The sequence below is a fragment of the Geotrypetes seraphini genome, chromosome 12 (genome assembly GCF_902459505.1).
Source record: "Geotrypetes seraphini chromosome 12, aGeoSer1.1, whole genome shotgun sequence".
In the NCBI taxonomy this organism is placed as follows: Eukaryota; Metazoa; Chordata; class Amphibia; order Gymnophiona; family Dermophiidae; genus Geotrypetes; species Geotrypetes seraphini.
The window spans coordinates 99,067,337-99,139,425 of record NC_047095.1 but is presented as its reverse complement, the minus strand read 5'-3'; the positions used below and the strand labels follow the sequence as shown (position 1 = coordinate 99,139,425).

General features: G+C 42.3%; 1 protein-coding gene across 1 annotated transcript; it reads left to right on the top strand.

Annotated features, from left to right (window-relative positions):
- The first annotated feature begins 29,773 nt into the window (after nucleotides 1-29,773).
- On the top strand, nucleotides 29,774-58,433 carry LOC117346161 (vomeronasal type-2 receptor 26-like). Its single transcript, XM_033915565.1, has 3 exons — nucleotides 29,774-29,833; nucleotides 33,422-33,548; nucleotides 57,538-58,433. The coding sequence occupies exons 1-3, from the start codon at nucleotides 29,774-29,776 to the stop codon at nucleotides 58,431-58,433; spliced, it is 1,083 nt and encodes a 360-aa protein (XP_033771456.1).
- Nucleotides 58,434-72,089: the final 13,656 nt, after the last annotated feature.

The window sequence follows — 72,089 nt, the reverse complement described above, 5'->3', positions numbered from 1 at the left end:
ACAAAATAGAGCAAGAAACATCGTTATTCACATTGTCAAATGTGACTCGGACAAGAGGTCATGGACTGAAACTGAGGGGCACCAGGCCCAGGACAAATATTAGGAAGTTCTGTTTCGCACAACGAGTGGTGGACGCTTGGAACGCTCTCCCTGAGGAGGTCGTGATGGAGACCAGCATTCTGGGATTCAAGAGCAAGTTGGATGCACACCTTCTTGCAAATCACATTGGGGGATACGAGTAAACAAGGTTTCCCAGCAAGGAACACCTGGCTTGGCCTCCGCGGGTGTATGTCGCCGGACTGGATGGACCTAGAGTCTGATCCGGCGAAGCCATTTCTTAAGTTCTTACATAACTCCCTACTACCAAAAACTCCACTGGCTGCCCCTGGAGGCAAGAGTGCTGTTCAAGTGTGCCTGCCTCTGTTATAAATCCATCCATGGTTCGGCCCCCTTATACATGGTCCTCCATTTTACCTTAGATTGTCCATCTAAACCCACTCGCAGAGCTCATCTCTTCAGCCATCCAACTCTAAAGGCCTGCCGTTACAAAGAACAGAACTCTAGCCTTCCAAGCAGGTCATCTAAATGATTGGCTGAGCAATATTTTCTCGCGCTCCTCATCCTATCTAAACTGCAGAAAATTATTAAAAACTAATCTATTTAACCGATTTGTAGCCTAAGACACCTTACCCTACCCTTGCTCCCCAAGACCTCCCTTGATACCTTCCTTCCCTATCTCCTTACTTTTGATCCTTATTGTGCCAGTTCCTTGCTTACATATATTAATTGTATCTGTATCTGCTGATTGTACCCATTCGCTGACTGTATCTGCTGATTGTACCCTTTTGCTGATTGTACCCATTCGCTGATTGTCCAGCCCTTCTTTATTGTAAACTGCCTAGAACTATTACGGCTTTGGCGGTATATAAGAAATAAATTATTATTATTATTAGTAGTAGTAGTAGTAAGCATCGGGCATTGTGGTATTTAAATCCACAAAGAGATAGCCATACGGCTTTCTGGTGGCATCCTCGAAGGCCTCTAAAAAGAATTGTGATTTTCCAGGGTACATCTATCTGTAACTTATCTCTAGGATTCTTTTTTTATTATTTCGATTTTTATTGAGTTTTGAACAGAGTTAACAGTAGAGCTATCACCTTTAGTGCAACATTCAAACCATTACATTAACTCACATTTGTTTAATTCTGTGTTGTCCTCCTCCCTGTCTCTTCGTTTCCCCCATTTTAGTCCCCCCTCTCCCTCCCCCCCGCATCTGAGAGTACATGTCAGGATTATATAGTCTACAGGAAGTTACATAAGCAGTTTTTGAGTGATAACAGTCCAGGTGTGTTGGGATGACACATAATAGCCCCTCCGATTGGCCACATATATTTCCATTTTACTCATCAAACCCATTTTTGCTCACCATTCTCTCAGTGGGGGAGTGAGAGGCTGTTTCCAGTAAGCCGCTATAAGGCTTTTAATCGCCACGAGACCCATCCACACTAGTCTAGTTTGCCAGGTTGTCTCTTGAGTGTTTGATATCCCCAGTAGGCATGTTTGGGGAGTAGAGGGGATTGTAGTCCCCAGCATAGCTGACAGAGACTCCAGCACATCTCTCCAACAAGGGGTTAACACTGGGCAGTCCCACCAGATGTGAAGAAAGATGCCCTCTGCTGCTTGACATCGCCAACATGAGGCCGATGCGTGTGGATACATCTTGTGGAGTCTCTCTGGAGTGTAATACCACCTACTTAGTACCTTGTACGCATTTTCCTGTACAAGGGCACAAGTAGATGCTTTTACCCACCTCCCCACATATGTGTTCCCACTTCTTAGCTGTAAATGTACATTGTAAATCTCTCTCCCACTGGGCTCTAAAGTTTAGTTTGGGAGTCACTCTACCTTTTAGATATCGGTATATTATGGATATGGGTCTGGGCACTCTCTGTAGGGTCCCCCAAAGTTGTTCTAGTTGTTCAACCTCATCTAGGGGTATCCTGTCCCATCCATTTGCTATTATGTAATGTTTTACCTGCATATAGGCCAAGTAGTCCCCAGCTCTCACCCCTGGGTATTTTTGAAATGCCTCAAAGGTGATCAGGGTCCCTAATTTCAGGAGATCCCAGAAGTGTTGCAGCCCTATCTGTTCCCACCTCTCGAAAACTGGATTGGTTTTACCTGCCTCGAATTTGGGTTCCTGTCTAAAGCATGCCAATGTGGAGGTCACCTTTCCTTGGTTACATTCATGCTTGATGTTGCCCCATAATTTAATTAGGTGTAGGATATAGGGGTTAGTAGTCTCTAGTTCCCATTGTCGGGTCATCTGTGAGGACCAGAGCTTAGCAGCAAGGCTTCCCTGAGATAGAAAGCTTTGCTCCAACTGTATTCCCCATTTGTATTCCCCATTTGCCAGTCCACTAGCATGCACAGCTGAGCCGCCTGATAGTACCACTGTAGGTTTGAAACCCTTCTACCTCCCTGCGCTTTATCTACCCACATCACCCGCTGCGAGAGCTGGGGCGCTTTGTTCTGCCATATAAATTTCTGAAATTCTGCCTGTAGCAGTTTGAACATCCGGGGTGGTATGGGGATAGGTAGGGTCTGGAACAGAAATAGCAGCCTTGGTAGTATATTCATCTGTATGACAGCAATCCGTCCCTCCCAAGAGAGCCATAGGCCCTGCCATCTCTGGAGGTCCAGTCTTATCTGCTGAATTATCGGGCCGTAATTAACCTCGTAGAGACGATATGAATCTCTGGGCAGATATATCCCTAGGTATTTAAGGCTCTTTGTTATCCATTTAAGTGGGAACTGGCTTTGAAGTGCTTGACTCCTGTCTTCCCCTATAGTTAGATCCATTAGCTCTGTTTTGTCTAGGTTGATCTGGAAGCCTGACGCTAGCCCATATTCTTCAAAAATACCTAGTATTAAAGGTATTGTGCATTTTGGGTCTTGCAGTTACAGGAGAACATCATCAGCAAATAAAGCGATACGGTGTTCCGTGCCCCACACCCTAATCCTCTTAGCAGGGGATGGTTCCGAATTAGGATCGCTAGGGGTTCTATAGAGAGAGCAAATAGCAATGGTGACAACGGGCATCCCTGTCTGGTCCCCCGCGCAATGGAGAAGAATTCTGTGTATGATTGGTTGATTCATAGGCAAGCCTTAGGGGCATTGTATAGGGCTCTGACCCATCCTAGGAGCATCCCTCCCATGCCCATTCTTCTCTTCACCGCCCAGAGAAAGTCCCAGGATACTCTGTCAAAGGCCTTCTTTGCGTCTACTGCCATTATTGCAGCTGGGTCTCTACTCTGTTGCATCCTCCACATCAGATGTAAAGTACGTCTGATGTTGTCTCCTACCTGTCTGTTTTGAATAAACCCGGACTGATCTATATGTATGACTTTGGGAAGTAGCCTACCTAGCCGCAGAGCCAAGATCTTTGCCACTATTTTTACGTCCATATTCAACAGGGAAATAGGTCTATATGACCCGCAAAGAGTTGGGTCTCTCCCTGGTTTCAATATAATCGTCACCCCTGCCTCTCCCATTGTCCTGGATAGAGTGCCTCCCTGTCGAACCCCGTTTATTAAGCGCACTAGTAGTGGGCTTACTTGGTCCCTAAATGTTTTATAGAAGCGGCTCGTGTATCCATCTAGTCCTGGTGATTTGCCTGGTTTGGATCCCTGAATGACCTCCAGCACCTCCCTCAACGTCACCGGTTCATCGAGCCGTGCTTGGTCTTCCAGTGGGAGGACCGGTAGTTCGACCTTATCTAGGAAGCTCTCCACCGCCCCCTCGTCTCCCTCTCCTTCTAGGCTGTATAAGCGTCGATAAAAGTCTAAAAAGGTGTTTCCAATTTCCTTATCGGTGACTTGGATATTCCCACTTTGGTCTCTGATATGGGCTATAGATGCTCGAGTTTGTTTTGCTTTGATGTATCTAGCTAGTTAGGCGCTGCATTTGTTGCTGTGCTCATAGAGAGTTGACTGGTAGCGCTTTCGGATATGGTTATAGTCTTCCATCTGGATCTGGGTCAGTTCCCCGCGAGCTTGGCACAGTTGTGCCAAGGTCTGGGGCTCAGGATTAGTTTTATGGGCCAGTTCTAGGGATATCAGTCTTTTGCGTAGTTCTAATTGCACTCGTGCTCTTTGTTTTTTGAATCTGGCTCTCCACTTTATGAATATACCCCTCACCATTGCTTTAAGAGCGTCCCATAGGACTCCGTCAGAAACCTCTCCCATGTCATTATGGTCTAAGTAAGTCTGTATAGTTTGGAGAACTTCCGTTACTACCTCTTTCGCTTGAAGCAAGGACTCATTGAGTCTCCAGTATCTTCTTCCCCCCTCGGCCACTAGTCCTATGCAGTCCACCGAGACAGGTGCATGGTCTGAGACTTGTATCCCTCTGATCTCGGCCTCCTTCATATTGCTCCATTGATTCCAAGAGACCCATATCCCATCTATTCGAGTATAAGTGTTTTTGGCAGGGGAATAATGGGTGTAGTTGCGTTGAGTTCCATGTAGGAGTCGCCACCTATTCACCATCCCCAGGGTATGCATGAAGTCCCGGAACGCCTTTGATGACCCCCCCCCCGGGCGCCTCTACCTCCCTTGGAGTAGTCTACCCTCCCATCCGGGTATACGTTAAAATCTCTCCCAATGATTACCACTCCCTGGATGAACAACTGTAGTTCTTCTTTTAGATCTCTATAAAAGCCTGCCTGGTCTTTATTGGGGCTGTATATATTTATAATAGTTACTCATTTAACTTGTAGGGAGCCCTTCAAGGCTAAGCATCTCCCCGATATATCTTTATATTCCTGTTCCAGAACCAAACCCAACCCCTTTCTTGCCAATATTGCAATCCCACCTTTTTTTCTGTGGACATGTGGCCCTTGATGTGTCCAAGTCTGCTCATAGTGTGGGCTGTGCAGAAGCACTGTGTCCCTTGGTCTCAGATGTGTTTTTTGTAACATACAAATATCCCAACCCATCCTCTTCACTTCCCTGTAGATAATGCTCCTCTTTCCTGGATTGTTTAGCCCGTTAACGTTCCAAGACCCAATCCTGAGTAGTTTCCCCTCTTTTTTCATCCTCTTGCTCATTCCCTGTATCCCTGCTTTTTTCCCCAACTTCCCCCCTCCCTCCCTCCCCCCAACATTTGCAGATCTAGTATTTGCTAGATCAGCCATTGAGAAAAGATGAGGTCTCCCCCAAAAGACAACTGGACCCCTTACCTTCCCAATCAAACTCAAAACATCATAACAGAATGATAACCCCCATTCCCAAGTGTCCACTTTTTATGCATGCATTTCTTCTATTAATAACCAGTCTCTTCCCTTTACACATGGTATTCCATCCCTTCACCAATCCCTTAGCTATAGCTTCTATTCTTACATGTGTATAGTTTCCCTTTGCCCAACCCGGGTAGTAATTACAATCATCTATTTCTCCTTACTTCCCGGTATCAAGGAGAACCCCCCCAGGTCACCAAGTGTTCCCTCGTGCCAGTCTACCCTCAATTCAGTGTCTATATAGTTCTCACCGCTGTCCGTATGAGAAGACTGGAGACTCTCGTCAGGTTCCGTCCTCACTTAGGTTTCCCTCTGAGGCATCTCCAGGTGGCCCGGGTGACTATGCGCCAAGGTTCCTCTGGCCTGTCTTGTTTCGCTGGTGATTCCGTCGCCGGGACCTTGGGTAGGTTGTTACATCCAAGGTCTTTCAGGGTCACCGAGGCGTCTCCCACGGTGTCGGCTCTTCTTGATTTCCCATTTACAGTCATCCATATACCAAAGGGGAAGAGCCACCTATATCTGTGGCCATCCGCTCTCAAAATCTGGGTCACTTCCATGAAGCTCCGCCGTTTTTGCAGGGTGGTGAGTGCCAGGTCTTTAAAGACTCCGACCGTTGTACCATGCCATTGCATTTGTGGTTTCTTCCTGACAGCCTGCAGTATTTTTTCTTTAACCAAATAGTCCCCGAAACAGGCAATAATGTCTTTCGGCGCCCCTGGCCAGCCAGCTCCAAGCCCACGGTGCACTCATAGTAATGCAATTGTTCCGGGCTCTATTTGCTCCTCTGGGCCCAGTAGGTAGCTGCAGTACTCTTGGACTACTTGCTTGCAGTCCTTGTATCGCTCGTTCTCCGGTATGCCTTTAAATCTTAGGTTACTTCTTCAGGACCTGTTCTCCAGGTCCTCGACCTGTGCTTGCAGGTCGGCCAGGTCTTTCGCTTGTTGAGTTAGTGCTGTTTTCGCGTCTCCCACCGCTCCTTCCAAGTGGGACACGTGCTGTTCCGTAACTTCTACTCGGCTCCCTAAGTCTCCCACCTCGGCCCGGAGTTCTGCCATGGCGGATTTCATGTCTTCACGGACCCCTTGCATTTCCGATTTGAGGTCTGGAACCAGGTCTCTAATTTATGCTATAGCGCGTTGGAGTTCTCTGTAGCTGGGCCCGAGGTCAGGGATTGCTGGGTCAAGCTCGGGGACTGCGCCATCTTGGTTTTCTCGCTCGGTGATGTTGGCACTTGCACGGTGTGTTTGCTACTCACCGATTCGGTATAGCGATATTTTTCCAGCCGCCGTCAACTCGCCATACACTTCCCCAACCAGTTCTTCATTTTTCAGGGGTTAAATCGCTCTCAGGAAGCAGTTTAGTATCCTTGAGTTATAAGCCCCGTCGGAGCTCAAAGTTTAGCCTACACATCCGGTAGAGTGACGTCACTTCCTCCTTATCTCTAGGATTCTTATTTGGTATTTAAAGTTATATTTGGTATTTAAAGTTATAATCCGTTTTGTTTTACCCTGGCAGAAAACATTCTGAATTATATATATATGATGCTTAGGTTTCTGTGATTCACATACTTAGTAAAGACATTCTCTATTTCGCCACTTTTACAGGCAGAATCAATTAGATCATCTACAATAGCCAAGTTTACTTTATTGGTAGGAAACATTTGGTCATCATTGAAAGTATCAGGAAAATTGTCCGTAAAAGTAATAAAATTATATTTATTTAACATTTCTTTACACAAAAGTTGCCAACAACTATAACACCAAACAATATTGTTAGATATGACAGACAATACATGGCCAGCGTGTTCTAACAACTTTTTAACAAAGAAGCTCTTGCCGAAATTGGATGGTCCTGCTAATATACAAGAGAAAGGGTGTGACCATTGGGCATCCACTGTGCTAGTATCTGTAAGGTAGTGTGCTGAACCCATCCTCCTCCTTCACTCTTTTGTCATACACAACTTGCTGTGTCTTTTTAATCACACCGGTCTCTATTGTCTACCTCTATTGTCTACCTCGTTTTGTTTATTATAATACTGATTTGTTGCACTCCTATCTTTTTCTGGGGTAAACCCTCTGCCCTCGGTTTGTAGTCAAAAACTAGATCTTTTAAACTAGTAAAATTGATTTTCTGGCTGTTTTCATTCAGGTTTTTCCACATGACAGTTTGTAACTGTGTATTTTAGGGCCCGCTGATATATGTTCATCTACAGGTATCTACGGGTGAGCTCCCCTAAATAATCACCCAGAGGGGGTTCCAGTCACCCTCGCGGCTCACAAATATCACAGAATCTGTATCGTGGTACAGACAATGATCTTGTAGACTGTCTAGAAGTTTGTACAACTCTAAACGCACATAGGCAGTTATAAAACAGCCTATGAAAACATTTGTGCTACGGGCAAAGTAGTGCGGTCTTTTGAATGCTTCCAAGACATGCGAGTCATTTCATCATCGATAAAGTTACATGATGAAACCTCAAATTCGGGAGAAAACATGTATTTAGGTTCAAATAATTTTTATTGATGCAAACAACATCAAATACAACATAAGGGCACCTCAAGGTGCATAATACAACAATGCATCAAATAAAATAAAAATAAGAAGCATATATACCCCTCACCTCCCACCCCTAGCCCCCCTCCCAATAGTACTCTTTATTTCACCTCACTATGACACATCAATACAATTTAGGACACCCATCTTAAGACAGCACTACGGCCCTTAGGATGCAAGGATTGTAAGTAAGGATCCCATATATGCATAAACAACATCTTTCGTTTCTTAGGCCTTCCAGCATCTCTCGCCTCCCAGATGGCCAATTGATGTAACTGGTTTCACCAATGCCAAAACTTCAGGGTGCCAGGGACCATCTAATATTGAAAAATACATTTCTTGGCCAATAAACTCTTCTTCCTACACAACACCCGATGACCCCTAGGCAAATGACTGAAAGCCTCTGGCAAATCCAAAACAAAATGGATCAGAAAACTACATAAAGATTTCCCAATTATTTTTGACATATAAGATATTATTCTTTTCTAAAAGTTTTGAATAATGGGACAAGACCAAAATGCATGTCCCAAAGTATGACCCCCTATTCCACATTTATGACATAATGGTGTAGGGAGACCTCCACTATAAAATAACTGTGTATGAGTGTAATAAGCACGTAATGTCACCCTATAATATGTTTCTCTTAACCATGTACATGGGGTCACCCCAGGTGTCACCCTCAGATTTTGAGCTATATCCCAATGTCCCAAATTAAGCTCCTTATGAGTGGCTTAAGGTGACATAGGTAAGGGTAAGCTAGATGCACATCTCTTATGAGAAGCTTAGAGTGATATGGGGACTAATACTATGCCAGGGTACACCTGACGAGGCCTCCGCGTGTGCTGATCGCCGGACTTGATGGATCTAGGGTCTGTTTCGGAGATGGCACTTCTTATGTTCTTATGTTCTTTCCCATTTACCCCTAATGTTCCTGTAGTCCTTTGCAGATTGTATCTTTTGCAATCTAGCATGTATACAAGACACCGAAAGAGACACCCCCTCCTCCCGATTAAACAACTCTCGTAATTTATCCCCCAAATGCAAGCGCAATTGCGCTCTGTCAAGGGATCTCACATAGTGCTCCACTTGAAAACACGCAAATTGTGCACCCCAGGTCTCCCCACCTTAGCTAACAATTCTGGACGGGTCAACAACTCCCCTTCATCTCTCAATATATGTTCTAAACTTAAAATTCTTCTTGCTCCCCATAATCGGTACTCTCTAGAGTTCCTTCCTGGAGGAAAGGCTGGATTACCTTGCAAAGGCAAAAGATCAGTGATCAACGGATCACCTCCCAAGGCATGCACAAGCCAACGCCATGCTGCTTGTAATGTATTAAATAATAAACTTGAACAAAAAGAAGAGGGCAATGCCTTTCGGGAACTATGAAATAATGCAAATACATTGAAAGGAGCAAAAAGCTCCTGTTCCATATGAAGAGGGGTGTAAGTGTTGGTCATATTTACCCAATCTCCCAAATGGCGAAGCAGACATGCATAATTATAGATTCACAAATCCGGTAAGCCCATCCCCCCCTATTCCAATTCCCCAATAATTGTGTCAACTGTAATTTAGGTTTTTTGGCCATCCAACAGAAATGAGAAACTTTTTTTTTTTTTAATGTGTAAATCCTTCTTTAGCAAGCAAAATGGCAAAGTCTGCAACATATACAACCATTTGGGAAAGATAAACAGCTTAACCAAGCAGATGCATCCCATCAAGGAAAGGGGTAAAGACCTCCAGGTATCCAACAAAAGTTCCATCTTTTGTTGAAGTTTATCTACATTAAGGCGATATAATTGAGAAGTCAACATAGTCATCACAGTCCCCAAATTCACAAACTGCCCTTGCGCTCAAGTCAAAGGAAACTCCATCCCCCATAAAGCCTGAACTTCCACAGAGGATGCCAATGCCTCCGATTTATCTAAATTTAATTGGAAACCAGAATAATCACCATATTCTTTAATCAATTCTAATAAAGCCTTTAAGGAAGGCAAAGGATCCATAAGGTGTACTAAAATATCATCTGCAAAGGCCGATAACTTAAAAGTAGTATTTCCAATGTCAATCCCTCATATAGATGGCATTGCATATATGTCCCTAATAAGCACAAATAATAATGGCGATAAAGGACATCCCTGTCTCATCCCCCTATAAATCAGGAACTTTTCAGTTTCAAAATCCTTCAACACTAATTTTGCTTGTGGAAAAGAGTATAAATCTCACACCCCAGATACAAAAAAACCATTAAAACCATATGCTGTTAAGATATCATAAAGAAAGTCCCACCTTACTTTGTCAAATGCCTTTTCAGCATCAAAGCTAACCAGCACAGAAGGAAAATTGTGCATCATTTGCTGCTCCAAAGACAGCAACAATTTTCTAACATTTTTAGCAATTGTATGTCCCTTCACAAATCCCACCTGAGCATCATGTATAAGGGAGGGTAGCACAGTGGCCATCCTATTTGCCATAATCTTTGCTAACATTTTAACCTCTGTATTTAATAAAGAAATGGGACGATATGAACCCGCCTTTTCTGGATCTTTATTTGGCTTATGCAATACTAGAATTCGAGCCATGTTCATACCTTCCGATAAAGCCTCCTCACCAACCATAATATTAAACATCCTAGCGAGCGGTTGGATAATCTCTTCACTTAAAAGTTTATAAAATTCAATGCGCATGTCATCGTCACCCGGCGCCTTCAGTAAAAGACTATTTCCAATTGCCCAATACACTTCCTCTGGTATTATAGGCACATTAAAATGCTCTCTATCTCTCTCAGAGATTCGAGGTAACATCATCCCATCCAAATAGGAACCTGTCATCACTCGCCTCTCTAACGGGGGAGCATAAAGAGTCTTAAAATAGTGAAAAAAAATCTCCAATCTCCGAATCTGATATCACCCATTTCCCTTGCTCATTTATCAGGGCCTGAACTCTACGGGGACCTGTTCTAGATGAAACCAATCTTGCCAAAAGTTTCCCCCCTTATTTCCATATCTATAAAGCTGATACTTATAATAAGCAAGGGATTTACGTGCCCGTTGATGTAGGAGAGAATTGAGAATTACTTGAAATTCCATCAGCTCCTGTCTATGCATAGAATCTCCAGATTGACCAAATTTCTTTCTGGCCCTTACAATATCTTTCTCTAAACACAGTATTTCTCTATCCCTTACTTTTTTAACATGACTACTATAACTTAGAGTATCCCCCTCAATACTGCCTTTGCCGCTTCCCAAAATAAAATAGGATCCCCTTCTGCATGAGCATTATGTCGCTTATAATCATTCCACGTACCCAATAACCGTTCCCTATTGTTCCGATCCCTGTACAAAGCTAGCGGAAACACCCATCGCCAATTTCCTGGAGACCCCCTCCCCTCCTGCCACATCACTTGTACCCAGGCATGATCAGAAATTGTATAGGGACCTATATCCACTTGCACCAACTTCCAAAACACCAATTCTGTAATCCAAATCTAGTCTATGCGGGATTGCATACCATGTGCTCGGGACATATGGGTATAATCCCTCTCAGAACCATGTAATACTCTCCATGAGTCTATTAAATCCAGATTATCACTAAATTTTTGGAGCTCCCTCTCCCCTATCCGACGCATAGCACTCCCAGACCCCGTATAATCCAAACTAGAATCTCTAAGCATTAAAATCTCCCCCAACAATCAGGGAGGCTTGAGCATAAGGTAACAACAAGCGAGTCAATTTAGCATAAAATGCCAGGTCATTTTCATTAGGAGCATACACACAACAAAATACAAAGTCCCGTCGAGCTATCACCCCTCGACAGAGCACAAATCTTCCCTCCCCATCCTTAGTCAAAACTTGTAAATTATCCAGAAGACCTTTGCGAAATAGAATCGCTACTCCCCTATGTTTTCCTTGTGCGGAAGCAGCTACACACTCCCCCATCCACCACTGTTTTAATTTTGTATGTTCAAGATCAGTCAAATGTGCTTCTTGAAGGAAGGTCACATCCACCTTATGACGTTGTAAATGTTGTAAAATTTTGGAACGCTTAATAGGTGAATTGATCCCCCCCACATTCCAAGTTACAAAATTAACCAGGATCCAATTCCATTAACCATTCTACATTCTTCACCATGAAAACCCGTGTAACCTGGCCACCCCAGCCCCTGACCAGGCTCCACTAAAACCTCAGCTGACCATCCATTATCAAAGCTAAATAGAGATTACCATTTCCCCTCCTCCACTCTCCTAATCCCAACCCTTTCCCCAACCCTTCCTCCAATAACATAGTAACATAGTTCTTCTCCCCCTACCCTCCCATCCAGTATCTCCCTTCCACCTAATCCCAACCCAAAATTGAATCTCAAGATCTTCCATACAGATCTCAAGAACTCCAAGGAAGAATAACTCCATTACCCCAGCCCCCAGCACATTTTTCAACATCCTAAGATACAGTGGTACCTTGGATTATGAGCATAATCCATTCCAGGAGCATGCTTGTAATCCAAAATGCTCGTATATCAAAGCAAGTTTCCCCATAGGAAGTAAGGGAAACTTGCTTTGATATGTTCCCCCCCCCCCCGAGGCCAGCAGCGCTGCTCCCCCCCACAAGAACCGGCATTGCTCCCCCTGAAGGCCCCCCCGCGAACCGGCACCCTCCCCCCCATGATCCGGCACCCCCCTGCCACTATCGGGCCCCCCCGCCACGACCTGAGGTCCCCCCAACCCACCCCAACCCTCTTCTTACTTTTCTGTAGCCTCCGCAGCGGTACTGGCACCAGCATGCCCTGTGCGTGGTGCCGGTGCCTGAAGATCTGCTTCCTGTGCTGGGCCTGAGAGTTCACGTTCGACATGAACTCTCAGGCCCAGCACAGGAAGCATATCTTCAGGCACCGGCCCCCCGCACAGGGCATGCTGGTGCCAGTGCCGCTGCAGAGGCTACAGAAAAGTAAGAAGAGGGTTCGGGTGGGTTGGGGGGACCTCAGGTCATGGAGGGGGGGTGCTCGATGGCGGCGGGGGGGGGTGACGGATCACGAGGGAGAGGGTGCTGGTTCGCAGGGGGGGGCGCTCGCAAATCGAAGCGCGCTCGGTTTCTGAGGCGCCGATTTTGCGAATGTTTTGCTCGTCTTGCAAAACACTCGCAAACCGGTGCACTCGTAAACCGAGGTACCACTGTATATCTATATAATAAAACCGTAGGCGGCGCATGCGCACTCTAATCCGCGTGCTTCCGTGATCCGTATGTCCGTGGCCGGCAAGAGTGCACATGCAAACTTACAACAGCTCGCACTCACGGTCTGGCTGGCTCTTTAAAGTTTTTTTCGGTGCCGGCTCACCTGCTCCGCCTTCCTCTTCCTGCCAGTCTCAGCCGGACTCACTCCTCCCCCCCTGGCAGCCCTGAACCTGTTCCTCCGTTCCCCGCCCGACGGGCCGGTGAGTGCTGCGCCAGGGGCAATGCAGGTGGAGACTATCGGCGGTGGAGCCGGAGGGAAGGGGGGTGGGAGGCACGCGAAGCTGCAAGTCGCCGACTCCACCCCCCCCCTCTCTCGAACCGCACAAGGACTGCCGTTGACGAAATTTGCCCCACCGTTCCTTCCCTTCCTCCATCAGGTACAGTTCAGCTACGCCTATGTTAAAAGCAGCTGCTTTGAAATTGGAGTCCTGCCGCCACCGTAACACGTTCCCTCTGCCGCGGTCCCATATGTCAGAGAAGGGGCGGGACCAAGGCAGAGGGGAACGTGCTACGGCAGTGGCAGGCCTCTGATTTCGATGCGGCTGCTTTTAACATTGGTGGAGCTGCACTGCACCTGATGGAGGGAGGGAAGGAAAGGTGGTTGTGCGCTGTTGAGCCCCTCTGCACGCGCCCAAACCAAAAAAGGAGCCAGGACTCTTCCCAACCCGGCGCCGGCAGACCCGAAAAAACGGCCATACCGAACAGACCCGCGAGCAGGGTTGCCATGGAAACCTAACCGGAATTACATGCAGTCGGCAAGGGTCAGTGAGAGGGGATCAGGAGCTAAAGAGAGATTGAAAAAAACAAACAAACAGTGCACAAGTAGAGAGAGACACACAGACAGTCACAGAAGGACAGGGGGCTAGAGCAGAGATGCTTGCAGGGAGAAAAAGCTAAGCAGTAATGTTACAGTTTGAGAGTGCAGACTGAGGAAGAAAGCAGAGACAGCGCTACACAGGGAAATGGAGGGAGGAAAGAGACAGAAAGAAAAATACAGACAGACATAAATTCTAGCACCCGTTAATGTAACGGGCTTAACGACTAGTATTTAATATAATACTATAAGCTTCACACAATACCCTATAATCTTGACATTCCTTTCAACACACACATTCTTCAATTCCTCTACAATTCTATCACACACCTGACCTCCCTCTCAAATCCCCACCATTTATTAATTTTCAGATAAATTTCAGGAAAACTGAAAATCTATATGTTACCTGCACATATATTAGTGTAATGTATGTAATACCTACTGTTTGTTCATTTGTATGACACTGTTTTAGATTAAAAATCAATAAAGATTTATAAAAAATCCCCACCATTTATTAATTTTCTAATAAATTTCTAATCCACTCTAGAAAACATTCACATTCAACACCCCCCACCCACATCCCACTCATTCTTCAGTTCCTCTACAACTCAATCACACACCTAATCCGCCTCTCAAATCCCCATCATTTATTACTTTTCAGATAAATTTCTAATCCACTCAAGAAAACATTCACACTCAACATCCACCCGCCCACACCCCATTTTCTTCAAGAAGCAGAAGTCCATATAAATGTCTGTTGATGCCAACAACTTTCTCACTCTGTTCGACCCGCTGGCTCATTACTTCCAACATTTCTCAACATAGCTCCTCTTGTCTGACACTGCCATCCAGAAGGACCAGCCATCTCTTTTCCTCTTCCTTTTCCTCTTTTCCTCATCCATTTCCTTTTCCATGTCCTCTCTCCGGAAGATTTGGGACACCTAATGCACGTAACTCTGACCAGGCCTCCGCTACTGTTCTAACCCATCTAGTCGTGCTCCCCACAGTCACTGCCAAGGCATATGGAAAAAGCCATCTATATTTGAGAGCCTCTTTGCGAAGATATATGGTCACCTCTTGCATATCCTTCCTTTTTCGCAAAGTTGCAGCTGCTACATCTTGATAAATGTCTACCCGTAAATTATTTCATTTGTAATCCCTTTGCCTCCGCGTTGCATGGAATATTTCCTCCTTCACCCAAAAGCTGCCCAAATACAGAATAATGTCACGGGACAATTTGGATTTAGGGTGCCCCAGAGCCCGATGCATTTGTTCAATTTCAATCTCCGGTATCTGCCCCTCACCTGCCCTAGCCATAGTAAGTATGTCTGTAAAGATGTCTAAGGCCGTTTGGTGGACATCCAAATAGGTAGGTTCTTATGGAATTCCTCGAATCCTTAGATTACACCTCCAGGATCTGATCTCCAGATCTTCCAACTTATCCCACACTGCCGACTCCTCCACATGAACTTTTACTACATCCTGCTGAATAGCAATAATGTCCTCAGTCATTGTATTAATATGTGCTTCCACCGCATCTTGCCGCTTCACCAACTCCCCCAAGTCTTGCTTTAAGTCTGTTACAGATTTTGTGACATCATGACGTACAGTTTGCATTTCTTTACGAATGTCTAATAGTAGATCTCTCAAAGAATCCAATATTTCCTGGGTGCACCTCAACTCACCTCCTCCCTCCACAGCTTCCAATTCTACCATATTAGTTTCCTGTGACGGGTTAACTTCTGTCGTCTTCTGGGCTTCTAGTTTCTTTCCCACAAAACCATAACTGTTCAACTTTCTTCGTGTAGATATCTTATTCCTCTGTCACTAATCAAGCGTAGAATGATGAAATGCAGTGTCTGAAACAGTAAACCTCTGGAAAAATTGTAAAAGTGCATCCACTAGTGGAGAGACTAAAATGCCCTCACCATTCAGGAAATGGATTGAAGGACCAAACCTCACAAGGCAGCCAAAAAGTCTCCAGCACGCTCCCCTTCAAGTTGCACTCGCACCCTTCAAGTTGCACTCATATCACTCATGGAGCAGGTCAAAGATCCTTCTCCTGTAAGGCAGCCAAAAGAGTTCCTGGCACACTCCCCTACACAAGAAAAGCACAATTCTGGCTGCACGAATGATAAAGACTTTTTCCTGCTCTGTCGGCAGTCAAAGAATTGGCAATTTCATCTACTGCTGTGAGACCCACCGGTGCATTATGAACAGAGCAGCCATCACGGAAACAAGCTACCTGGAGCGGTCAAAAGATTTCCTTGCACACTTCCTTTTATCCCAATTTTTTGGGGTAGCCACAGAGCAGGGAAGCTCCACTTCTCCGCACAGCCGCTGACAGCAGAGCAGACAGTCAATAGCTGTCTCTTTAAATTTCAGCAGGGAAACGCCACTTCTCCACACAGGCGCTGACAGCCTATTCAAAGTGCAGCAACAGCTAAAACCGCAGCACAACTTACCAGTGCCAGCTCATCTAAATCGCTACTGGTCGCATTCCTGAAAAAGTGACACCATGTGAGGGAAGCATTGTCTCCCTGATTTCAACCAAAGAAGACATCCCCACAGCTGACAGAATACTCCAATTTAAATTTTTGAGGTGGCTGAAGACAGAGCCTTCACTCTAGGCTACCATCTTCATTGGTGATGTCACTCCTTACAGGTATTTAAAGAGATCATCGGGCTCTCTGAGAATGCTAACTGTAGGCAGGTTTGTCCTTTGACCAAATTTCCCCCACAGAGAATTTAAGAAAAGTTTTGCTATTTGGCATTTAGTGGGATTTAGCTGGATCTGGTCTGCATGCAAAAGTAGACCTTCTTTTCTATAGAAATCAGATATGTACAAGTTTTGTTTTTCTGTATCATTGCACCACCGGGGTAGTTTAAAGCCTCATGCTTTTGATAGAGGTGTATTTTGATGTATTCAGAAAAGAGACTATCAGATTTTTGCTTGAAATATCAGATTTCATAGATTTCAACAACCACATACCCTTTTGCAATGGCGGCATCCATCTCCACCATACACCAAGTCCCCACAAAAGTTCTCTCCTCATCCGTGTGGGCACACATTTCCTGTTGCCATATATTGGCACACGTACGACACAAAGGAAACATAAGCCCACCCTGATGGGTAACACTGGGCAAAAGAGCTTTCTCGGAGGGTATACATTTGCTTTTATAAAGCCAAAGTAACTTATGGGAGGACTAAATTTGTCATAAATGATTTGCAGATGGCCTGTTGGATATTCCTTTGTTTTATTGACAAAAGGGTATAAACTGGTAAAATCGTAGTAGTTTATTTTTTCCCCAGGTTTTGCTTTGTAGTATAGAGAAACAGCATTTGTTCTACCTCCAAAAAGAACATCTTGTGGGACCAAGGGCTGTGGTAATGCAGCACTAGCTAGGAAGGCTGCACAGCCTTTATCATTTTCTTTTACCATTTTCTTCCACTCATGCTCCCACAGACTTACAACCTTGAAGCCCAGGCTTTCCAGGTATGCTGTCTTTAGCTGCTTTTTGTAATAAAGAAAGCAATAGGTCATGGCTGCTACAGGGTTCTGGTCTTTTTATCATTATAACAGATTGGACAGCCGTGATAAAAACAACTATTAAATTCAAAAGCTGTTTCTACCTCAACAATAACAGCATAACCATCAAGAAAATAAGGCCCCACCTTTCTTTTACCCCATTCAGAGCATGTATATTTTGTACAGCCAGTGGCGTACTAAGGGGGGGGCGGGAGGGGTGGTCCGTCCCGGGTGCCAGCCATAAGGGGGTGTTCCCGGCCTTGCCGTTCATTCTCCCCCCCACCCTCGAAGGACCGCTCGCCCCACTGACCTTCCTGCACCACCTGTGAAGCAGCCCGCAGCAGGATCGCGACTTCAGCGATACCTGAGCTGCTTGGGCGCTGCTTCCTGCGCCGCGGTCCCGCCCCTCCTCTGACGTCAGAGGAGGGGTGGGAATGCGGCGCAGGAAGCAGCGCCTAAGCAGCGCAGAGATCGCTGACGTCGGGATCCTGCTGCGGCTGCTTCATAGGTGGTGCAGGAAGGTCAGTGGGGCGAGCGGTCCTTCGGGGGTGGTGGGGAGGGGACTGAACGGCAAGGCCGGGAGCATAGGTAGTGCTGCTTCATAGTGGTACGGGGAGGCCAGGGGCGAGGGGTCCTTCGGGGTGGGGCGGGCGGGCAGGAAGGCAGGCTTTAAAGGAGGAGGGGGGTGACAGACAGGCAGGAAGGCCTTCAAGGGGGGACAGGCCTTCAATGGGGGGGGCAGGCAGGCCTTCAAGGGGGGGACAGGTCTACAAGGGGGTGAGACAAGCCTACAAGGGGGTGGGACAGGCCTTCAAGGGGGGAACAGGCCTTGGGGGGGGGCAGGCCTTCGGGGGGGTGCAGGCCTTCAAGGGGGGGACAGGCCTACAAGGGGGGGACAGGCCTACAAGGGGGTGGGACAGGCCTTCAAGGGGGGTGCAGGCCTTTGGGGGGGTTCAGGCCTTCAGGGGGGGTGCAGACCTTCAAGGGGGTGCAGGCCTTCAAGGGGGGACAGGCTTTCAGGGGGATGCAGGCCTTCGGGGGGGTGCAGACCTTCAAGGGGGGGGACAGGCCTTCAAGGGGGGGACAGGAAGGCAGGCCTACAAGGGGGGGACAGGCCTACAAGGGGGGAGGACAGGCCTTCGGGGGGATGCAGGCCTTCGGGGGGGTGCAGACCTTCAAGGGGGGGACAGGCCTTCAAGGGGGGAACAGGCAGGCAGGCCTTCAAGGGGGGACAGGCCTACAAAGGGGGGGACAGGCCTTCAAGGAGGTGGGACAGGCCTTCAAGGGGGGTGCAGGCCTTCAAGGGGGGACAGGCAGACCTTTAAGGGGGGACAGGCCTTTGGGGGGAAGTACACGGAGGGAAGGGGGTACACAGAGTAGAAGTACACGGAGGGAAGGGGGTGTTCAAAGAGACGTGCATATGCCAAACTTTGGGGGGGAGGAAGAAATAATGGGTCTGAAAATAGAGGAGAGGGAGAGAGATGATGGACCATGGGATTTAGGGAGGGAAGGAACAGAAAGGGAGAGAAATTGGACACAAGGGATGGTGTGGAGGAGGGATAGAGATACTGGATAGGAGGGTAATTGGGAAAAGAAAGGGAGAGATGGTGGACTCGGGTGGTGGGGAAGGAAGGAGAGATGCCGGATGAAAGGGTAGTTAAGAAAAGGTGGATCTGTGGAGGGAGATGAAAAAAAGGAAACATACCAGACTTCCTGGGGAGGGAAGGGAAATGGAAAGGGAGGACAGAGTTGGCAGATGGATGGTTAGCATGCAGAAAGAAGAAAGAAAGAGACCCCAAGTTATCAGAAGAAAACCAGAGCCTTGGACCAACAAGATTTGAAATATAACCAGACAACAAAAGGTAGAAAAATTAATTTTATTTTCTGTTTTGTGATTATAATATGTCAGATTTGAAATGTGTATCCTGACAGAGCTGGTGTTGGACTGCAAACGTGAGCTAGGATTTAACAGAGAGAGGAAAAGTCCTTTTTGTTTCTTTATTTTATTTACACCACAGTGCCAGTGTGATTAGGAGAAGCCAAAGGGGGTGAAAAAGCTATAAAACCCACCAGGAGTTTTGAAAAAAATCACCCAACTGGGCAGGAAAATCGAATTGAAAAACCAATTCAATAGGCTGAATCGAATCAAAATTTTTTTTCCTGAATCTGGCAGCATTAGTTTGCGCTACTGTCTTAGACTTTAGGACCTGGGATTGGAGAGAGATGGCATCCTCAGTACTTTATAATGCAAGTGAAACGAGGATTTGGTCAGACTTTTGAAGGGTCTGCAGAAAAAAAATATTGTATAGGCCGGGGACATGAGACAGCAGGAAATGGGAACTTTTCTTCCTTCTATTTTTGTGAATGGAAAGGCTGAGGATGTCAGAGAGTTTAGTTAAAATATGTGCTTTATAAGAAAATATAATAATGTGTTTTATAAAGTTTATAGCATAGCTGGCCTACCCAGTGAGGTGTTCCTAGTGGTGGTGGTGGCAGCGTGTCAATGTGTTGAGAGGAAGAGGTGGTCTGGGAAATTCTGCTGTGCAAACTCCGGGCCCATTTCCACCCCCCAGTTAGTCCACTCCACTCAACTGGTTCACACACTGAGTGGGTCTTTGGGTGTTGTTTTGAGATCTCTTCCAGTGGTTTATCAGTATCTCCTGGTCCAAGGAAGGAAACTTTGTTATCCTTAGCATTGACCTACAGAATATGTTTGTAACAGCGCTGCTTGTGTGGCATTAGGCTATGTAGTGATCGAAAGAAAAAAACAGACCTTTGCACATTTTTGCACTATATGGTGGGTGTATGAGGAGATTCACATTTCCTGCACAGCTAAGTCCATGTGAAGTTACCTTGTGCTGTATTTGACATCTAGCAAGGTCTCTGTTTGAAAGGAAAGATCTAAACTTAAAAATGAAGTGGCCAGAAGTTATGGTAAAAGCAGATAGTGTAGCTGGTTTTAAGAAAGATATGGACAAATTCCTGGAGGAAAAGTCCATAATCTGTTATTAAGACATGGGGGAAGTGTCTGCTTGCCCTGGATCGGTAGCATGGAATGTTGCTACTCTTTGGGTTTTGACCAGGTATTAGTGTCCTGGATTGGCTACCATGAGAATGGGCTACTGGGCATGATGGACCATTGGTCTGACCCAGTTAGGCTATTCTTATGTTATGTTCTCATCTGTAGGGGCCTTTGTTTTCACTTCTTATTTTAATGTATTTTTTTCCTGGGAACTTATCAGTGTTTTTTTATAATGGGAACAAAAATGGAAGAGAATTAATGTGTGTGGAATGGGGGGGTAACTAATTTCTTCAGCTAAATAATTCAATCCACCTCAACCAGACATAGGAGAACTCACGCACCATTCACACACCCTCCAACCAAAAACGTCAAAAGAAAAAAACTGTTCGACAACCTCCTAGCCAATCGAGCTGCAACACTCGACCCCCAACTCTACAACCTATTGACCTCGACCACAGACTACAAAACCATCAAAAAAGAAATAAAAACCCTTCTATTCAAAAAACACATAAAACCGAACTAACACAATCAGAACTGTCCCAAGCATCACCTGCAACTACTCCGTATGTTCTTCTGATGTCATGACAATTCAGACATAATTTATGTTATGTTATGTTTGGAATATAAGAAAATTTTCACTGCCTGTTTCTATTCTGACCATTTATTCCGTTTCATGGTCATTACAAAAAAATATTTTTTTACATGGGGGGGGTGTCAAAAAATGATGGGCCCCGGGTGCCACATACCCTAGGTACGCCACTGTGTACAGCCTCTTGATACAGCAACCACTGAATAGAAGCTGATGAATATATCTTTTTCTGTCTGTGATAGTTATTCGGGAGATGAGTGCCACTGTCTCGGGTTCTAGAAACATAAATCTGAACATGGTCATATATACAGAGGCTAGGGTTATATATTGGAAAGGATCTAAACAATTTGTTAGAATTTCTGAGTACCCTCTCGCTCTACAAGCACATCTTTCTCTGTCATTTTCATGATTTCAGCTCAGTAGAGAACACATGCCGGTCACAAAATAGACACATCCTTTTGACAGTAATAAGCCAGCTCTTTTTGCAAATCAAATGTATTATGCTGGTTAGTCTTGTACCATTTTAAAAATTCTTCTTTTTCTTCAGGTATCATGTTTCCTATGTCATAATGTTCCATATCTGGCATACGCCCCACATAGTCTTGATTTTCCTGAGTATTAAAAAAAATGTAGGAAATAACTCTTACAGCCTGGAAACCCTAAGGCCTTTGGAAGTATGCTAAGTTTCATAGGTAGGAAATTTAGTCTATGAAACAAATAGCTAAAGGTTCAACTGTGATTTGCAAAAGCTTGCCACCTTGAACCAACAGGCCTGTGTCTATCTTTTCCTTTAACAGCTGGCTATGAACAAAATACCCATCATAGCCTTTGGCATTATGTGCTATGAAGGTATAGTCTTTAAATTTTTTTGTCACAAAAAAATCTGTATAAAGGCGGAAATACACTCAAGATCCTTGAATTCCCATTTTCTTGTTTTGTACAAGTCCTCCGCATATATATAATTAGGAACATGCCACCCCAATTCCTGCATACATTCACAATCATAAAAAATATACTTTTCAGATGTTTCAAGTTTACTGATAGGGGTCATAAAGCATAAGTGTTTGTCATCAATGCTTAGGGGTTCATGGCATAGTTTACACATCCTGCCCTTACATTTATAAGAACATAAGAATTGCCACTGCTGAGTCAGACCAGTGGTCCATCATGCCCAGCAGTCCGCTCACGCGGCAGCCCTCTGGTCTAAGACTAGCACCCTAACTGAGACTAGCCCTACCAGCGCATGTTCTTGTTCAACAGAAACTTGTCTAACTTTGTCTTGAATCCTTGGAGGGTGTTTTCCCCTATAACAGCCTCTGGAAGGGCATTCCAGCTTTCTACCACTCTCTGGATGAAGAAGAACTTCCTTACGTTTGTACGGAATCTATCTCCTTTCAACTTTAGAGAGTGCCCTCTTGTTCTCCCTACCTTGGAGAGGGTGAACAACCTGTCCTTATCTACTAAGTCTATCCCCTTCAGTACCTTGAAAGTTTCGATCATATCCCCTCTCAATCTCCTCTGTTCGAGAGAGAAGAGGCCCAGTTTCTCTAATCTTTCGCTGTACGGTAGCTCCTCCAGCCCCTTAACCATCTTAGTCGCTCTTCTCTGGACCCTTTTGAGTAGTACCGTGTCCTTCTTCAGGTACGGCAACAATTGCTGGATGCAGTACTCCAGGTGAGGGCGTACCATGGACCGGTACAACGGCATGATAACCTTCTCTGATCTGTTCATGATCCCCTTCTTTATCATTTCTAGCATTCTGTTTGCCCTTAGATAAACACTCCAATTCTTTTTTCTGTGCCAGCTGCATATGTCTATCTAAACAGTCCTAAACAGTCTTTAGAGCGACAACACATCTTGCATGTAGGACATTTCTGCTGTACACCGACATTGTTTAAACACATCTGTGTCAATCAAAGATGATATCATAATGTACAGGAGTGGTCTTGACTCTAAGGCTTATGGCAAAAAGTACAAAAGTTACATTCCCCATAGAATTTTTTGACATCAATTATGCTGTACAAATGGTCATCAAGTAGCAACAAGAAAAGAGTTTTAGAATACATGGGTTGATCTGATGTTTTAAAACAACACTATGAGTTTGTATAAAACACAACTCATATTTATCTTTAAATGTTGTTTAATTGTTGCTACATCATCAAGCATGACTTTTTTTATGCACCGACCACCACCAATCATTATGTAGCTTTTCAGCACCTGTTAACAGCTTAGCATCTGTGTGTTTTACCAGAGACATAAGTGCTGTAAGACTACTGGCAAAACACAGGTTATTGCCTGTGTTATTCAAATCTATTAAATACATCCTTTTTCTGCAAAATCTGGCTAAACAGATTTTAATACCCTACGGGCCCCACCACTCTTGTTTCTTATTATAAGTACAACATGGAATAAATCACAGACCTGTATTTCTCTGTGACTTTGAAGGAGTTTAGCAATCTGGTCTAAGAAATCAGCATTTAGAGATTTGGGATTTAATTTACCAGACAACAAGGAGTTGTGAAAAAGGGATGAATGTAGATGCACCTGCACATAGTCATTGGGTAAAACTCTGTTGCTAAGATCATCCAGGATATGTTTAATGCCTTGTATGGCATTTTGAGCCCTGCATAAAGAAGTCTTCCCATCTAAATTAATGAAATGAAATTCTTCAGAATAAAGTACACCATGAAACTTGTCCAGTTTTCAGTCCCATCTTTTCACAAACTGGACATAGCTAATTGTTTCTGAATCTTCAGAAGGGCCTAATGTACCATTATTTGACCCATCCTCTGACACATTGTTGCTATCAGAATAATTATCAACTTCATAACTCTCTCCATCTTCTGTGCAGGTAGGCTCTGAGCCACTTTCGCTGTGTGCCTTCTCCCTGTTAGACTTTTCTGTCAGTTTTACGGTCTCTGCTTGCAATTTTCTTACATTTTCTTGACCTACAATTTACAAAACAGCATCACCATTAATACAATTTTTTTCCTTTAGGAATCTGACTGCCTAACATTTTCTTGATCAACAATTCTAAAAGTAATAACATTTTCTTTTTATGCTAGTCTCCTTACAAAACCAGAATACTTACTATTTTGTTTATCTTTCAGTTTCCGGTAAGTTCCTTTGGACTCTGGTCTGCCATCTAAGAATCTTTCACTATGTGACCTTTTCCTGTTAGACTTTTCTGTCAGGTTCACGGTATCTGCTTGTGACTTTCTAACATTTTACCGATCTACAATCTATAACATAGCATAACCATTAATACACATTTACTTTGGGTTTCTGATTGTGCTTAACATTTTCTTGATCAACAATTATAAAAGTATAGAAATTTTTCTTTTAACACTAGGCACCTTACCAAACCAGGATACCTACTATTTCATTTATCTTTTGGCTTCGGTAAGGAACTGGTTGTTGGTTCCTGGGGATTGGAGGAGAGCGGATGTGGTCCCTATTCATAAAAGTGGTCACAGGGATGAAGCAGGAAACTACAGGCCGGTGAGCCTCACTTCAGTTGTTGGAAAAATAATGGAAGTTTTACTGAAAGAAAGGATAGTGTACTTCCTTGAATCTAATGGGTTACAGGATCCGAGGCAACATGGCTTTACAAAAGGTAAATCGTGCCAAACGAACCTGATTTAATTTTTTGATTGGGTGACCAGAGAGCTGGATCGAGGACATATGCTAGATGTAATTTACTTGGATTTCAGCAAAGCCTTTGATACAGTTCCTTATAAGAGGCTGTTGAACAAACTTGAAGGGCTGAAGTTAGAACCCAAAGTGGTGAACTGGGTCAGAAACTGGCTGTCGGACAGACGCCAGAGGGTGGTGGTTAATGGAAGTCGCTCGAAGGAAGGAAAGGTGAGTAGTGGAGTCCCTCAGGGATCAGTGCTGGGCCCATTCCTGTTCAATATGTTTGTGAGTGACATTGCTGAAGGGTTAGAAGGAAAAGTGTGCCTTTTTGCAGATGATACCAAGATTTGTAACAGAGTAGACATCGAAGAGGGAGTGGAAAATATGAAAAAGGATCTGCAAAAGATAGAGGAATGGTCTAATGCTTGGCAACTAAAATTCAATGCAAAGAAATGCAGAGTAATGCATTTGGGGATTAATAATAGGAAGGAACCGTATATGCTGGGAGGAGAGAAGCTGATATGCACGGATGGGGAGAGGGACCTTGACCTTGGGGGGATAGTGTCCGAAGATCTAAAGGTGATAAAACAGTGTGACAAGGCAGTGGCTGCTGCCAGAAGGATGCTGGGCTGTATAAAGAGAGGAGTAGTCAGTAGAAGGAAGAAGGTGTTGATGCCCCTGTACAGGTCATTGGTAAGGCCCCACTTGGAGTATTGTGTTCAATTTTGGAGACTGTATCTGGCGAAGGATGTAAGAAGACTTGAGGCGGTCCAGAGGAGGGCGACAAAAATGATAGGAGACTTGCACCAGAAGACGTATAAGGAGAGACTGGAAGCCCTGAATATGTATACCCTAGAGGAAAGGAGAGACAGGGGAGATATGATTCAGATGTTCAAATACTTGAATGGTATTAATGTAGAACAAAATCTTTTTCAGAGAAAGGAAAATGGTAAAACCAGAGGACATAAATTGAGGTTATGGGGTGGTAGATTCAAAGGCAATGTTAGGAAATTCTACTTTACGGAGAGGGTGGTGAATGCCTGGAATGGGCTCCCGAGAGAGGTGGTGGAGAGTAAAACTGTGAATGAGTTCAAAGAAGCGTGGGATGAACACAAAGGATCTAGAATCTGAAAATAAGATTAAATATTGAACTAAGGTCAGTACTGGGCAGACTTGCACGGTCTGTGTCTGTATATGGCCATTTGGTGGAGGATGGGCTGGGGAGGGCTTCAATGGCTGGGAGGGTGTAGATGGGCTGGAGTAAGTCTTAACAGATTTCGGCAGTTGGAGCCCCAGCACAGTACTGGATAAAGCTAAGAAGAAAAAATTAAAAAATTTAAATTGAATCAGGTTGGGCAGACTGGATGGGCCATTCGGGTCTTTATCTGCCATCATCTACTATGTTACTATATTACTATGATGTAGAACGTGTTGGTTCTCCAGCTATTTCTTGGTCTAATCATAACATAAAAAGGAATGTTTTATAGATGCTGCTTAAAAAAAAAAATACATGCCAGAAAAATACAATTGTTACTTACTTTTTAACAATCTCTGTTGTCTTTTTTGGTAAGAGATAGTTTATTTCTATAATCAGATTCCCTTTCCTGTTTTTAAATGCAATGATAGATTCAGAGACAGAAAAAATGATATCCCTAAAAACAAAAATAAAAAATCCTTTTCTACTCACCATGTTAGCAGTTGATGTATCTGGGGTCCGGTGTAACATCCACAAAAACCAGAATGCTTGTTGGTCTTTTCACGGTGTATTTTTATATGCTTACAACAATCTACAGAAGTTATCCATTCACAGAGGCTTTATTGTATGTCTAAGGCCCCTGCTACAGATACATATAGATCTTGTTTATCTTGGTTAGTCAATTTAGATATCAATTTAACACCTACATGTCTAGAGCATTATTCCTTATAACCTGTCACACCTTCTATTGTTTTAGTTTGGAATGTTAATTCACTTGGCTAGCAATTCCTAAAATTTACTACACATATTTGTAATTTCAAAAATCTTTATTTTGCATCAATAAATGTTTTAGTTAAACGTTACATGTTTAAACTTTAATACAAAAACAAGCAGTTACATACTGTATTTCCCTCAACCCCAAGAATAAAAACATGTTAAAAAAAACATTTTTTTAAAGAATGATTTATAATCAGTGTCACAGATTAAATCATTTACAATCTCTATATATTTACCATCTCTCATGAAATTGACCAATCTATTGAGCAGTTGTGTCCCGTTTATAGATGTCTTAATATCCCTGATTAAATCATTGATTATATTAATGCTTTCATTACAAAGCAACAGTATTTTTATTTTATAGCCTACAAAAGTTACCACATTTACCACATGTTCCAGGCATAACATGTCACAAGTCTTCCTGAGTTTCTGTTGTATATCCTTTTGCCCCCACATCAAGCAATTGTGATGTTTTTTTGCCCCCAGCTCATATTAAACAGGCTTCACAGTCTTCATCCTTTGCATCTTGCAGACATTTCTTTATAATGCAGATATCCTTATAACTGATTTAAGTTCTGGTGGTGTTTTGGAAAGTCCTATGTCAGTCCACTAACCATAATCACAAACATCTTCAGGTCTTGATTTTCTGTAGTTCTTTAGTTTACGTTCAATCACTGCTGGTTCTCTTTGAAATGAGCAGAAAAAACACAAACAGGATAGATTTACACCTTGTCCCCAGGTTTCTGTGATTGTGAAGATCCACCACTTCCCTACAAAAAAACCACATACAGAAATTATTAAAACACATGAACACATCCAGCTTCATAACCCCATCAACACTGACCCCTGACAATGAAAAGTGTGTGTCTCTTTCTCTTACCGTGGAAGGTCCTGGCTTTTCTAACATGTATGCTGCTTCAGGGCTGCCATTGCTTTATAAAGTTTGGTATCAGAAGCATTATCCTCTGGTAGTTCATAGCATGCATCTTCATTTTCTGTGTCTGAACATATAGCTTCTCTTTTATTTCAGAACTTGTTAATTTGCATGTATGCTTCCCGGTGTCTGCCAGTGCGTCAGTCAGTTTTTCAGCTGGCGGGTAATCCTCTGCATCACAATCTTTAAGAAAGTCACAAGGCCTTTTTCAGTTACCTGTGTGTTAAAGGGGGTCCATATTTTCTTTGTCTGATTCTTACAGTTTTTCTGTCATCAGGTAACTCAATTTTTTGCATTATGGTAACTCAATTTACGAGCTGTCGTGGAAGTCATTTTGTTTGACGGCTTGAACTTTTATTTCTATTATTAACAGCTGTTTGTTAAAGAGCTAAGGCCTGCATCACTATAATACAAGCAGTGTCTCACTTCCGGCTCACCACACAATTGTTTCCCACGTATTCACCTTTATAGGACCCACAGGGACCCCTGAAGAAGACTTTTTGTCGAAACGCGGACCGTGTTGGATCCTGTATCCCTAGTGGACTAGGTCCTTTAAGGCTTTTATGTGGATGATTTATTTTTATGTGGATGAAATTATTTTATGTGGATGATTTCAGTGTACCTTTGGAACTTTGACACTTTCAAATAAAGTCCATTTAGGAACATCGTCACTCCACAGAGTTTTTTGAGGTTTTTTTTTTTGTTTTCACTATAACAACACCTGGGGGCAGGATATGTTCAGACAGATTTTGGGGGTTTTCATGTTTAAACATCCCTGGCTTTATCAGTTGTCACCATGACAATAGGGCTGTTACAACCCCACAAACATTAACCAAGTCTTAGCCATGGCTCCTTCTGAACTTCACATCGCTCTAAATAAAAAAATGTCTTAAAACTCTACCTTTTAACATAGGTAGTTAGAGATAGTAGGGTTGGTTTTTTCAGTATGAGAAGTTTTTATTTCTGTTTGTTAAAGAGCTAAGGCATACATCACTATGACAATGCCAGTAGACAGGGACATATTCAGACAGGTTTAAACATATCTCCCTTGGCTTTATCAGGGGATGCAAGAACCTTTATTATTAACCAGCTTATCAATTGTCACCATGACAATTGGGTTGTTACCCTTCCCACAAACATTAACTAAGGTTTCCTACTGAAGTGTCTATTAAAAAAAAAAAAAACCAGGAAAGAAAAAAAGGCAGCTCTAGATGTGTTTTTTTTTTTTCTCTTTTCTTGAGCTGTTTGTGTATTGCTCTAACAATTAGCTCTTAAAACCTGTCTTTTAACTAAAAGGCTGTTAAAATAAAACACTTTATTTTCTTGCCACATCATTTCCGGGGGTTTAACTAAATCTGTTTCAGCTAACATCATCAGAAAATGCATTTCCGTCTCATCAGAAAAGCACATTTCTGGTGCTTCATTTACCCTGTTTCCATTGACGTCAGAAAAGCGCATTTCTGGCACTTCATTTACCCTGTTTCTGCCTACGTCATCAGAATGTGCAGTTCCACTATGTCAGTCACACCCATTTCTGCTGATGTCATCAGAACACATTTCTGGACTCTCTTTAGTCAGCAACAGAAAATGTACATTTGGTATGTATCAACGTTATTTCACTAACACTTGGGTTTCCATTAAAAATTAATCAACTTGAAACTCAGGTTCAACAAGACCAGAAAATAGGGGTGATTGAACAAACTATTTTGGAGATCAAAACCTTTAATAAACAATTGAAAATCTTGAAAACCAAACTAGGAGCCTGAATTTAAGGTTATTGAATTTTCCTATACCTAAATTTATGACCTCGAGAGAGATCTTTAAAAAAATTTTGATCGGATCAAGATGGCAACATGAACGGATGTCTGAGCAGATAGCAGCATGTTTGAGATTTTTTCCTTACTCTACTTACTGCTGAAGCACTACTCTAACTCGGATGGGGAAGAGAAAGGGAGCTGTCTACCCTAACCCTCCGGCGCCCGGGACCCTGCAGCGTATGATTCAGCCAATGATCTTGAATCCTTTTTCCTGCACAGCCCTTTTTCCCTCTACTTCGTGAGTGAGCCAGAAGTCTTCCGGCGAACTCAGCATATGCCTGGGCATTTCTGACCCTGGAGAAGAGGTCAATTCCTCTCCAACCCAGATGTGTTTCAGTGCAGGGAGCTGCAGGAGTTTAGCAGCCTGATGTGGGAGGAATGGACTCCAGCAGAGAAGGGATGCCAGCAATGGAGCCTAGGCATGATGGTGGTGGAGAGGTTGGCCATTTATCCCCTAACACTAATGGAGGAGAGATGATAGGAGCTTCTGGAGGGAGTAACATCAGTTTTGGGGAGCTGAAAAGACCTGAGAAAATTTATATGGAAGGGCTTTGGCAGGCCATATCTATCATGGACACTAACCTGAAATTGAGTCTTTCAACTCTCAAAACTGATTACGGGACTATCTTTTCCAAGGTTGAGCAACAGGGGGTGCAGCTAACAAATTTGACTGAGAAATTTAGCGATAAGTGTAGCGGCCGCATCTACTCTAACATGGACGTCTGTAACATGGACGCTGGTTACAGAATCGGGGTTAGTGTAGGCCCGATTCTGTATAGGACACCTCTCCCAGGCATCCTATACAGAATCAGGGCCTAAGAGACCGCAAGAGGAATCTACTCCTAAGGGAAAATCTAAAGATAATGTTGATTTGTCTTTATTTCTGGAAAGTTCTTTTGAGGTGGTTACAGATAGAACCACTCTCTTATTGACTTTAGCCTTGGAAAGTGATAGAGAATGTTTTACACCTATATTTCCATCATTTAAATGATAAATTTATGGGCTCAAATGTTAGAATTTTTCCAGACTTAGCTTTGAAAACACAGAGGAGTAGAAAGGAGTTCTTGGCTTTGGGGCCAAGAGCCCTGGTCCTTGGGGCTCTTTTGCTGCTTAAATTTCCAGCAAAATGTTTTATTTCTTATCAAAATAAAAATTTCCATTTTTTTGAGCCCAAATAGCTATTAGATTTTTTAGGGCCAAAAGAAGGTTTGGTTTCTTAGTCTATGGATGAATGACCTGTCTACTGGCTGTAGGGAAGGTATTCATTGTTGTTACTCTATATCTGTATAATTTTGTTAATTAATTGAAATTTATTTTCTCTCTTGATTCAAAATTTGGTGGACTGAATAGTTGATTGAATTTCCTACTATATATGATAAAAATTTTGTTTATATTTTGATCTCTTTTCAAGATTGTAATGCTTGATTTTGAAATTATAAAAGGATATAAATAAAAAAAATTTTTAAAAAAATTTTGATCTCCACCTTAAAAGTTTCAGAGTCAAATATTCCCCCAATTCAAAAACTTTATTTCCTAAAATGAACCATTTTGTAAAAGAAAGAAGAGGAAGAACAAGAATAGTTAGGAATCTTGGAAGTACTGGAATCTTCTGAAATTGAAATTCTGGGTTTTGCTACTTTGATAGTATCCTTCATCTTCCTTCAAGATAAGGACATGATTTTGAAGTAATACTTTAATTTAAAGCAGATTTTCTACTTGGGTGAAAGAGTCTATATATTTCCAGATGTTTCAAGATGGACCCAAACCTGAAGAAAGGAATTTCTACAATTTAGATCTAAAGTTATTTCCTTGGGAGCCTCCTTCCAGTTGAGGTTTCCCTGTAAATGCCTTATTAACTATCAACAAAATAAGTATATTTTATTCGACCCAGAACAGTTGCACTTTTTTTTAGAAGGAAAAGGGATTTCTGATGCTACTTAGGAAAGTACAGGATAACTCATGTCTATTAATAAATAGCTGATGTTAACTGCTCTATTCTTTATAATTATTATTTTTATCTACCCTTTTTCCTGGAACGGTATTTCAATTTTCTTACTTTGTTCTCCCAATTGTGGACTATATATTAAGTCAGGAATTTTCTTTGTTTATTTCAATGGAAAATGAATTGTATTTTGTGTTTTAATTTTCTTTTCAAAGTTAATTTTAAAAAAGCAATCCTGACATGGCTATACATTTTAATCTTTTCCTGACATTAACATACAATAGTATGACATGTAGACTTCCTAAAAATGTACATCCTGTTGAGCCTAGTTCATTTACAAAAACATATTTTTTTCCAATATAATTATTTAGTTAACTCTATAGCCTGGATAGAAAATAAAATCACAATGTCAAAACAGACATTCACTTGCTCATCAAGTCCAATAGATGGCAGTGTTACTCTTTTTCTCCATATTACATCCAAATGCCTGTTGATATTTATGACCTGTTAAGAAATAAATCATATCAAGATAGGCCTACATCCTGGTTTGTAGAAGCAGACACATCCTAACTTTTGTATGAACTTAGTTTTGTGTTTTCTAATCTATAAGGAACAGATTTCCTGTTTTCTCTGAGAACCTTATCTTTAAATCCCATGGATGTATATGAACAATGGCACATAAATTTGCCCATGTCTTAAGTCACAATGTTAACTTCTGAACTTCCTTAGCACAGCTAAAATACAAATACAGCAATTTAGACTTTTCAATCTGTAATTACAATGCCTTAGACTTTTTCACTAGACCTCATTTTGATTCCCTTAATTTTAATATATTCACTTAATGTTGATTCATTTACAAACTCAGTTTTCATATCATCTGTCCCACCTGTCCCACCTGTAAATTTCAGGAATTCTTCAATACCAACCTGTGGTCACAAATCCTTTATCTACAGTTTGTATCAAAGTTTAATAATGAGTCTTTAAAAATTGCTAGAACAGGCAAAGTTGCAAAAGACAAAGTATTAAACAACTTTCCCAGAGTCACAAGGAGCTGCTGTGGGAATTGAACTCACAACCTCAGGGTGCTGAGGCAGCTGCTTAAATCACTTGTCCACTCCCCAACTCAGAAAGGAGAAGGTGTCCTTTTTCAGGAAGCAAGTAGGATGTGAGGAGAGCATGATGCTTTTTTTTCTATTTTGAAACTTTATGGCTATTCTGCCTTTGTAAAGTTTTTTTTTTCATTTCACTGTTTTTATTTTTAATGTGATGTATTATGAATATTCAATTATTGATTACTGTAACTTATCCTTAGATTAGTGAGCTCTAAATATTATTATATAACTTAATTAGTCTTTAAATCTGTCTCAATGAAAATGGTCCAATTTGATCTGAGGCTGGTCTAATCTGTCTATGCATTGACAAGAATCCACAGATTTTGGGTATTTTAGCGGCTCTCTGGCATTTAAATTTCCCCAATTATGAAATGAACTTCTCCTAACTTTGAAGTGTCCCAGTTCCTTCCAACTCTTCCGTAAACTTCTAAAAACTTTTATTTAAGGAAATTTCAAGATGTGTGGGAGCCGTTAATAAAATATTGTAATGAATAGATGCCATTTTTCCCCCTTAAATTTATAAGTTCAATATTCAGGGTGGGGGATGGATAATTTTTAGTATATGATATAAAAATATTTGTTAACAAAGTATGGGAAAGGAGGGAGTTAAGGTTATATGATTTGTATTATTGCTCAATATTAAGTGATATATTTAATGTTAAAATGTTTTAACTTACTGTCACACTTATTGTAAATTTGAAAATGAATAAAGATTAAAAAAAATTAAAAATACATTTTTATTCGCTAAACATTTTGAAAACTAACTCTCTTGTACTTCAGCTTATTTTTTAATTTATTGTTAACCCGGTATATAAGGTTTAGTTTAGTTTAGTTTTTACAAGTGCCTTCCTAAGCATGAAATATGCTATTACACAAGATGACAATATAAAAATAAATAAAATAAGCATTCCATTTCAGAAACAACCATCCATTATCAAATGAATTTATATAACATGTTTTCTCAATCCTCAGATACCTCCACAGTACACATGCAATCCAAGTTGCCATCCTGGTTACAGAAAATTAACCAAGGAAGGAAAACCCATCTGCTGTTATGACTGTATTCCGTGTGCAGAGGGAGAGATCTCCAACCAAACTGGTGGGTAATATCATGGAAAACATGAGATAAAAATAAATATAGGGTATATATTATGGTCCCTGTTCTTGAAATTAGGGAGGGATGTAGATCTCCAAAAAGTGTAATTCAGTTTCAAGTTTAATTAAAATTGTATATACTGCTTAACACATAAAAATAATTAGCACATAATAATAAAAATTTAAATAAATATGGGGTGTCAAGTACAAACTCACAAAGATATTTAATTTTATACATAATAATAATAATCTATTTTCTTATATACCGCCCAACCGGAAGTTCCGGGTGGTTCACAGCAAGAGGAACTGAGACATATCAACAAAGACACAAAATACAGTAGAATTCAGTGGAATACAATATAATGAAATACAATATGATATAGTATAATGCAATATAATGTGATATTGCATAAATTTAGCAAACAAATAGGTTTTTATCAATTTTCTGAACTCAAGATAAGATTGGGATTGGGCAATTAGAGGACACAGCCAAGAGTTCATTTTCCCCACTTGACAGCCAGAGTTTTGTCTAAGAAACTTTTAAAATGGCAGGCTTTCAGAGCAGGGTACATAAACAAACCCAAGTTTCTTGTGTTCTTATTTGATGAGAATAATTTTAGGTGGATAGGTATGATGGTAGTAGTCTGAAGAGTGCTTTATAACAAATGCAGCTGAATTTAAAAATAACTCCAGTTTCGAAAGGGAGCCAATGAAGTTGCACATAAAAAGGGCTTACAAGGTCAAACTTTTTTAATCCAAAAATAAGACTAACAGCCACATTTTGAACCAGGCGAAGTCTTAGCAATATTTTCTTGGTTGACCCTAGGTATGTGATATTACAATAGTCTAAGGCAGATAGGATGGTGGATTGAACTAGTATCCTAAAGGACTCCATGTTAAAATATTTTTTTATGGTTCTTAGTTTCTATAAAATAGCAAAGCATTTTATAGTCATTTGGTCAGTGTGTTTCTTGAACATAGAGTAACTCCCAAGATTTTGATGTGACTTGCTATCTCAAAACTTTGACCATTGAGTTGAATGGTAGTTTCCCTGAGTTTGTTGTTGGGGCTAGCAAGAAAGATCTTAGTTTTCTCAGGGTTGAGTTTCAATTTTGACATATGATAAGGTGTGAGAAATGCAATAATTAATAGGATAGAAATACATAAAAGGGAGAACACAGGCTTGATGGGGCGATTTTTATCTTTACAGAATGGGGAAAATACTTGATAAGATTCCTCTTTTCCTACCAGTTGGCCAAATAGTCATGGTGATAATTCAGGAACTGCCCTATGTTCTTTTAAAAACAAAACACCATAGGATAGGATACCACATGGAGAGGGTATAGGATGAAGCTAAGTGGTGATAGTCTCAGGAGTAATTTAAGAAAATGTTTCTTTATAGAAAAGGTGGTAGATATGTGAAATGGCCTCCCAGTGGAAGTGGTGGAGATGAAGACTGTATTTGAATTCAAGATAGCATGGAGCATGCATGTGGGATCTCTTATGGAGAAGAGAAGATAATGGATGATGCGAAAGGGCAGACTGGATGGGTCATTAGGCCTTTAACTGCTGTCATGTTTCTATTTTTCCATGAAAACTGAGGCCCTCAGGTTAGTCTAACAATAGAGATAGCTTAAAAGAAAAAATGCATCAATCTTGTGTTATAAAAATTAAGCAGAGCCACACCATCACCAAAATGTTAAAAAAAGATTCTATAGTAAAATTTTTAAGATTATGCATTAAACAGTCAATTGTTTAACGCACATGATTCAAGTGTAAGTTGACAGACTTTCTTTTTAAAGATGCTTTCAACTGATAGTACTCTTGTCTTGATTCATTTCCTAGAGTCTGTAGTGCAACTTTATTTATTTATTTATTATTAATCTACCCTTTGTCCATTCCCTTTTTATCTTATTTTCTTTAAAATATTGCATTTCTTTCCCTCTTTCATCCTTATGTGTAAGTCTTATTTATGATTAAATGTGGTATGTTTGTCCCCCTGAAAGTTGTATGAATTTTAGCTATGTACATCACTTTGAAGTTTGATTAAGTGATTTATCAAATCTTAAATAAACTTGGTAGCTGAAGGAAGATTTACATTCAGATTTTGTAGACATTGTCTGTAGGTACTGTATATCACTTTGGAATTGTGGTATATTCATTTTTAATATAATTAAAAAAATGAAATGAAACTTGTCCTTTCTCAAGAGGGTTTATAATCTAAAGATTTTCTCCATTGCTATAAAACAGTTGGGGACCTGTTTAATATAAGGTAAGTTTTAATAAGGTAAGGTAAGTTTTAATAAGGTAAGGTAAGTTTTAATAAGGTAAGTTAGGTTAAAAATGAACATGCCTTTTGAAAAACTAGATGTACAATATCAACTGGCACACTTTTATCCACATGTTCATTCACCTCATCAAAGAAATATAATAGATTGGTAAGGCAAGATTTCTCTTGACTAAATTCATGTTGGCTTTCTCTCATTAATCCATGCTTATGTGCAAGTTCTGTCATTTTGTTCTTTAAAATAGTATCTACTAATTTGTCTGGCACCAACATCAAACTAATCAGTCTATAATTTTTAAGATCATCTCTGGAACCCCTTTTAAAAATTGGTGTCATGTTGATTACCCTCCAGTCTTCCAGTACAATGCTGGATTTTAAAGACAAATGACTAACAATAGCTTTGCATGTTTATTTTGATCTTCTATCAGCACTCTGGAATGTATACCATCCAGTCCAGGTACTTTGCTAATATTCAGTTTGTCAAACTGACCTATTATATCTTCCAGTGTTTCAGAGATCTGTTTCACTTTCTCTGGTTTATCAGCATTGACTACCATTTCTGGTACTAGTATCTGTCCCTTATCTTCCTCATTGAAGACAAATGCAAAACATTCATTTAATCTCTTGACTATGGCCTTGTCTTCCCTGAGAACCCCTTCCTGCATTTCAGTTTCAGGGAATTCAAATACAAAATCTTGTAGATGTTTAACCTGGTTTCTTTGGGGGGCTGTGCTTTCCTGTATCTTCTCAGTGTCATTGCTCTCTGTCCCACCTCTTTGCCATTCTTTGCTAGGCTTGTGGAAACTAGCAACAAGTATAGGCTGTTATTTAGTCACTTGACCTCCTGAGAGCTGTGGGCTTGATTAAACTGTTTCCTTGCTTGCAGCATGGTGTGACCTGTTTAGCAGTCCTACCTGCATCTTGGCTTCCTTGTTTTATGGTTCCTACCAGAACTGACTTTATCTTACTGAACCCAGACCTAGGAAAAGATAAATTGGTACCAGATTGCTTGATTACACTTTACATAAGTTTCCATTAGTTTCTTTATATATGTCCATCAAAGATATCTAAATTGTTTACAATAAGAGAAATTATAGAAAAAAAGAAAAAATAATTATTATTTTAAACCTTTTTTAAATTTTTTTGTAAAAATTTTAAAAACGGCTTGAAGAAAATACATAATATTTGGAACTCGCACCATGCATTTGAACAACTCATAAACTGAACACTCCAAAATAAACCACTTACAACTGTTGGCAGAAATTTGGCCACAGGTTTATTAATTCAAACAATCACAGAGCAATTCAATTCAAATTTTATCCATCTCTTCCTAAGTGGCCTTCCAATTTCCTTTCCCAGCAGCTAGTCGGTCATGAGCTAGCTGCTGTGCCCCAACATCCCATGACATAATATTCTATTCCAAGTATCCCATTTGCAAGACCTGCGCTGTTGCCCGGCCTCACATCTGTCTGTGGCGGCGCTGCACACAATATACAACATTATAATATATCATACTTATTTCCCCACAATCAATGGCTGCTTGGAAGGATCCCCTCCCCATTTCTGCCAAAGCAGTGATAGCTAAAGCTTATCACCACTCCCCCCAAAATTAACTGTAGCTGCAGCCAAATCAAACCTTATACAAAGATTCTAACAAATCCTGAACCATGCTCAGGAAAATATCTAACCCTATATCAGATAAATGAACCCCATCTGACCAATATAAGCCGGGGCAATCTGCAGTCAACAAATCATAAGTAAGTACCATACCTCCCAAACATCCAATCCAATGAGCCACATCCACATTTACCCTGTGGCACAGACACTCAATTTCACGCTCATTTCTAGCATCCTTCAACACCAGGTGAGAGATAATCTTGGACCACACTATCCTAGTTAAAGGAAAATGAGACAATAGAATCACAAAGTCCCTTTTCATCTGTCTAATTAAATCCACACCCTTAATATAACATAAATCATTCCACCCAAATGCACTAAAATTAAATCTGGATAGGAAAAATGTTCAGCTTCCAACAACATGTGCACAAGTTGATTCCAGCACATCCCTCACTGTCCCATCCAGTGAATGTTGATACCCAAATCAGCAAGGCCAAGATTCAACCCCCAATGTGATTTATCTGAATGCTTTTTTGCCCAGAACAGGAAAAAATGCCCACATAGCCAGACACAAATATCAACAGACAAATTCTATATAAAGACAAGAACAGAAAGAAAATTAACAGATCAGTCAGTATTAAACTGTAAACATATATCCCAAATACCTCTTAGAAGCCCAATACCCAATTCTATGAATAAGATCGAAGGACTCCCCATGTTTGGCAGCAAAGTGGGTACCAAATATTGTAGGATCTAAACCCACACTACCCAAAACTTTCTTAAAACTTAAGCAAAATGAAATTGAGTTAAAGGAGCCCCATCAAAATGCACCAACAAATACAAACCCCTTGTGGGATATATAGGTGCATACATATGTGCCAAAGATATCGGACACTCTGAGAATTGAGCTGACATGTAACTGCAGCTAACTGCCCTTCCCCATCTGTCTTAGAGCGTCTGATGCAACAATGCAACTCCAGTGGAGACAACATCACATCAGACCACAAAATCCCCATCTAACCTTCCCCCCGCTTGGAAGGAGCAACCAACTCACTAATACGCAGTGCACCAAAAAAGGCTACAGAGAAAGCCAGATGAAAATGAGTCCCTTCAAAAGGAGAAATACAAATCCCCTGTAGTGCAGCTGCAATAGCCTCTAAATTTGCAAGCAAAATAAGCAACCTTACCAAAGGGGAACGAACAGGTGCACACCCTCGAACATACCCCACCCGGAGTTTCCGGACTTAAAAGGAAGAAGTAGATTCTGGCAACCCTTGTAACTTGCAGACGAAAGCCACCCCAATCAAAGCCTGATTTACTAATCCCAGAGACCAACCAACCATATGTGAAAATAAAATAACATAAATAATGCAGCGCTCAATTATTACTGCAAAAAACAGCTGCAAAAATTGCTCAAATCAATTCCAGCCTGCACTGTAAACTCTCCACGTATTAGATGCTAACAAATTCTTCAACAAATTCATGAAGAGTCTAGGAAATTTTCCACAACTCTGGAGGCATCACTGTCGGTCCAGTGTCCGCTCACAGAGCCAATATATGGAAACAGACCCACTGAAATTGAGAGAGAGAATCAGCAATATCATTAAAGTGGCCCGGCACATGACTCGCCCTCAGAGTCAAATTCAACTGCAAACAATCCAGCACCACTAAGTGTAATAGACCCACTAAAAGCGGGCAATAAGCGCATTGCCTATTCACAGCCTCAACCACTGCCAAATTATCAGAACTCAAAATGACTCTTCTATTCATCAAACTGTCTCCAAACAACTCCAATGCCACCCAAACTGGAAATAACTCCAAATAATAACTTTAATAATAATAACTTTATTTTTATATACCGCAGTACCACAAACAGTTCAAAGTGGTTTACAGAGAAAGAGACTGTACATTTACAGCGAAGATACAATGAGAACTGTACATATTCAGTAAAGGTATTTATACAGCAAAGAACAGTGTAGATTTACCATGCAGGAGACTGTACATATACAGCAGAGATATGTATATAGTGGAGAGGCAGTGCGAGAGGCTTATAAAGAACAAAGCAGTGTACAAAACCAATGCAGGGTGGTGAATGTCAAGCAGACAACCAGTATCAGTTATAGGATGGAAGTATTTGATTATTTAGTGATGAGGGAGGTTCAAGAAATTTGTCGTAGAGGAAAGATTTGAGAGATTTCCTGAAGGATGAGTAAGATGGGGCAGATGAGATGAGGGTGGTTAGGCAGTTTGTCCATCTGCCAGCTTGGTATGAGAGAGTTCTATTGAGGAATCTTTTGTAGGTGCATCCCTTTGGGGAGGGGTAGGTAAACAGGTTGGCATTACGCATGCGAGTGGTTCCAGGGAACACGAAGTGGTAAAACAGATAAATCGGGGATAAGCCAGTTAAGGTTTTGAAGCAGAGGCAGGCGAATTTGAAGATGACTCTCGCTTCTATTGGCAACCAGTGCAGTTTTCTATAGTAAGGGGTGATATGGTCTGACTTTTTGAGGCCGAAGATTAGGCGGACCGCGGTGTTTTGGATAAGTCTCAGTCGTTTGATGGTTTTCTTGTAGGAGCCCATATAAATTATATTACAGTAATCCAGTGTGCTCAGGATTAGGGATTGGACCAGCAGTCTGAAGGAGGGGAAGTCGAAGTAATGTTTGATGGTACAGAGTTTACAGAGGATATAAAAGCATTTTTTGACCTGGGCGTTGGTGTGGTCTTCGAAGGTCAGGCAGCGGTCTAGGATGACTCTAAGGATTTTGATGGTGGGGTTAATAGGGTAAGTTAGGCCGTTGAGTTGTAAGGTGGTGTTCGTTAATTTGTGGTTGGGACTTGCTAGGAAGAGTTTAGTCTTTTCTGGATTTAGTTTCAGTTTGGACTGAGTGGTCCAGTGTTCGACCATGGTAAGTACTGATGAGATGTGTTGCTCTGTTTCTTGCGAGAATGAGTAGATGGGGATGACAATTGTGATGTCATCTGTGTAGATGTAAGATTTCAACTTTCGGTCAGATAACATGTGTCCCAGTGAAGTCATGTAGATATTGCTTTAGGAGACGTGTCACTGTTTCTGTGGTGCACTGTATGTAGAGTCCAGCTTCTTACTGGTTCAATTTAACCTATGTCTATGTATTTCTATTTTATCCCCCCTTTTACAAAACTGTGGAGCATTTTTTAGTGCCGGCTGTGGTGGTAGCAGCTCTGATGCTCAGAATTCTATGAGCATCAGAGCTGTTACCACCATGGCTAAAATACACAGTACAGTTTTGTAAAAGAGGGAGGGGTGATAGGGGGAGCCTTGTGGAACTCCACAGGGGTTGGACCAGGTGTGGGAGTAGGTTCCCTCGTTGTGTACTTGGTAGGTGCGTTTTTTTAAGAAGCCTGTGAGCCAGGTTAGTACCTGTCCTGAAATGCCTATGGAATCGAGGTAGTTGAGTAGGATGTCATGGTCTACCAGGTCAAAGGCACTACTGAGGTCAAACTGGAGTATTAGGGCACTGTTTCCCTGTGAGAATAGTTGGAGGAGGTAGTCGGTTAGAGATGCTAGGACGGTTTCCGTGCTGTAGTTAGTGCGGAATCCAGACTGGGAATCATGAAGGATGTTAAATTTATCGAGGTAAGACATGAGGTCCTGGTTTACAAGGCCTTCCATAATCTTGAGGAAGAAGGGTATGTTGGCGATGGGTCTGTAGTTGGTGGTTGTGGAGAGTGGTTCTTTGGGGTTTTTGATGGTTGGAGATATGAGGATGTGGCCAAGTTCCAGTGGGAAGTAGCCAGTGATAGGCAGAGGGTAATCCAGTTGAAGAGCTCCACTTTGAAAGGGGGGGGCTATTTTCATGATGGAGGATGGGCAATTGTCTAGAAGGCAGTTTGATTTGGCATATTTAGTATATAGCTGTAGGAATAGGTTCCAGTCTGGGTTCTCAAAGCGATTCCAGGTCATGTCGGCGGTAATACCTTCATTGTTTGGGGTGGGCAGAAGGGTTGTTGGGCTGGTGCTTGTTGTTGCGAGAGAGGTTTTTAAGTTGTGAATTTTGTTGGCGAAGTAGTCAGCTAGGTTTGTTGGGGAGGGTGGAAGGTCTGTGGGGGAGCTTTTATATGAGTTGATGTCAAATAATGAGTTGATAAGTCTGAAGAGTTTATTGCTGTTCAGGGTTGGGGTGTTGATTGATTGGGCATAATATTTGGAGCGTTGATCATTTTTTTGTATTCGGTAACTTTAGTACGCCAGGCATATCTATCTGTATTTGTGCCGGATTTGCACCAGATTCTTTCTAGTTTGCGTACTTCTCGTTTCAGAGCTAGTAGGTTGGCGTCAAACCAGTTGGGAGATGAGCAGTGTTTTTTCTTATAGGGTTTCAGTGGGGACAGGTCATTTAGAACCTGGGTGCTGAAGTTGTTCCAGCCTGGGATGAAGTTGGGGTTTGGGTCTGTGGTGGATGTTGGGTCGTAGTGGGACCAGAATTTTTCAGGGTTTAGTTGACCTCTAGTCCATATTGGTTTTTCTTTGTGAGTAGTTCTTTGAGTCCTTTGGCTTTGTTTTTTGAGCCAGTGTAAGTTAAAGTTGCATCGGAGGTGATCTGACCAAGGGGTGGGGGTCCAAGTTTCGTCTTTGAAGCTTATGCTGGGAGGGGGGCAGGGGAGGAATTGGGGAGGAATGAGATCAGGTCTAAGTGATGTCCTTTGGTATGTGTTTTGTTTGGGGGTGGTTTAGAGTATCCTAGGGATGTTAGGAAGGAGAAAAGATCTGAAACATTGGAATTCTCTGCCTGTTCCAGGTGTAGATTTACATCTACATTGCTACATAAGCTACATTGGCACACCAACCACATTCTCGCCATCACTCCGTCCACGCCTCTGCACACCATGCCCTATTAAAATAAATTGCAAAACCAAACCCACCCTCTACATCCATAAATAACTGTAAATCAGTAGAGGACACAGAAGGCTGTGGTCACACCATGAGCTCATTAAAAGTCAACAAAAATGTCTTCCACATCAACAAATTGTCCTGGACTTCACAATACAAGCGGATCCGCTAATACTTCTTAGAGACCCCTTTTATCAAAAAGGCCAGACGACAAGCAAAAACACATCCCATAGGAATTATTTGTGAAGCAAAATTCAAATGCCCCACCAAAGACTGCACCTCTGTGAGGGTCAACTTACACCTCTGGAGAGCTCCATCAATTTCCTTATGAAAACCTAGCACCTTCACTGCCGGTAGTCGAGATTCCATGCGCATGGAATGTAACTCGATTCTCTAAAACACCAAACTAGAGCAAGGCCCCTCAGATTTACCTTCAGCTAGAGGAACTCCCAAAACCTGCATCACACCACAAAAAAAGTATCCAACAATATACCACACTGATTAGACCCCATTATACCTCCAAACAAAAAATCATCTAGATAATGGACAATATAGGAAGACCCAACACTCTGTTCCATCACCCAATGCAGAAACATAGAGAAAGCCTCAAAATAGGTACAGGACACTGAGCAACCCATGGGCATATATTTATCAAAATAATAATTATGTTCAAACTGAAAACCTAATAAATAAAAGGATGAGGGCAGTAAACAAAAAGCCGATTCAATATCTGTTTTTGTCATTAAAGCACCTTGACCCAAACTAAAGTAACATCTCCAATGCTCGATCAAAGGAGGTATACTGGACCAAACAAAAATGAGGGTCAATAAAAGAATTTACTCTGTGACCTAACAGAAAGGATAAGTTATGAATTAAACGGAACTTCTTGGGCTCCTTCTTCAGAATAACAACAAGGGGAGAAATCACCAAATTTGCAAAAGGAAGAGTCTGGAAAGGCCCTGCAATTTTCCCCAACTGAATCTCCTTACCCAATATTTTCCACACCACTGATGCGTATGTGTGCACTGAAGGTGAATTAACACACCGGTGCAACAACAGGGGACCTTCAAAAGGTATAAGGAACCCTTCAGCAAAACCCTCCCACAGCATGCTTGCATCTGCCTGATTCTGGTAAGTGTGCAACCAATAAGAGAGTTCCTGCAAATCAGGTGATGCGGCCTTGACCAAACACACCCGGGGAAGCTGACCAAGCTGACCATCCTGCGGGTCCCTTAGCCCAAGTTCCCAGGCATCTAATAGCGTGGTGGGGGCCAGTATATTGCACAAATGCCAGAATCTATACCCAACTCAGTCACACCATCTGGCATTGAACTGGAAACATGCAGACCCAAAGGACCCACCTCACTGACCACCTTCCCCACCCAAGCAATCCCAGTCCCCCAACACTTGCTCCTGCTAGACCCAATCCCATTGGTCCTGAACCACCCCTCCCCAAGGGCAACAATCCTCCTGAGCGTACTCCCCGAAAAACACCAGTGTAACTGAAATCATTTCAGTCAACCACAAGTCAACATCCCGATAACCCCAGGCCTTGGACTTATCTTGAGCAAGGCTACACCTAAAATGCTCATCATAATTTAACTAAGCCCACCCCATAAGTCCGGTAGGCCCATAGTATTAAATCTGCATAACGGAGTAAGCCAGGATACAATTCCAGTTTCGCACCACCTAAAACTCTAACATAAACATTGAAGCTTAACAATTAATTAAAAATAGTGTGCAAAACTACTTTTCTTTTTCTTCCCCTCCTCCCTAACTTCATCACTCTTTTTCTTATCCAAACCCGTATGTTCATACTGCAATAAGGAAAATGCATCAAGGTATTTTCTTTGTAAAATCTTCCTCTTCCATTTTTGAGACAGCTGCCCATCCAGTGGAGCAATCTCACATAATATATGCCCCAATCTGGAAATCTGTGTCACCCCCTGCAGGCACAGCCAAAACAAGACCAACACCCCAAGAGGTGACCACAGGCACAATGTCAAAAGAGGAAGAGGATGATGGAGAATGCAGAGTCCTACAAATCCAAGGACTCCCATACCCTCATGGGATCCCTTGTTTCTGCCCTCCAACTCTTGCGCTCCCTATCCAAATGCTTAACAACATGCTGCAGGCGATTCAAAAATTTCTTATCCCACAGCCCAAAGACTTTACCCAAAGACTTTACCGGAGCTCCTCCCAAACTATCCCACCCCACCTGTCAACCCCTTGCCCTCCCCAGCCACCATGCCCAACAAATCAGATACACAGTGAGAAAACTCACCAGCAGAAGCCAAAGGAGGATCAGGGGCACCTTGTGACTGTGAAGTGCTAGTGACAGCACGCTCCTCTGTCGCCACTGAAACATCCAACTTTTCAGCAACTGGAGAAGGGCGCCCAGCATATTCTCTGTGCCCACAGATCCCCTTGAGCTACCTGCCGCCCATGCACTCCTGAAGTGCCAGCCACCCTTGTGGCAGGAGTAGCCTTCTTAGCGGCCCTATGTACACCAGTGTTACTCTTCTCCTTCCTGACATTCCTCTTATAACACATTTCTTGGGAGCCATAACAACAAATTACACAGTCCTACACCCCAACCACACACTCAACACCCATCCCTCCGCTCCCAATATCCCGCCCCTACACACCAATAGAACCAAATAAATGAAATTAACTGTATACAACAGCCGATAACAGAGCCCCCCAGAAGACTCACAGGATAATCATCCAGCAAACAAACACAGTTTAAAAGATCCTGTCATAAAGGCAAACTTACAGCCCCCTTTACTCACCACATGATCCATGTTACAGTCTACAGACTGGAGACAATCTTCCGTGCAGCCAAGATTACGTGCATGCCGAATACACCCACACTAATGCGAAGATGGCTTGCCGCACACACTGATGTACTGATGTGCTGCCATGCTCTGAACCAGCGATACTACATAGTAACATAGTAGATGACGGCAGATAAAGACCCGAATGGTCCATCTAGTCTGCCCAACCTGATTCAATTTAAATTTTTTTTTTTTTTTTTTTTTTTTCTTCTTAGCTATTTCTGGGCGAGAATCCAAAGCTTTTCCCGGTACCGTGCTTGGGTTCCAACTGCCGAAATCTCTGTTAAGACTTACTCCAGCCCATCTACACCCTCCCAGCCATTGAAGCCCTCCCCTGCCCATCCTCCTCCAAACGGCCATGCACAGACACAGACCGTACAAGTCTGCCCAGTAACTGGCCTAGTTCAATCTTTAATATTATTTTCTGATTCTAAATCTTCTGTGTTCATCCCACGCTTCTTTGAACTCAGTCACAGTTTTACTCTCCACCACCTCTCTCGGGAGCGCATTCCAGGCATCCACCACCCTCTCCGTAAAGTAGAATTTCCAAACATTGCCCCTGAATCTACCACCCTTCAACCTCAAATTATGTCCTCTGGTTTTACCATTTTCCTTTCTCTGGAAAAGATTTTGTTCTACGTTAATACCCTTTAAGTATTTGAACGTCTGAATCATATCTCCCCTGTCTCTCCTTTCCTCTAGGGTATACATATTCAGGGCTTCCAGTCTCTCCTCATACGTCTTCTGGCGCAAGCCTCCTATCATTTTCGTCGCCCTCCTCTGGACCGCCTCAAGTCTTCTTACGTCTTTCGCCAGATACGGTCTCCAAAACTGAACACAATACTCCAAGTGGGGCCTCACCAATGACCTGTACAGGGGCATCAACACCTTCTTCCTTCTACTGACTACGCCTCTCTTTATACAGCCCAGAATCCTTCTGGCAGCAGCCACTGCCTTGTCACACTGTTTTTTCGCCTTTAGATCTTCGGACACTATCACCCCAAGGTCCCTCTCCCCGTCCGTGCATATCAGCTTCTCTCCTCCCAGCATATACGGTTCCTTCCTATTATTAATCCCCAAATGCATTACTCTGCATTTCTTTGCATTGAATTTTAGTTGCCAGGCATTAGACCATTCCTCTAACTTTTGCAGATCCTTTTTCATATTTTCCACTCCCTCTACGGTGTCTACTCTGTTACAAATCTTGGTATCATCTGCAAAAAGGCACACTTTTCCTTCTAACCCTTCAGCAATGTCACTTACATACATATTGAACAGGATTGGCCCCAGCACCGAACCCTGAGGGACTCCACTAGTCACCTTTCCTTCCTTCGAGCGACTTCCATTAACCACCACCCTCTGGCGTCTGTCCGACAGCCAGTTTCTGACCCAGTTCACCACTTTGGGTCCTAACTTCAGCCCTTCAAGTTTGTTCAACAGCCTCCTATGAGGAACTGTATCAAAGGCTTTGCTGAAATCCAAGTAAATTACATCTAGCATATGTCCTCGATCCAGCTCTCTGGTCACCCAATCAAAAAATTCAATCAGGTTCGTTTGGCACGATTTACCTTTTGTAAAGCCATGTTGCCTCGGATCCTGTAACCCATTAGATTCAAGGAAATACACTATCCTTTCTTTCAGCAACACTTCCATTATTTTTCCAACAACTGAAGTGAGGCTCACCGGCCTGTAGTTTCCTGCTTCATCCCTTGACCACTTTTATGAATAGGGACCACATCCGCTCTCCTCCAATCCCTAGGAATCACTCCCGTCTCCAGAGATTTGTTGAACAAGTCTTTAATAGGACTCGCCAGAACCTCTCTGAGTTCCCTTAGTATCCTGGGATGGATCCCGTCTGGTCCCAATCGCTTTGTCCACCTTCAGTTTTTCAAGTTGCTCATAAACACCCTCTTCCGTGAACGGCGCAGAATCTACTCCATTTTCTCGTGTAACTTTGCCGGACAATCTCGGTCCTTCTCCAGGATTTTCTTCTGTGAACACAGAACAGAAGTATTTGTTTAGCACATTTGCTTTCTCCTCATCACTCTCCACATATTTGTTCCCAGCATCTTTTAGCCTAGCAATTCCATTTTTTATCTTCCTCCTTTCACTAATATATCTGAAAAAATTTTTATCTCCCTTTTTTACATTTTTAGCCATTTGTTCTTCCGCCTGTGCCTTCGCCAAACGTATCTCTCTCTTGGCTTCTTTCAATTTCACCCTGTAGTCCTTTCTGCTCTCCTCTTCTTGGGTTTTTTTATATTTCATGAACGCCAACTCTTTCGCCTTTATTTTCTCAGCCACTAGGTTGGAGAACCATATCGGCTAAGAAGTTGCCTCTTCCGGGTCAGACCAGGGGTCCATCACGCCCAGCAGTCCGCTCCCACGGCGGCCCATCAGTCCATGACCTGTAAGTGATCCTTTGTCTAAAACCCTTTAATCCCCATTTTTCTTCTATCTATACCCTTTCATGATCCTATCTCTACCTCTATCTATATCCCTCAATCCCTGTATCCTTAGGAACTTGTCCAATCCCTCTTTGAATCCCCTTAATGTACTCTGTCCTATCACATTCTCCGGTAGTGCATTCCAGGTGTCCACTATCCTCTGAGTGAAGAAAAATTTCCTAGCATTGGTTCTAAACCTGTCCCCTTTCAATTTCTCTGAGTGCCCTCTTGTTCTTGTAGTTCCCAATAGGCTGAATAATCTGTCCCTTTCTACCTTCTCTATGCCCTTCATGATCTTGTAAGTCTCTATCATTTCTCCTCTTAGTCTTCGCTTCTCCAGGGTAAAGAGCCCCAGCCTTTCTAGCCTCTCTGCGTATGAAAGGTTTTCCATACCTTTTATCATTCTTGTTGCTCTTCTCTGAACCCTCTCAAGTATCTCCATGTCCTTCTTTAGATACGGCGACCAATATTGGACACAGTACTCCAGATGTGGTCGTACCATAATGCGGTATAGCGGCATGATGACTTCCTTCGTTCTGGTTGTAATACCCTTCTTAATTATACCCAGCATTCTGTTTGCCTTCTTCGAGGCTGCTGCGCATTATGCCTTTGACTTCATTGTTGTGTCCACCAGTACAAGTCTCTTTCAAGGTTACTTCCCTCTAGTACTAATCCCCCCATTTGGTAGCTGAACATCAGGTTCTTTTTCCCTATATGCATGACTTTGCATTTCCCTACATTGAAGTTCAGCTGCCATTTATTTGCCATTTATTTGTCTGTTCAGGTCCCTTTGTAGGTTCTCGCATTATTCCGCAGTTCTAACCCTGCTACAGAGTTGTGTCATCTGCAAATTTTATAACTTCACACTTTGTCCCCGTTTCCAGGTCATTAATAAATACATTGAACAGCAGCAGTCAGAGTACCGACCCCTGCGGAACTCCGCTCGTGACCCTCCTCCAGTCCGAGTAGTGACCCTTCACTCCAAACCTTTGCCTTCTGCCTGCCAACCAGTGTTTAACCCATCTGTGTACATCCCCTTCCACCCCATGGTTCCACAGCTTCCTAAGTAGCCGCTCATGGGGTACCTTGTCAAAGGCCTTTCTGAAGTCGAGGTAAATGATGTCTATGGGTTCCCCTTTGTCCAACTGGCTGTTTACCCCCTCAAAGAAGTGCAGTAAGTTTGTTTGGCATGATCTTCCTTTGCAGAAGCCATGTTGGCTTGCTTTCATTAGCCCATTTTTTTCTATGTGCTCACAGATGCTGTCCTTTATCAGTGCTTCTACCATCTTGCCCGGAACTGATGTCAAACTTACCGGCCTGTAGTTTCCTGGGTCTCCTCTCGACCCCTTTTTAAAGATAGGTGTAACATTTGCTATCTTCCAGTCCTCCGGGATCTCGCCAGTTTTCAATGATAGGTTGCAAACTCATTGGAGTATTTCCACTATCTCATTTCTTAGTTCTTTAATACCCTAGGGTGGATTCCACCTGGGCCTGGTGATTTGTCGCTTTTCAAGCTATCTATCTGTTGGAGGACATCCTCATGGCTCACCTCTATTTTCACAAGACAAAAAATCCAAAATGGATATAATGGAGAAATATTTTTAAGGATCTCAAGCGCTCACAGCTAAAAGCCTGATATATTTTACAAGCTAATTTAGTCAATTTAGTCAATTTAATAAGGATTTAGTGTGTTTCACAAGTTTTTTGAGGTTTATCAAGATCACCTCTATTTTCGACAGTTTTTCTTCTTGATCTCCATGGAAGATCACATCGGGTTCTGGTACATTGGTTGTGTCCTCGCTTGTGAAGACTGATGAGAAGAACTTGTTTAACCTATTGGCTATCTCTTTTTCATCCTTTATCACTCCCTTTCTGTCTCCATCATCCAACGGTCCTACTTCCTCCCTCGCTGGTTGCTTCCCTTTAACATATCTGAAGAACGATTTGAAATTTTTTGCCTCCCTGGCTAGCCTCTCTTCGTATTCCCTTTTCACTCTCCTAACCACAGGATGACATTCTTTTTGGCATTTCCTGTGTTCCTTCCAGTTTTCCCCGGTTTGGTCCTTTTTCCATTTCCGGAATGATTTTTTCTTGTCTCCATTCACTCCAGACTGAGTGAATGGACAAATAAATGGCAGATGAGCTTCAATGTAGAAAAATGTAAAGTTATGCACATAGGGAAAGGGAACCCGATGTACAACTACACAATGGGGGGATTGTACTGGGGGAAGGCACCCTAGAAAAGGACTTGGGGGTTTTGGTAGATAGAACAATGAAGCCGGCGGCACAGTGCGCAGCGGCCTCAAAAAAGGCAAACAGAATGTTGGGCATTATCAAAAAAGGTAACCAAGGAAGTTATCATCCCGCTGTATAGGGCGATGGTGCGACCGCATCTGGAGTACTGCGTTCAGTACTGGTCGCTGTACCTTAAGAAGGATATGGTGATTCTCGAGAGGGTCCAGCGGAGAGCGACAAAAATGATAAAGGGCATGGAAAACCTCTCATATGCTGAGAGGCTGGAGAAGCTGGGGCTCTTTTCCCTGGAAAAGCGGAGACTTAGAGGGGATATGATAGAAACTCATAAGATCATGAAGGGTATAGTGAAGGTAGAGAGGGACAGATTCTTCAGACTAGCAGGGGCAGCAAAAACTAGAGGGCACTCAAAAACATTGAAGGGAGATAGGTTCAGAACAAATGCTAGGAAGTTCTTCTTCACGCAGAGGGTGGTGAACACCTGGAATACGCTTCCAGAGGAGGTGTAGAGCAGAATACGACTTTGGGGTTCAAAAGGGGATTGGACGAATTCATGAAGAAAAAGGGGATCCATGGGTACAATTAGAGGGTTACTATACAGTACAAAAGGCTGTAAAGTAATAGAATAGTAGAGTAATATCACTACAGGTCATTGATCTGGGGGGCCACCACGGGAGTGGACTGCTGGGCGTGATGGACCTATGGTCTGACTCAGCAGAGGCAATGCTTATGTGCTTATGTACTTCATTGGTTATCCATGTTGGTCTTTTGTTCGTTTTTTTTTTTTTTGCACCCTTTTCTAAATCTGGGGATGTACATATGTTGTGCTTCTTGCACTGTGCCCTTGCTCTACGGTTTCTGCTTTCCTTGTGCTGTTTCTGAGTTTTTTCTTTACCATTGCTCTCATAGCATAGTTCCCTTTCTTGAAATTTAACGTTGTCACTGTGGTTCTTTTCCTTTTTGCTGTATCTACTTCTAATTTGTATTGGATCATGTTGTGATCGCTGTTTCCTCGTGGTCCTACTACTTCCACTTCCTTTGCAGGTCCCCCTAGTCCATTGAGGATTAGGTCGAAAGTGGCATTCCCTCTCGTTGGTTCCTTGACGAGCTGATCCATAAACAGTCCCTCACAGTCTCTAAGAATTCTGTTTCCCTCGCACAGTTCAAGTTTCCAATGCTCCAGTCTATCCCGGGGTAGTTAAAATCCCCCATTACCGTCACGTTCCTGTTTTTGCCTTCTCGCCTCAGTTCTGCTTCCAATTCTTTGTCGTTTGCTTCCGTTTGTCCAGGTAAATAATAGTACAGTCCCAATTTTATGTCAAAGCCATTTCTTCCTGGTAATTTAACCCATAATGACTCCAATCTTTCCGCTTTTGTATCCATATCCACTCCGGCCGAGGGAATGGTGTCTTTTATGTATAGTGCTATTCCTCCACCCTTCTTGTGAGTCCTGTCTCTTCTATAGAGTTTGTACCCTGGCAGTACTACTTCCCATTGATTATCCTCATTCCACCATGTTTCCGTGATTCCAATGATATCTAGGTCCTCTTTTTTGGCTGTGACTTCTAATTCTCCCATTTTTGTCTTCAGGCTCCATGCATTTGCATACAAGCAATTTAAGTCCTGGCCTTTTCTTTTTCCCGCTGGTTTTCCTTGTGTTTTGCTTCTCTTGCCATCCCCTATTTGAGCTGCCAGTCCCTGATTTCCGCTCCTTTCCTCCTCATTTTTTGGTGCATCTTTTTCATCAGCAACCTGATTTTTCGATTTCTCCTGTTCTAATTCTATCTGTTTGCCCTTCTTATTGTTCATCAGTTTCTCTTGTTCCTTGGACTCCTGTTGTTCGTCTTTTGCTTGTTCCCAGCATTTATCCCGCTCAGTATCTTCTTTGGATACTCTTGTCCGAACCGTCGATGACAGATCGACTGTCGGCTTTCCCATTCTTCTTAGTTTAAAGCCTGCTCTATTCCTCTCTTGACGTTGTTTACTAGCAGCCTCATTCCTGCCGTGCTCAGGTGTAGTCCGTCCCTCCTGAAGAGCTTGTTCTTTCCTCAGAAAGTTGTCCAGTTCCTCACAAAGTGGAATCCCTCTTCTTCGCACCATCTCCTCAACCATGCGTTTATTGCTTGTAGCTCTGTCTGCCTTTTCACGTCTGCCCTCGGTACTGGCAGAATCTCTGAGAATGCTATCTTCTGTGTCCTCAGCTTCAGTTTCCTTCCTAGGATCTCGAACTGTTCAGTTAGCGTAGTCCTGCTGTAATTTCTCCTGTTGACATCATTTGTTCCAATGTGGATTATCACTGCTGTCTCTTCTGTTTCTGTTCCTAGAGAGAAATCCTTGCCAGATGAGGGAAATGAGGTTAAAACATTTGAAAGTATTCCTAAGCCTGCTAAGGAGAGTCTCAAAGCAGCCACTAGGAATACTTACAAGCCAAGCCACCAGCAATGAATTCTCCTTTAGCCCTGCCTAAAGCAGGCAGATCTGGTTTAGCTTTACCTAAGCCAGTTGTTGGGAAACAGATGGAAAGACTACATCTCCCAACATCCATAGGGCCAGGGAAAGTAAAGAGCAGGAATGGAATACTGGCCACACCCAAACAAGCTCAAACTGGTTTAGGCCAGGTGAAGTTCTCTGAGGGCAGGCTACCGTAACACACCTGCAGGGAGGACTAATCAGTTCTCTGCAATGAAAGAAAAGGGTTTAGCTTTCCTATAGAAACAGTTCCAGGGCCAGCCACAGAGTACATACCTGATCCAGACCCACCAAGCCAGAGCCATTCAGCAGGCTGCAAGCCACATATTGCAAGCACAGAGAATCAGAATGCCACAGTCCACCTCATGGCAACAAGCCCAGGCAGAGGTTGGTGAGGAAGAGGTCAGTGGCGTACCTAGCATATGTGATACCCGGGGCTATCATTTTTTGACACCCCCCCATCTGTACGAAAAACATGATTTTTAGTAACAAGCCACATGTCACACATGAGTACCTAGGAAAAGGCAGCATCTTATATACTGCAGTGAGCAGTACAACATCAATATACCCATTGTAAAACTAAACATGCCAGACTAGTACAGATCAATCCTGCAGTCAATCCTAACAAAAAAACATGTCTTTCGAACACACAGAAAAAACACTTTCACCTAGTATGGAATATGTCATCACAAACTAACCCCTCCCTCTTTTACAAAACTGTACTGTGTATTTTAGCCATGGTGGTAACAGCTCTGATGCTCATAGAATTCTGAGCATCAGAGCTGCTACCACCACAGCTGGCACTAAAAAATGCTCCACAGTTTTGTAAAAGGGGGGATAAAATAGAAATACATAGACATAGGTTAAATTGAACCAGTAAGAAGCTGGACTCTACATACAGTGCACCACAGAAACAGTGACACGTCTCCTAAAGCAATAAATAAATATAAATTTTTTTTCTACCTTTGTCTTCTGTGGTTTCTGCTTTCCTCATCTTCTTGTAACTCCCTTCCTTCCATCCACTGTCTGCCATCTCTCTTCCCTATATGGCATCTTTTCTCCTTCTATGCCACTTCCAGAAACTGTATGTCTCCCCCTTCCATCTCTCTTTTCACCCCCATTGGTCTGGCATCTTTCTCCTTTCCTTCCCTCTCCCACACCTCTCCTCTGCAATCCCTTTCCCTTTTTCCCTCATTTTCCTTTTCAATTTATTTTCTGCATCTGTCTAGATTACGTTCTTACTACCCTCTCATCAATGTCCTTTTTACTGTCTACCTAAAGCTTGCCACCTCTTTCCCTCACCCCTCCAATGTTTCCCTAACTCAATCCTTTTATCCCCATCATGTGCCCTCCTTTTATTTATCCCCTCCTTCCATCATGTACCCTCTTTCTCCAACCCTTCCATCTAGTACCTTCTCCTCTCTCTGTCCACTTCCATCTAGCATCTGCTCCCCTCTTTCTCTCCTCCCATTTCCTTCCTGCATTTGCTCCCTTATCTCTCCCATCTGCACTTCCATCCAGCATAGGCTCCCAACTACCATCCAATGTCTGCCCTTTCTCTCGCCATCCACCCCTCTTCAATCAGCATCTGCCACCTTTCTCTCCCTCCAATATCCTTCCCCCTTATGTCTCTCCCCTTTCTCTGTACATCAATTCTATCAGCACCACCCTTCCATACCACCCTGCCCCCTTTCTTTCCCTCCACCACTCTTCCATTCCAGCAATCCTGCTCCTTCTCTCCCTTCATGCAGCAAGGTCCCACGATGATTTTAGCTGCCGGCTGCCAGTCCACCCCACTCCGACGTACTTTGCTCTGGAGCGGACTTAGCAGCCACATGCTGAAAGGTCGCGCGATGACTCGTCTGCTGACTCTGCTCCAGAAGAAGTAAATTACGTCGGAGGGGGTGGACGCGGCAGACACAGGGAGTTGTGGCAAAGTCCCACAATGATTGTGCCTGCTGGGTCTACCCTCTCCGACATAACTTGCTTCTTCCGGAGCAGAGCCAGCAGACGAGTCAGTGCGGAACCTTCCTGCACCTCAGCATGGCTGCCGACTCTGCTGCAGAGAAAGTCAGAGGTAACGTGACCATTTATTTTCTTCATCAAAAGGGGACATCTATTAATTGACTGTGTATCCTTTCTTTCATTTCTTTCTTTCTGCACTCAGGCCCAATTGTCCCTTTCTATTCCCTCCCTCCTTCCTTCCTGTGTCCATGATACCCCCAGTGCCTCTGTCCCGTGTCCATGGTGCCCCCTTCCCATGTCCATAGTCTCCCGAGTGCCTCCGTCCCATGTCCATGGTGCCCCCAGTGCTTCCATTTTGTGTCCATAGTGCCGCCATTCTGTGTCCTTAGTGCCCCCAATGCCTCAGTCTTGTGTCCATAGTGCCCTCAGTGCCCCATCCTGTGTCCTTAATGCCCCCAGTGCCTCTGTCCCATGTCTATAGTGCCCCAGTGCCTCCTTCCTGTATCCATAGTGGTCCCAGTGCCTCTGTCCTGTGTCCATTGTGCCCCCAATGCCTCCGTCCCGTGTCCATGGTGCCCCCAGTGCTTCCTTCCCATGTCCTTAGTGCCCCCAGTGCCTCTGTCCCATGTCCATGGTGCCCCCAGTGCCTTCTTCCTGTATTCATATTGCCCCCAGTGCCTCCTTCCCATGTCCATGGTGTCCCCACTGCCCCGTCCTGTGTCCTTAGTGCCCCCAATGCCCCCGTCCTGTGTCCTTAGTGCCCCAAGTGCCTCTTTCCTGTGTCCTTAGTGCCCCCAGTGCCTCCTTCCCATGTCCTTAGTGCCCCCAGTGCTTCCTTCTTATGTCCCCCCACTACTTTCCAGATTTTGGCCACCCCTAAAGCCAGCCTGCCTGTCTACCTATCTCCCTCCCTCCCTGCCACGCTAAAGCCAGCCAGCTTGCCTGCCTACATCCTGCCCTCCCTGCCACGGAAAATAAAAGTGCGTCTCCCCTTCCTTTCCCCCGGCCATGCCGCTACAATCCTACTTCCCCCCACCAACAAGAAGTCTTTCCGACATCAATTCTGACATCAGAGAGGATGTTCCGGGCCAGCCTCTGGCCTGGAACATCCTCTACGACGTCAGAATTGACATCGGAAAGACTTCTTGTCGGTGGGGGGAGGTAGGATTGTTGTGGTGCGGCCAGGGAAAGGAAGGGCAGGAGGACCCTGACCTGGCTGGCTGTGCACCCCACCAAGCCATGCACCCAGGGTGGACCGCCCCCGCCTCCTTGGTACGCCACTGGAAGAGGCTATTGAGAAAGGTGATTCTTTGAGCAAGATAGTGAGATGGATGGTAATGACCTTACTTGTGATTTGGAGGTAGAGGAAACAGTTTTGCCTAGCATGGAAGAGATGGAGATATGTTAATCACTTTAGGATAAAGGGGGCTGGGTGAAATGCATTGTGCACCAGATCAATATACAGCTGATATTTTATGGAACCCTTACAAGCCACCAGGCAGCCATTTTTGTTAAGGGAAATGCAGGAGAGGATCCCTTCCTTGGGCTACTAAGTTTAATCCCCAAGGGGAGATGTGCTTGGCAAAAGAAAAGTTTGCAGTTTAGACAAGATTTTTTTCTTTTCTGATATTGAGGGCTTGGAACTGAAAATTGTTTTGTTGTCTGAATACTGAAATGATACAAGGGGATACAAACCTGAAAATCCCTGGAACTTTGTTTATGATTTATAAACAATAAATGATACAAAGAAACTGCACCATTGTTTTTGGAACTTTTTATTTATACCAATACCAAGCTACCAAAACAATCTCACAAACTGCTCGGCCGAGGTTTATGTGCACTGGGTTAGGTTACTTGCTGAGCCCAGCTTGGCCATGCCTGGTCACAGTATGCACAAATTACCAGTCCGCAGTGGCCTGAAACTCATTGCACCACCACTGCCAATACCACCAGCCAACCAAGGTGAGCATAGCCAATTCCTTACTTAGAAATCACACCGAACAACCACTACAAACAAAATATTTTTAACTATAGCAAACTACCCTCTCTACATCCAATTTCTCCCCATCTCCTCTTTATGCCTACCCTCCCAATACCCAAACCTCCTTCACACCATCTCCACACAAATTCTCCCACCTGAATCAGCCAATCTTAGCCCCTATCACCCCATCCAATCACTTTTTATTTAGTCTTCATCTCCAACCTGTCAACATTCTTTCCACCAATCCCATCTTTTCACCTTCTCCCTCTCCAACTCCTTCCACCCCTTCCAATAATCCTAACTCCCCCTCACCAACCTCCCCCACTCCTCAAAACAAACTTTTTCTCCTGCTATGTACTCTTCCAATATTATGAGCCCTCTGATTAACTCAGAGGGTTTTTCTAACTAATATGACCCATTAGGGAGAAGGAAGGGAAATACAGCATTACATTTAGTAAATAAGAAAGAAATAATCATAATAATAATGGGAAGGGGTCTGCTTTGAATCTCAAGCCTTGCTAAGATAAGGATGGGAGACTAGCAGAGCTGAAGTGCCTCAGTTACACCAGTCAATTGCTAAGGGAAACTGAGCAATGCAGAAGCCTTATCTAGATAAATTCTACTCAGCTGGGAAACCTAAAGAACCAGAGAAGCACAGAACTATAGAGCTGAGAAACCTCCCAGCCATGCAGGATGCTCAGGAGAAAAACTGAGTTACTTAACCTGTGCCCTGTAGCAGAGCTCTAACAGAAGGGAAAAGGAAAGTCAGGTACAAGGCCCCGAAACAGAAACTTTCCTGGGATGAGAATTTTTCAGGTATCCAGAAGCAAAAAAAAATGTCTGAGGATTGCTCATGTCTGCTGCTTAACCCCCCAGAGATACCACCATTAAAGTTAGGTGATCAGTATGAGTGAGGGAAGGGTTAGGTCTTCACCAGTGGAATGGGAGGCTTTAAGGATTCAGATTGGGAGGAATGGTTGAACTTTTTATGCAGTGGTTTGTGGAATCTGCTTGTGGGTAGCATGAGTGCATATACGACCTGTTCTTACATGCATCCATGTTATTTGCAGATATTAGAGTTAAACTACCAGGTGCTAACTCAATATTTAGTTCACAGTCCTTTACTCTCCATGCATAGTGTGAATTAGACTGCTCTATCTTGGTTGAGTTGTGAAGGTTATAAGGCTTGTGATATTTAAGTGCACTTTAGTAAGTAGACATCATGATATATATGAGATAATGAGATGATAATCTTCTTTCTCAGATATGGACACCTGTACAACATGCCCAGATGATCAATGGTCAAATCAGAAAAGAGATGCCTGCATCCCAAAAGTGATCATTTTCCTGTCTTTTGAAGAGACTCTAGGGATTGCTTTAACTTCCATAAGCATGTTCTTCTTTCTCATCACTGTTGTCATCTTGGGAATCTTTATTTATTACAGAGACACTCCCATAGTGAGAGCCAACAATCGACACATCAGCTATATTCTCCTCATTTCCCTCAAACTCTGCTTCCTCTGTTCATTGTTATTCATTGGGCATCCTGAGGATGTTACCTGCATTCTCAGACATACTACATTTGGGATCACTTTCTCCATCGCTCTCTCCTCTATACTGGCAAAAACCATTACTGTGGTCACAGCCTTCCAAGCTACCAAACCTGGAAGCAAACTCCATAAATGGATAGGTTCCAGGGTTTCTAATTTTATAGTCCTGTCCTGTTCCCTTATTCAAATAGTTCTGTGTCTTGCCTGGTTGTCCACTGCTCCCCCATTTGCATATCTTAATATGAGATCAGAAATTGGAACAATGCTAATTGAATGTAATGAAGGGTCAGTAATTGCATTTTACTGTGTTCTGGGCTACCTTGGATTTCTGGCTGGTATCAGCTTCATCATAGCTTTCCTAGCAAGAAATTTACCTGACAGTTTCAATGAGGCCAAGTACATCACCTTCAGCATGCTGCTCTTCTGCAGCGTCTGGATCTCCTTCATCCCAACATACCTGAGCAGTAAGGGCAAGTACATGGTGGCAGTGGAGATATTTGCTATTTTGGCCTCCAGCGCTGGACTCTTGGGCTGTATCTTTTTCCCTAAATGTTATATTATTCTGCTGAGGCCTGAAAGGAACAACAAGAAGAACCTAAGAAAAATGTAGAGGCCCTTTTGACCAAACTGCATTAAATGCAATCACACATTTAGGGCTCCTTTTACTAAGCAGCATTAGGGCCTTAATGTGCTGAATAGCGCACGCTAAATTAGAGTGTGCTAGACCTTATTGCCAGCATTGAGCTGGCATTAGTTCTATCCACGTAGCACATGTTTAGCACTTCTAAAATGCTTTGTGCACTAAAAATGCTAATGCAGCTTATTAAAGGAGCCCTTAATATGGGGGAAAGGATTGATCAGAAAGTACATTAAAGCTTTTTTGTGGTAATTTGCCTGTTAGCATATACTAATCGAAGGTGGTGGGTCATTGGAAGGGAATGGGCATTCATGTACTTTATTCTTATTTGTTAATATGGTTAATGTATTTAAATGCAGGTATTTTAGTAATAATTATTGTATGATATATACTGTATATATAAAAAAGTATAACAGTTTTTTTCAGGAGTCGTTTTATAAAAAGTTAAATAATATTCTTACAAAATTTATTTGGCTCGGCAAAAAGGCTAGAAATGCTTTAGTATCTCTACAAAAACCAATTACAGAGGAAGGGGTAAATTTTCCCAACTTTTATAGGTATCATCAATCCTATATTATGTGCCAGAGTATGTATTGGATCTGCCCAGAGCCTGTTGATAATATCCCAGATTGGTTATGGTTGGAATGGCGCCTCATGTTTCCTCTGCGATTATGCCATCTACTTAGTATCCAAATGCCTAGATTATATAAAGAAAATAGATTATTTATAGACACATGGAAAACAATAAAATATGTGAGTAATTTGTTACCTATTCCAATTCACAAATCAACAAATCAAACTATATGGCTAAACTCCAAGATTCAAATTGGTGGATTTAAGGTCATCTGGAAGCATTGGATGATGTTATTTCTAATGGTAAACTGCTTGAGTTTTCACAGTTGCAACATAAATATGGCCTTAATAAATAACAAAATTTTAGATGGATGCAACTGAAGCAATCCATTCAGGTGGGGTTCCCTGAATGGAAAAATCTTAATAATCAATATAGTTTAGAGTTCTTATGCTTTCAGGTGGATTTCCTGGGACAACAGGCCACTCAGTGGTACAAATTAATATCTGGATTTATGAATAAAAAAACAAAGACTGGTCTCCGGGACATTTGGAGCATTGAGATTAAGCATCAAATTACTGCATCTCAATGGCTAAAAATTTGGTCTTGGAGGATGAGATGTATGATGTCTGCATCTATGAGATAAACATGGTTTTTCCTGTTACATAGAGCATTCTGGATCCTTGTTTGTTTAAAAAAATTTGATTGCTCTAAGTCGGATAGATGTTGGCATTGACATCTTGAAGCAGGGACTTTAGATCATTTATTGTTCTATTGTCCATTTATTATGGCTTACTGGAAATCAATTTGGAGCCAAATTAATAATTCTTAGAAAATTATGTGGCATTGTATGATACAGTATTATTTGGCATGTCTATGAGGGCTAAAAGCCAAATATCTTCCAAAAACTCTTACTTATTTTAACAGGAGTCGCCATACAACAAATAACATGCAATTGGAAAAATTGGAGTAGATTAAACCACAGTTTTTGGTGGAATTCAGTTGTGTCATATTTATAAAATGGAAAGAACATTAGCTCTTCAGAAAGGAAATTTTAATAAATTTCAAGATGTGTGGGAGCCATTAACAAATTATTACAATTTCCCTGGTTAGTACAAATGAAATAATAGGGAGGGGGTAATTTTTTGAATTTTCACTCGATGTTTTGAATGAAAGGAAAGTGTTTATAACATAACATAGTAGATGATGGCAGACAAAGACCCGAACGGTCCATCCAGTCCGCCCAACCTGACCCAATCCAAATTTTTTAATTTCTTCTTCCCAGCTACCTCCGGGCAAGAATCCAAAGCTCCACCTGGCACTGCGCTCAGTTTCCCACTGCTGAAATCTCTGTTAAAACCTACTCCAGCCCATCTACACCCTCCCAGCCATTGAAGCCCTCCCCAGCCCATCCTCCACCAAATGGCCGTATACAGACACAGACCATGCAAGTCTGCCCAGTACTGGCCTTAGTTCAAATTTTAATATTATTTTCTGATTCAAGATCCTCTGTGTTCATCCCACACCTCTTTGAACTCAGTCACAGTTTTACTCTCCACCACCTCTCTTGGGAGTGCATTCCAGGCACACACCACCCTCTCCGTAAAGTAGAATTTCCTAACATTGCCTTTGAATTTTCTACCCCTCAACCTCAAGTTATGTCCTCTGGTTTTACCATTTTCCTTTTTCTGGAAAAGATTATGTTCTACGTTAATACCCTTCAAGTATTTGAACGTCTGAATCATATCTCCCCTGTCTCTCCTTTCCTCTAGGGTATACATATTCAGGGCTTCCAGTCTCTCCTCCTACTTGTTCTGGTGCAAGCCTCCTATCATATTCGTCGCCCTCCTCTGGACCGCTTCAAGTCTTCTTACGTCCTTCGCCAGATACGGTCTCCAAAACTGAACACAATACTCCAAGTGAGACCTTACCAATGACCTGTACAGGGGCATCAACACCTTCTTCCTTCTACTGGCTATGCCTCTCTTTATACAGCCCAACATCCTTCTGGCAGCAGCCACTGCCTTGTCACACTTTTTTTTCACCTTTAGATCTTCGGACACTATCACCAGGCAAACTTTTCCTTCTAACCCTTCAGCAATGTCACTCACAAACATATTGAACAAGATTGGCCTCAGCACCGAACCCTGAGGGACTCCACTACTCACCTTTCCTTCCTCCGAGTGACTTCCATTAACCACCACCCTATGGCATCTGTCTGACAGCCAGTTTCTAACGCAGTTCACCACTTTAGGTCCTAACTTCAGCCCTTCAAGTTTGTTCAACAGCCTCCTATGAGGAACTGTATCAAAGGCTTTGCTGAAATCTAAGTAAATTACATCTAGCATATGTCCTCAATCCAGCTCTCTGGTCACCCAATCAAAAAATTCAATCAGGTTCGTTTGGCACGATTTACCTTTTGTAAAGCCATGTTGCCTCGGATCCTGTAACCCATTAGATTCAAGGAAGTACACTATCCTTTCTTTCAGCAACACTTCCATTATTTTTCCAACAACTGAAGTGAGGCTCACCGGCCTGTAGTTTCCTGCTTCATCCCTGTGACCACTTTAATGAATAGGGACCACATCCGCTTTCCTCCAGTCCCCAGGAATCACTCCCGTCTCCAGAGTTTTGTTGAACAAGTCTTTAATAGGACTTGCCAGAACCTCTCTGAGCTCCCTTAGTATCCTGGGATGTATCCCGTCTGGTCACATCGCTTTGTCCACCTTCAGTTTTTCAAGTTGCTCATACACACCGTCCTCCGTGAACGTCGCAGAATCTACTCCATTTTCTCGTGTAACTTTGCCAGACAATCTCGGTCCTTCTCCAGGATTTTCTTCTGTGAACACAGAACAGAAGTATTTGTTTAGCACATTTGCTTTTTCCTCATCACTCTCCACAGCATATTTTAGTTAAGCAATTCCATTTTTCATCTTCCTCCTTTCACTAATATATCTGAAAAAAATTTTGTCTCCCTTTTTTCACATTTTTAGCCATTTGTTCTTCCACCTATGCTTTCACCGGACATATCTCTCTCTTGGTTTCTTTCAGTTTCACCCTGTAGTCCTTTCTGCACTCCTTCTTGGCTTTTTTTTATATTTCACGAACGCCAACTCTTTCGCCTTTATTTCAAGTGATATATTTAAGTTAAAATTATGTTACTTTTTGTTACACTTGATGAATAAAGAATTTAAAAAGTTTAAGAATATTTAGCTTCATTTATTTATGCATTATTTGATTTTACGCTTGAAGCTGTGTTTTGATAATATTGTTTCCCAGTATTTTGCATTTTGATTAACTCATCTAATTTAGTTTACAATATTTGACTTCAAGGGAAAAGGATCTCAGAATTCCAAACCATAGACTTCTTTAATGTCACCTGGTAACCAATGGATTTCAATATCTTTGATCCTAAAATCTTCTTTGTTTATGTATGATTTTATTTTATAATATGAGAAAATCTATTAATTTTTGTTTCCTTCAAGTAAAATGTTGTAAAGTAAATTAGATGACATGCATTTGCATTGAGTAAATTATTTTCAAGTCACTTGGTCCCCCATTGTCCCAGGTATTATAGATAGATTGTGAGCACAATGGGACAAATGGGGAAAAAATGCTTAAATACCTGAATACATTTGTTAACTATTCTGAGCTCCTCAGGGAGAATGTCCTAGAAAATTGAATGAATGAATAAACAAATAATTAAAATGAAGCATGGAATGTTGCTTCTCTTAGGGTTTTTGCCAGGTACTAGGGATCTGGATTAGCCACCATGAGAATGGGCTACTGGGCTTGATGGACCATTGTTCTGAACCAGTAAGGCTATTCTTATGTTCTTAAGGTATGGTAGAGAGGTGGGATGGTAAAGCTATAAGGGTTGCAGAGAACACCAGTGACACTACAACTTAAAGGAACAGAAAACAAGTGAATCAAGTAGTCAGGAATGCAGATGTGCTCTGACTGGCAGAAATGGTGCTTAGAAAGCTACTCTATAATTTGGCAAGCAAGGTCAGTGCAGGGCAATCTTCTACAATCTGTGTCCTAAAAAGGGCAAGACAGACCAGGATGGACTGGAGTGGCTAAGGGTCAGTGCCAGGCAGTCTTCTGAAGTCTGTTCCAAAATTGTCAAATTCAGGTCAGGATTATTATTCTCTTTATTGATTTTCAAACAGCGACCGTGCAAAACAAATATATATATATATATATATATATCCCCCACCCGCCCTTCCCGGATGTGTATAATGAAATGACCAAAAATAAGGTCAGTTCAGTTATCAGTCCTTACAGAATTTTGTCAATGGTGCCCAAACATCCAAAAATTTCCTATAATGTCCCCGTTGTATGGCCATCATACATTCCATTTTAAAAGTATGACATAGAGATGCCCACCAAAAGGTGTAATTTAACCGATCCCAGTTTTTCCAGTTCTTTAAAATAAGTTGTATGGCAACCCCTGTCATTATAAAGAGAAGTTTGTTGTTTTGAGAAGATAGTTGGCTTTTAGCCCTCATTAATGTGTCAAATAGCATGGTATTGTATGTTAATGCCACTGGATTTTTCAATAATTTATTCACATGTTCCAGATGGATCTCCAAAATTTAAGTATAAAGGGACAATAGTACAGTAGATGATCCAATGTCCCTACATCGAGATGACAGTGCCAGCATCTATTAGATTTGGAACTATCTAATTTCTGTAATCTAACAGGGGTCCAAAATGCTCTATATAACAAGAAAAACCATGTTTGTCTCATAGATGCAGATGCTATACATCTCATCCTCCCAAGTCCAAATTTGTGGCCACTGAGATGCAGTAATCTGATGCTTTATCTCAATGCTCCAAATGTCACGAAGACCAGTCTTTAGTTCTTTATTCAAAAATTCAGATATTAATTTATACCACTGGGCGGCCTGATGCCCTAGGAAATCTGTCTGGAAGCATAGGATCAGCAAACTATACTGATTATTATTATTATTATTTTTTTTTTAAATCTTTATTCATTTTTAAACTTATAACAAGTGTGATAACATATCCATACAAATAACCATAAATATATCACTTAATAATCAACAATGATACATATAATATTCTCTTATCTCCCCCCCTCCCCACCCTTCTCTATCATATAATCAATACTTATACAACATGTTGTAACACAGAAACATCCACCTTCACTAATATTACCTCTACAGAATTCCTTCGCTCCACTAGTGCACTGCGATACTCAAGAAAACAGAAGGGAGGTGGGACTGGAACCAATGAAGGTAACTCAAGAGAACAAGCGCACCCTAAGTACAAATAAAAAAGCCAAAAACAGAAAACTATTACTGTTGGGGGATTCCATCATCAGAGGCATTAACCTTGAAACACAGGGCGAGGAGACCAAAATAGTGAAATGTCTTCCAGGATCCTCAGCTACCAGGAGTTCCAGGCAAATACTGACTATAATTAAGGAAGAAACTAAGGATTTTAACACTGATGTTGTTATCCATCTGGGAACAAATGACCTGGCCAACAACTCCACACTTGCAGCACAGAAAGCTTTTTGGGAGCTTGGTGAGGGCGTGAAACCTTTTGTAAAGACTTTAGCTTTTTCTGAAATATTGCCTGCATATGGAAAGGGAGAGCAAAGAGTGAAAAACACAGAGGACTTCAATAGATGGCTCAGAGCCTGGTGTCATCAAGAAGGCTTCAGGTACATAGAAGGATGGGGAAATACATGGAAGGAAAAGAAGCTATATTGCACTGATGGACTACATATTACTACAGCAGGAAAAAGAAACCTTGCAGAGAAATTTAGACAATATTTTTCTAAGCATTTAAACTAGAAGGTGGGGGTGGTGTATGTACGAAGGAAAATTATAGAGACCACCCCCAGCAAAAGAAAAGATGTGATAGTAGTAAAGGCTGCAACATAAGCAATATCAGCAACTCATTTCTTAGTATTGCAACGGAAAGTGAAACGACACAAAAATCCATACGAAAAAGGAGATTATCGCTGGAGATTATCGCTGAAAAATAGCTGGAAAGCGATGACCACAAATGCTCGCAGTCTAAGCAACAAAGTTCATGATCTGCAAGCCCTGATGTTAGAGGCAGATCTAGATATTGTTGCTATCACAGAGACATGGTTCAGTGAATCACATGGATGGGATGCAAACATACCGGGATATAATCTTTTTAGGAAGGACAGAGATGGTCATAAAGGTGGAGGAGTAGCTCTCTATGTAAAGATCAATATCCAAGCGAACGAAATGCAAGGGACCTGGGGAGAGGAAGAAGCGATATGGATTGCTCTGAAAAGAGAAGATGGAACTTCTATCTACGTGGGTGTAGTCTACAGACCTCCGACTCAATTGCAGCAAATTGATAAGGATCTGATTGTGGATATCCAAAAGTTTGGAAGGAAAGAGGAGGTTCTGCTGTTGGGAGATTTCAACCTGCCAGATGCGGACTGGAATGTTCCGTCTGCGGAATCAGAAAGAAGTAGGGAGATTGTGGATGCCTTTCAAGAGGCTCTGCTCAGACAAAGGTGACGGAACCCACAAGGGAAAAAGCGATATTGGATCTGGTCCTCACAAATGGAGAGAGTATCTCTAATGTTCGAGTGGGTGCTCACCTGGGAAGTAGCGATCATCAAACGGTTTGGTTTGATATAACGGCTAAAGTGGAGAGCGGCCGCACGATACTTAAAGTCCTAGATTTCAAACGTACAGACTTTAATGCAATGGGAAAGTACCTGAAGAAAGAACTGTTAGGATGGGAGGACATAAGAGAAGTGGAAAGACAGTGGTCTAAGCTGAAAGGAGCGATAAAAATGGCTACGGACCTTTATGTGAAGAAAATCAATAAAAACAAGAGAAAAAGGAAGCCGATATGGTTCTCCAACCTAGTGGCTGAGAAAATAAAGGCGAAAGAGTTGGCGTTCATGAAATATAAAAAAACCCAAGAAGAGGAGAGTAGAAAGGACTACAGGGTGAAACTGAAAGAAGCCAAGAGAGAGATACGTTTGGCGAAGGCACAGGCGGAAGAACAAATGGCTAAAAATGTAAAAAAGGGAGATACAAATTTTTTCAGATATATTAGTGAAAGGAGGAAGATAAAAAATGGAATTGCTAGGCTAAAAGATGCTGGGAACAAATATGTGGAGAGTGATGAGGAGAAAGCAAATGTGCTAAACAAATACTTCTGTTCTGTGTTCACAGAAGAAAATTCTGGAGATGGACCGAGATTGTCTGGCAAAGTTACACAAGAAAATGGAGTAGATTCTGCGCCATTCACGGAGGAGGGTGTTTATGAGCAACTTGAAAAACTGAAGGTGGACAAAGCAATGGGACCAGACGGGATCCATCCCAGGATACTAAGGGAGCTCAGAGAGGTTCTGGCGAGTCCTATTAAAGACTTGTTCAACAAATCTCTGGAGACGGGAGTGATTCCTGGGGATTGGAGGAAAGCGGATGTGGTACCTATTCATAAAAGTGGTCACAGGGATGAAGCAGGAAACTACAGGCCGGTGAGCCTCACTTCATTTGTTGGAAAAATAATGGAAGTGTTGCTGAAAGAAAGGATAGTGTACTTCCTTGAATCTAATGGGTTACAGGATCCGAGGCAACATGGCTTTACAAAAGGTAAATCGTGCCAAACGAACCTGATTGAATTTTTTGATTGGGTGACCAGAGAGCTGGATCGAGGACATATACTAGATGTAATTTACTTGGATTTCAGCAAAGCCTTTGATACAGTTCCTCATAGGAGGCTGTTGAACAAACTTGAAGGGCTGAAGTTAGGACCCAAAGTGGTGAACTGGGTCAGAAACTGGCTGTCAGACAGACACCAGAGGGTGGTGGTTAATGGAAGTCGCTCGAAGGAAGGAAAGGTGACTAGTGGAGTCCCTCAGGGTTCGGTGCTGGGGCCAATCCTGTTCAATATGTTTGTGAGTGACATTGCTGAAGGGTTAGAAGGAAAATTGTGCCTTTTTGCAGATGATGCCAAGATTTGTAACAGAGTAGACACCGAAGAGGGAGTGGAAAATATGAAAAAGGATCAGCAAAAGTTAGAGGAATGGTCTAATGCCTGGCAACTAAAATTCAATGCAAAGAAATGCAGAGTAATGCATTTAGGGATTAATAATAGGAAGGAACCGTATATGCTGGGAGGAGAGAAGCTGATATGCACGGACGGGGAGAAGGACCTTGGGGTTATAGTGTCCGATGATCTAAAGGCGAAAAAGCAGTGTGACAAGGCAGTGGCTGCTGCCAGAAGGATGTTGGGCTGTATAAAGAGAGGCATAGTCAGTAGAAGGAAGAAGGTGTTGATGCCCCTGTACAGGTCATTGGTGAGGCCCCATTTGGAGTATTGTGTTCAGTTTTGGAGACCGTATCTGGTGAAACACGTAAGAAGACTTGAGGCGGTCCAGAGGAGGGCAACGAAAATGATAGGAGGCTTGTGCCAGAAGACGTATGAGGAGAGAATGGAAGCCCTGAATATGTATACCCTAGAGGAAAGGAGAGACAGGGGAGATATGATTCAGACGTTCAAATACTTGAAGGGTATTAACGTAGAACAAAATCTTTTCCAGAGAAAGGAAAATGGTAAAACCAGAGGACATAATTTGAGGTTGAGGGGTGGTAGATTCAGGGAAATGTTAGGAAATTCTACTTTACGGAGAGGGTAGTGGATGCCTGGAATGAGCTCCCGAGAGAGGTGGTGGAGAGTAAAACTGTGAATGAGTTCAAAGAAGCATGGGATGAACACAGAAGATTTAGAATCAGAAAATAATATTAAATATTGAACTAGGCCAGTTACTGGGCAGACTTGCACGGTCTGTGTCTGTGTAAGGCCGTTTGGTGGAGGATGGGCAGGGAAGGGCTTCAATGGCTGGGAGGGTGTAGATGGGCTGGAGTAAGTCTTAACAGAGATTTCGACAGTTGGAACCTAAGCACAGTACCGGATAAAGCTTTGGATTCTTGCCCAGAAATAGCTAAGAAGAAAATAAAATAAAATAAAAAAATTTAAATTGAATCAGGTTTGGCAGACTGGATTGGTCATTCGGGTCTTTATCTGCCGTCATCTACTATGTTACTATGTTACTATGTAACAATAAAAATACCCTCCCTCCCACCCCATAATTGAACTTGTAAATTTAAGGGAAACAAGATTTTTCTAATCATTACAATTTGTTAATTGCTCCCAAATATCTTGAAATTTCCTGAAACAACCCTGTTGTATTGCAATAACTCTCTCCATTTTATAAATATGACATAAGGAGTTCCACCAAAAATTATAATTTAATCTATTCCAATTTTTCCAATTATATGTAATTTGTTGAATGGCTACCCCAGTCATTATAAGTAATAATTTGTTATTATTTGTAGATATCTGACTTTTTGCTCTCATTGTCATACCAAACAGCACAGTATCATATGATAATGCCACAGGGTTATGTAATAAACAGTTAATTTGATCCCAAATTGATCTTCCAAAAATTCATAATGAATGGACAATAGAATAATAAATGATCTAAAGTCCCTGCTTCAAGATGACAGTGCCAACATTCATTAGACTTAGAGCTATCCAATTTTTGTAAACGAACAGGGGTCCATAGAGCTCTATGTAACAGAAAAAAACAAGTTTGTCTCTGTACATCTCATCCTCCAAGACCAAATTCATGGCCACTGAGACGCATTTATTTGATGCTTAATCTCAATGCTCCAAATGTCTCTCAGACCTGTATTTGTTTTTTTTTCTTAATAAGACCAGTTAATAATTTATACCACTGAGCGGCCTGGTGACCCAAGAAGTCTGTCTGAAAACATAGGAACTCCAGACTATATTGATTATTAAAGTTTTTCCAGTCAGGGAACCCTGCCTGAATGGCATGCTTCAGTTGCTACCATCTAAAACTTTCTGATTTAGTAAGGCCATATTTGTGCTGCAACTGTGAAAATTCAAGCATTTTACCATTAGAAATAACATCCTCTAATATACGTATTCCTGCTATCATCCAATGCTTCCAGACAAGTCTTTCTCCGCCAATTTGAATCTTGGAGTTCACCCAAATAGATTGATTTGTAGATTTGTGAATTGGAATATTTGTTAAATTACTTACGTACCGTAATGTTTTCCATGTATCAGCTAATATGCTATTATCTTTACTATAACTAGGCATTTTGATACTGAGCAAATGACAAAGGCGTAATGGAGACATGAGTTGCCATTCTAGCCATAACCAATCTGGAAGTTTTTCCATGAGCTCTAGGAGGACCCAATACATACCTTGGCATAAAATATAGGCTTGATGATACCTATAAAAATTGGGAAAATTTACCCCTCCCTCTGAAATTGGTCTTTGTAAAGATACCAAGGCCACTCTAGGAGTTTTACCCAGCCAAATAAATTTTATAAGAATACTATTTAACTTTTTATAAAAGGACCCCTGAAAATAAACCGGCAACATACCCAACTGATAACAAACCACAGGCAAGATCATCATCTTTGTAGTTTGGATTCTCCCCCACCATGAAAGATGTAAAGGATTCCATTGCTCACACAATTCTGTAACCTTCTGTATTAACAATTTTTCATTTATTTTTATTGTTTCCTCCAACGTATTTTTAATCCAAATGCCTAAATATTTTATTCCATCTTCCCTCCAAAGGGAAATGAGTCAAACAATCCTTTTGTACAATGGACATTGAGTGGAAGAATTTCTGATTTACTCCAATTTATCTTGTAACCTGAAAATTTTCCAAATTTTTCAATCATTTTAAGTAAGCTAGGAATGGTTGTCTCAGGATTTCTCAAATAGAGCAATATATCATCCGCGTAAGCCGAGACCTTATATTCCCGATCTTTATGAGGAATACCTTGAATCTCATCTGCTTGCTGAATAGCCAATAACAAGGGTTCCAATACAATATCAAAAAGCAGAGGAGACAAGGGACAACCTTGTCTAACTCCCCTCTGTAATCTAAAACCTTCTGAAAAATTATTATTAATATACAATTTAGCCACAGGGGAGCTATACAATGTTTGAACCATTTGTATAAATCCTGAACCAATACCGAACCATTCCAACGCTTGATACATGAAGGTCCATTCAACACGATCAAAGGCCTTTTCTGCATCCAGGGATACAGAAAAAGCCGGATCATTTAAGTCTTTTGACAAATTCAACATATGCAATGCAAGCCTAGTGTTGTTAGAAGAGTGTCTTTGAGCAACAAATCCTGTTTGGTGCATTCCAATAATAAAAGGGAGAGCTTTAGCTAAACGTATAGCCAAAGTTTTAGCCAAAAGTTTTCCATCAACATTAATTAAAGAAATAGGCCTGTAGTTTGAAACCAGTGTAGGATCTCTATTTGGCTTTGGCAAAACTATAGTTAATGATTCTGCCATGGTACCCATAATACAACCTTTAGTTAGTTGAGTTTGATATAAATTTAGCAGATATGGACTATACTGATTATTAAGATTTTGCCCATCAGGAAACCCCTCCTGAATGGCTTGCTTCAACTGCAACCATCTATAATTTTGAGATTTAGTAATACCAAATGTCTGTTGCAATCGTGAAAAGTCAAGTAGCTTTCCATCTGATATTACTTCACCAGAGTACGTATGTCCGCCTTCATCCAATGATTCCAGATAATTTTACACCCATGTGTCCCACCCTGCACCAGCACCGGCTTACCTCTCCCCCCTCAAAAAAAGAATAGCATCAATGACTCCCGTTCCCTAAACAGAAGAGCTGAGCTATTCAGTAGCAATACTCAGGAGTTTGCTGCCTAATCTCCAGACAGGGAGGCTGAACAGGACACGGACCGGTGGCTCAGCCGCATACCATACCACTGCTTTCTTTCTAAGCCAATGACATTTACAGCTGTGAAAAAGGAACCTGTGACTTAAAGGCAGCCCCTAAGAAGCCAGTAGAGAGAGAGAGAGGCAGGCTCTGCAGCTAGATTCCCTACCCTGCTTCAAGCATAAAGGGCAGGTAGAAGCTGAAGGAGGAGAGCCACACCACTGTTCTTCACCCCATCTACAATTGGGCCAGGAAATAGAGATGACTGAGGAAGGACCGGCTGTAGGCCAAACCTCCAGGGAGACATCAGAGACTGGATTGTTTGCTTTCTCTTCAGCTTAAAGCGGCCCGGGCAGCTTAAACCTCTGTCGGAGGGCACAAGCAGCTTTTTCTTTCCTTTCCCCTCTCCCCCCAAGAAATGACTCTCCTAAGGTCAGACCCAGAAGGTGCGGTCATTTGATTTATGTGGTGTCATTGAATGCCAACGTGGAAACTTTTCTCTCACATTTCTCAGCCAGATGACTACATTCTCCTCTTCACAAAGAAGAAAATGTGGGTGCTGTCTGGACATACGTACCTGTGTGAAGCTGTCTCTGGATGTGAGGCAACCTCAGCTTGCACCTGCAGCTGTGGGTAGTGAAATACCTGGAGTAGTCCTTCAAACACATCTAATAGCAAAGCACCAGGGTAATAATGTTCTGGGTAATGGCACCCGTCCGGTAGAATGAAGGTTCAAAAAGAACAGCTGAAAGTTTTACAAGGAGAGAGAGAGAAAACCTGATCTTTGGGGCTAAATATTTGTGGAAATGGCCAACCTCACGAAGAGGTAGGCCCAACTGATTTGGTATCAAAAGTGCAGAAAGGTAGGAAGATCCAGTACTAAGACCACCACAGAACTTTTGTATATAGAGGCTGTGCATTGTAACACCTCACACCTGTTCCAAAGATAATGTATCATAGCACCTTTATAGAAGCTCATGTCGTGTAGCCTCTCGCCAGAGGCTCGTATAGAAGCTTTCAATGATTGTCATCCTATTGCATAATTAAATCAGATTCACCTTTCACCTGCCCAGATTCCGTCTCTTCATTTTAACAGTATTGAACTCCTCAGGGGCATAGTGACGTGTGGCTTCTTTTGGCCAACCACAATGCCATCCCTTTTATCACACCAGTCAGAGTGCTGTACACCTTATTCTACACTTTGACATTAGCTTTTGCCAGCTCATATCCCTCTCAGCCTCTCTTCTGATGATATTCATGG

Bases quoted from the DNA above. Each gene is read 5' to 3' on its own strand.
- LOC117346161 (XM_033915565.1), top strand. From the start codon at position 29,774: ATGGACTCCAGCAGAGAAGGGATGCCAGCAATGGAGCCTAGGCATGAT. The intron at 29,834-33,421 runs GTTGGCCATTTA...CTCAATCCTCAG, and splicing joins GGCATGATGGTGGTGGAGAG to ATACCTCCACAGTACACATG. The intron at 33,549-57,537 runs GTGGGTAATATC...CTTCTTTCTCAG, and splicing joins AGAGATCTCCAACCAAACTG to ATATGGACACCTGTACAACA.